Source organism: Lactuca virosa, chromosome 4, assembly GCF_052849685.1.
Source record: "Lactuca virosa cultivar CGN04683 chromosome 4, Lactuca_virosa_CGN04683_v6, whole genome shotgun sequence".
Taxonomy (NCBI): domain Eukaryota; kingdom Viridiplantae; phylum Streptophyta; class Magnoliopsida; order Asterales; family Asteraceae; genus Lactuca; species Lactuca virosa.
The window spans coordinates 314,721,815-314,793,903 of record NC_136429.1 but is presented as its reverse complement, the minus strand read 5'-3'; the positions used below and the strand labels follow the sequence as shown (position 1 = coordinate 314,793,903).

Here is a 72,089-nt window from a genome sequence, read left to right as displayed (position 1 = left end):
ATATGAGAACCCAGCAGATCCTTCACGAAGGGACTGTGCAGGGTTAAGCATTTACAGCATGCGAGGCGCATTAGGCTGAAAGATGATATTGGTTTTAGTAATTAGATAGCTTTCGAAACTTGTAATAGTTAAATTGTAATTGACATTTGATGTTTAAATAAAAGGTGTTTTTATTTACTAGTATGGTACTGTCTTGTGTCAATCATTTACTATTGTTTCATTTTGCATGTTTTGACTTCCAGAATAATTATGTCATGGTATATCATATTATTCAAACTATCCACAGTCGATCATACTTTGGAAGTAGGTATTGCAATAAGACTGTCATGAATTGGGTTTGTAGATTTGTTTGAATTGTATTAGACATAGCAATTGTTGTTGCAACATTCATGAGTGCTCATAAGTTCTGAGTATTGGATTCAACCCACGCTCAATTGTATCACTTCATGGAATTTATCTCGAGTGATCGTGAGACGGTAATATCATATAAGTCTTCAAACCAAGAGATATGAGTTGTTGACTATGAGTTGGTTGTACATTGATAGTACGAAACCGCATCAGTAACTTCATGTAATAAAACGTGTTGTTGTGTACAATTTGATGATTAGTTAGTACAAGCATATGAGTCGAAGTTTATCTGTTCCTTTTAGTCCTTACAGGATTAAAAGTGATATCTTGGGCCCCTCGATGATTTTGTTTTGACCTATGTACCGGGCCCGGTCAGAACTCAATTGATGTGTTCGATTAAGTTTTATGTCAAACAAATCGGAAATCGGGAAACAAACTGCTGGACAATAAGTATGACGATGTTCCATGTATTTGTCCAGCTGATATCTTGAACAGAGGATTATATGATCACTTATCTTAAAATGGCACAACTTAGTTCCGCGAGACTTTGAAAGAGCTACGACTGTTGGTCGGATCCTGAAGTCGTACTTGTAGCTATAGTTATTAGACTTATCCAAGTGGGAGACTGTTGGATAAGGTGCCTAAGTCCGTAACTATATTTTGTATGTAGTTGACCTGATTTGGCATGGTCCATTTGGGTTGCATGGCATCGGAAAAATTTGGGTAGACTTTTGTGAGAAGAGGATATTTATGGTTTATTAATATATTATAATTTCTAATATATTAATATGAATTATTGAATTAGTATTGATCAAGAACTAGTTTGGAATTAATTTTGTGATCAAAATAGACTAATTAAATAAATGGGGATTGATTTGGTAAATCATTCATTCTTATATAGTGGGCTTGTGATCCATAGTTCTTCATGATGGGCTAAACCCATGTGGTTACCCATGGATACTCCATGGAGGTTAAAACCCATGGATCATGAGGAATGTGGAAAGTCATGAGTTACATGGTGTAACCCTAATATGCACACTATATAAAGAAGCCTCATGTTAGCAAATTGGCACCTAAGTGATTCTAGTGAGGGCTAGCCAAATTTTGGTGCTTAACATTCTTCTCTCAAGTTATTACATTTTGTTGGAGGTGTTGTGTGAAGCATTTGAGGCATCACATTTGGGGTGCTAGGCTCACAAGGTCTTAAGGAATCCAAGCTACAAGAAAGGTGTGTCATTCTACTAGTTTTTTGTAATACATACACCCCATAATATGCTAGTTAGGATGAAAGCCTTGGAAATAGAAGTTTGCATGTACTATAGAGAACATAGATCCAAGGTTTCTAGGGTTGCATGTACACCATAGGAGTGTTAGAATGCTCAAAACCCATCAAAAGGCATCAAATGGATCCATAGCGAGCCTTACCCATCCGAAGTAATACCAAACCAACACACAACACAGGAGGGCCCTACCGACCGTCTACGCTCTTTAGAGGAGGAAGCGTCCACCCCTAAAACAACTCTTTGCAGCCGAAGCTAGGGAAATTCAAGCAGGGCAGGGGGTAGATGAGACCACTCGGGAGATGAGTGAATTGGCCGAGCTCCTTGTGCGTTATTTCGACATATGAGCGTTGTTACACTACTCGCACTATGTCCTAAGGTTACTATGTATTTCGTTATAACTAGTAGTGGTAGAATAAAGAGAGGTGCGCCCTCCCAAAAAAAACCATGTAATCCAAACTCACTAAATTGTATTGTTAGCAGTATTCTACTATGATAAACTTAGCATTCGTGCAATGTCTATTTTTACTCTTTACCATAAATACATCATTGGGATGTAGGTCGAAGCATTAAGAATTGTACAACCACACGTGAAATTTATATGTGAATAAACGGATGGGTACAACTAGAACTGATCATGGTTACTCACGCGCTCGTTTCTCCTCATGCAACAGAATCATGTCTTCCCATGGAAACAATCAGCCAACCGGCGAAACACCGATCTTACAAATAGACTCTGCTACTTTCCAAGATGAGGTGACAGCTGCTGTGACAGCTGTCATGGCACAACTCAACAACACAAATAGAAATGGAAACAGTGTCGACAATCCTACCCGCAGCAAGGACCCAAGGCACCAGCAAGTGCCCACCTGCAGGACCACCCCAAACCACAAATCCAAGAACAAGAAGCGAAGGTGTTGTAACAAGAGAGGGAGCAATTCAACCCTAGGACCTACCAAAAGGGAGCAAGTTGTAGCAGCCCCAACCCCCACTGACCCTGCTACCTCAACGCCAAGGGCCCCATATGCTGGGATTCGCCCAAAATGCAGCAAGTGCAGCTTCCATCACTATGGAGCCTGCCGAAAGTTACACTGCAAGAACTGTAACAGGAAGGGGCACACTACCCGTTTCTGCAGGGCACCAGCACAACTGATCTCCCAGACCCCCAGCATCATAATAGGCCCGACCTGCTACGAGTGTGATGAACCTGGACACTTCAAGAGGGACTGTCCAATAACAATGAACCCTGGCAGGAGGGAAGGGTGTTGACCATCGCTACAGGAGAGACCCTTCTGGAATCATCTATAAGCAGCGGTACGCTTCCCAATAGAGATATCTAAAGACTCTAGTCAATAACTATAAATTTATCTCCCGTCAAAACGAAACATGCCATTCATATAAAAACTAAGGGTCCTTAAAGGTGAACTATGATGGTTTAGTGTATACATTAGGGTCATATGTAATTGAGATTTTAAGGGCTTAGAGTGCGTGATTCTGCCTTATTTCTTGTTCCTTGTTTGGTTGTGGATTTAGGGCAGAGTCCCTCAGTCGACGGTCTTACCAATATTAATTATACATGACTTGTATACATCAAGCGATTATAGAGGGGCCTGGTGGAGACCATACTATCCAATTTCATCACTAATACTCTAAGCACTTATATTGCTATCACTCGCTAAGCGTGGAACAAAATGTTTGCAGTAATGATACCAATGACGAAACCGGTAACAAAAGAAAACGTGTACATAGAACACACTATCACTCCAAACAACTATTCCTTACACATCAATCCAACATCTGTTACAACAAGGATCCCCACAGCGTCATTTGACATAGGCTGGCTTGATCTTCATCATACAAAATACATGTGTCACGAAGAGATCCTTCGCTCTAACAAATCGATTAATGAAACCCCTACGACTTATAACGAAAAGTCCTCGAATCATCCCTGACATATAGACTCCTAAGCACCTATTTAAGAAATACCACAGCCTTCCTAGCCACAATAGAATTTGGACACAAGAAGCGAAAAGACCCCAAAGGAACCACAAAAATTCATAACCTCCCTGAGATGTTCCCGAATTCCCTTCGGGAATATCGCCTACATACCAAGCTGGGTTTGGAAATTAACTCAATCCATGGAGCCATTTCCATAGCCAGGCCACCAAGACTACTTAACACCAACATAAACACGGAAAGTGTCCAATCGATGGAACGACCCAACGAGTGAATGAATTATCAGACCAAGGACTCGTACCTCCGAGAGCACCCATACGGCTCATAAAGAGGAAAGGCAAAGTATCTATAGGACCACTAACTACTAGGAATCAGACGAACCCATCCTCAAGTATCGATATCCCCTATTCCCAATCGAAGACTTACTCGACCTACCATCAGAAACAAGCAAAGATTGACATTCCATTAGTCAGAATCCCATAGTAAGACACTCCCAAAAACATCCTAAGAGTTTTAAGACCAACCACATCACGCGACCTTAACCATAGTGGCAATAACTTCGCCTTAGGATTAGAGGCACTACTTTTGGGGACGTGAGTAATCAATTCTCATTAACTACAACCATACACTTACCTCACCAAAGAGGACGTAAATGCAGACCGCCCCATGTAGGATAAGGTGACCAACACACGACTAGCCAAAGGACGAGTACCCTACGACATTGTCGCCGACCCTGAAATCACCGGAGAGACAACTGAAGAGATCATCCAAAATCCGAACACGACTAGAGACATCTAGAAACTGACCAAAGAGCCATGAATGTGAGCAATGGAAGCCTTTTGAATTCCCAAGTCAGTGATCGTGCACTGCTAAAAGTACCAACTTGGAAAGAGATAATACGCTTTGGAGAAGCATAAAAATTAAACCCGAGATACATCAGACCTTTTAAGGACCATGCTAGGATTGGTCCAATGACTTATAAACTCCAACTACCTCTTGATATCGGCATCATACACCCTGCCATTCATGCATCCAAACTAAAGAAATGCTTATCTGACGAAACATTCATTGTCCCGCTTAACATAATAGAAGGGAATGAAAATCTCCATTCCGTCGAAGAGCTCATAGAAGTAACAGACCCGGGAAAACCATAGGAGCCAGGCCAAATGCTAGAAGCAAGGGTCCGCTGAAACACTAAACAAATACCTAAATTCTCCTAGGAACGATGAGGCTATACAAAATCGAGATGCCTACATCTTTTCCCTAGTGTTTGAAAGCTGCTTAAGAACGAATTTCGGGACGAAATTCCCTCTAACGGGGGGTGGGGGTGGGAGTGAGGTCACAACTAGCAAATTAGGGTTGACATGGTGCTCCTTGAACAATATAATTTCCTTTGTGTAACCTTGCATCATTTCATTTAGTAAAAATCAAACTTCAATGCTAATAAGTGCCTACGTTCATGCAATGTGATTCCAGCCGAAACAACCTCGTACAAGTCCAAAACTCGATCCAATAAACCAAGTTCAATCAACTTTGGGCCTTAGCCCAAGTTTTCTCGGCCCAAAACCCTTATTGAAACTAGAATTTGTCATTGGGCCCTATTGGACCTATAATTTCTTCCTTTGGCCTTGTTGGGCCGAAAACCCACTGTTGAGCCATAGTTGGGCCGAAAATCTTTATTTAATACCATATTGGGCCATAAGACCCTTATTGGGCCGTGAAAATTCTTCTTAGGCTTTAATGGGCCTAAAACTTTATGTTTATCATTGATGGGCCAAATTTTATTATTAAACCTCCTAATGGGCCCTATTGGGCCGAAAACTCTTCCACATAACCTCATTTGGGCCAAGACCATTCCTTTGGACCTAGTAATGGACCGAAACGTTCTTGGGCCCGATCCAAGCCCAAAAACTTGTGCAAACTAAAAACGTCAATGGGCTCAATGCGTTTGGCCATCCTTGAAAAATTGAACCCATCTTCCCACTCCTAATTTGCCCAAATAGGTTTTTAGAAAAAAAAAAAGTGGTTTATAATTGTGACACCTCACAGTTACACCACATATAAACATGTTAATTACCTCTCATGTAACCATGCATGAAAATTTTAACCAACATGGAAAAATCTCCATCTCTCCCCTCTCCTCCCTATATTCGGTCGACCCACCACCACCACCCTCTCTCCAATTTTCATTTCCAAATTTGATTCCTATCTCATTCTCCCTCAAAACTCAAGAAAACTGTCTCATTCTCTCTTCAATTTTCGTGGGTTTTATGGTGTGTTTCAAGAGGTTTTCTTCAAACATTGCACTCTTGGTAAGATTCCATCAAACTTAAGATGTTTTACTTACATAATCTACTAAGATCATCCCTTATACAACATCATTTTCATGTTTTGCCTCCTAGAACCACTTTGATCTCGAAAACTCTCCTCAAGGAAGCAAACTTGGACCGAAAACCTCCTTCATCTTCCTCTCCAAAACTGAAAAAGCCCCAAGGTGAGCTTCATACCCCTATTTTCGAGTTTTTCTTTCTTTTGGGGGAGGATACAACTCAAAGTCTTGTGTAATCTTTGTATTATTGTTTGCATGTGTATGTTTTACATGTTATGTGTGTTAAAATGTTGTGATATTGTGCTAAAAGCTCCATAAATTCAAGATTTATCCAAGTCTTGGAGTTGTCGGAGTAAATTACCTTATGTAACTTCTTATGTTTGGTTAAAAATGTTAATTATATTTAAAAACTCACTATGAAACTAAAGAAAACTTAAAAAGGGATTTATTTGACAATAAAGTGGAAAAATGTGTATCCTTGGAATGGCCCCTTTTATGTCATTTTCGGTATTTTTGGGCTAAAATGGTCGTTTTTGATAAAAATGGGCCTTTTATGTCATTTTCAGTATTTTTGGGCTAAAATGGTCATTTTTGATAAAAATGGGCCTTTTATGTCATTTTCGGTATTTTTGGGCTAAAATGGTCATTTTTGATAAAAATGGGCCTTTTATGTCATTTTCGGTATTAATGGCTAAAATGGTTATTTTTGACAAAAATGGACCATTTATGATATTTTTAATTAAAATGGGCCGAAAAGGAAACTATTAAGCAAAATTGGGCCAAATATGATATTTTTATTTAAAATGAGCCGAAAATGGATTAATTAGTAAACATGGGCCATTTTGAATACTTTTGTAAAAATGGGCCTTAAATGAATATTTTAGTAAAAAAAAGGGCCATTATTGATATTTTAGATAATATTGGGCCACTTATGCACATTTTAGTAAAGATGGGCCACTTATAACAATTTGGGTAAAATTTGGACCTTCTAAGACAAATCTATTTAAATTGGGCCTCATATGACAAACTTTATATTAATTGGGCCTTAGTGTCAATTTTTTGTAAATTGGGCATCTCGTGAAAATTTCGTTACCAATAGTCTGTTTTGTTAACAACAGTAAAAAAACGAGTTTTTCCGACACTCTCGATAAAAATGATTATATTTTTACCTATGGATTATAGTAAAAAATATGCACTCGTAACATTATTTATAACGTTAAATAATGAAACTCAATGTTAACGTAAATTCCGTTAAAGCTCTTGTGATACACACCTTCACCATACATATTTTAGTGTACACTGTAAGTCATGTAGTTGTAGTTATAACCAGAGTCCCTTGGAAGGAGAGTGGAAGTTTGTGTATAGATCTATACGGGGTTGACGCCCCACACCTGAGCTGCTCGCTACAGCTAGACAGTCCAGTCTAGGGTGACAAATATCTTCTCAGAAACCGAAGCCTAAAGAACGTCAAGACAGGCACTCCGTCACATTACTATGGTTATAACGACTCACATAGAGATTAACAATGCTATTATAAAATTTACGATGTATATACTTACCTCTCATTTTTACAAAGTACGAACATTGTGTCGAATATTTTGTAACTAGCCACATCACTCCAATCTTAGGGTTTAAGGCCACAATTTGTCACAACTAGCATTTTTGGCTAGGAAATTCTATATATGTAATCAACTCTTGATGTATCTTGTAGCTTCAAGTTTAAGGTTATACCTATTCATGTTATTCAATTCAAAAACAACTGTTCGAATCAAAACTCACTCGTGAAGCCCTAAATCAAATTCAATGCACTACATTCACTCAATGTTGGGTTGTAACCCTAATGTCCCGGTTCAAACTCTTGATTAGACCAGGATCCTCTTATTGGGCTAGAAATCATTTATTGGGCCTAATGGACCAATAAACTCACAACTTGATTCTTTTGGGCTACGAATCCTCATGTGGGCCCTAATTGGACGCACATTCATTAAACTATAGCACTTTAGGCCATAAGACTTTTATGGGCCTTATTGGGCCTAAAATGTCTCACTTTGTTTTCTTGAACCCCATTGGGCCGAAAACCCATATCTTTGCCCTTTTTGGGCCGTAAACTCTCAAGTGAGCCCAAATAAATCAAAATTTTCTAATGGGCCCATGCAATTTAACCCCAACATCTAAATTTCATCTATTTCCCTCTCATTCTTGGCCATTATAAAAAAAATGAATTACCTTAAAATAGTGACACCTCCTTATTACAAGGAGGATATCCATGCAATAAGCCTCCCATACATCAAGAAATCTCATATTTCCATGCACATCTTGTCTCACCTCCCTCTTCTTCTCTACCTTCGGCCGAGAGCATCCCCAATCACTCTCATCTTCTCACTTCAAACACACTAATTTCCTCTCATATCCCTCAAGAACACCAAAGAAATTCTACCCTTTATCTCCTTCAAAAATCGTGAGCTAGTGTGGTCTTTTCAAGAAGTGGTCATCAAGGTTCATCATTTTGGTAAGATACTCTCTATTCAAGTGTTTTACATCATCATATGACAAATCCTTCACTCATTAGCACTCCAAATCATGATTCATGCTCTTAGAATCTCCTAGAATTCAAAGAACTCATCAAAGAAGTAAGTTAGGCCAAAAACAACATCATTTCCTCTCATGTCTTCACCAAAACAGATTCATCATCCCAATATGAGTTCATATCCCCTTGTTTTCGGTTTTATATTGTTTTTGGGGGAGGATACAAGTTGTTTTTGTGTTAGATCTATGTATTTGTGCATGTTATGTGTTTTTTCATGTTATATGTGTGATTTTGTGTTAAAACTTCATGAAACTCGAAATTACCACCAAAACTTGGTGGTATTTGCAAACTAAATCACTTATGCACTTACCATGAGATTATAAGGATAAAACATATTAAGGATGTTGAAAGCAAAACAAAACCGTAAGAGGGGCCTTATTTGACAAAAAAATACAAAAAGTAAAATCTTTATGTTAATTCACGAATTTAAGGGACCAAAAGAGTCATTTTTAAATAAAAATGGATCTTTAAGATATTCATGACTTTAAAAACGGCCAAAAGTGTTAATTTTCACAAAATGGGCCTCAATTTAGGCCTTCACGGTTTTATGGGCTTAATTTGTAAACTTTTTACTTTTGTGGATTAAATTGTCATTTTAAACAAATTTGAGCCAAAAATGTAAATTTTTGGTTAAATGGGCTGAAAATGTCAATTTTGTTAAACTTGGGCCGAAAAAGGTAAATTTCTATACATTTGGGCCGAAAATGTCAATTTTCATAAAAATTAGGCCGAAATGTTATTTCTAACAAAAGTAGGCTAAAAATGTTATTTTATTTGAAATAAGCCCTTAAATGTAAACTTTTGGTCTTAAGGGACCTAAAGTGTCATTTTTACCAAAAATGTGCCTTAATTGTAAATTTTCGGTTTTATGGACCAAAAATGTGATTATTAGAAAAAGTGGGCCTTTTATGTCATTTTGGTAAACAATTGAGCTTAAACAAACAACATAATAACAAATTGACTAAATACGTCATTTACATGCTTATTAGGCCTGGAATATACCTTACATGTTTATTGGGCCTTAGTGGTCCATTTACATGCTTATTGAGCCTGGAATACACATGACATGTTTATTGGGCCTTTGTGGTCAATTTATATGCTTGTTGGGCCTCATACATTCACATACATACTCGTTGGGCCTTGTAAACTTAAAACATACACGGAAACATTATTTAATGCGTTACATAGTTTAATACAATATTCGCGTAAATTCAATTAAGGCTCTTGTGAGACATTTCATTTATTCGTACCTATCTAGTGTACAATCGTAAGTCTGTAGTTATAATCAGAGTCTCCTGGATGGAGAGCGAGAGTTTGTGTATAGATCTATACGAGGTTGACACCTCACACCTGAGCTGATCGCTACAGCTAGACTAGGCCAGTCTAGGGTGACAAACCTTACCTTAAACAAGTCGGCGCCTGAAAAACGTCATGACAGGTGGATCAGTCATTATCAAGTATCGTTATAATGACTCACATAGAGATTAACTCCACTGTAAATTTACGGAATACATATACATTTCTGATGATACAAAAACATACATACACTAGTACTCGGTCTTAAGGTTTTAAGTCCACGACATTTTTTTTATAAACAGAAAATATCGGATTTTCTGGGAAAACATACAATTATACAACACCTTCTACTTACAACAGAAACTATAGGATTTTCTAGAATACTCACTTATTACATTTTCAAACAGAAACATACATGTTTTAATACAAGATTGAACACAAAACTTTCAAACCATTTTTACAGAAAATATCGGATTTTCTGGTGTTTACTAAATGATACAAAACTTTTCATTTCAAACATGCTTATGAACTCACCAACATTATATATGTTGACATTTTCAAAATAACTTGTATTCTCAGGAAGTCGTTAAGCAGGTGGACGTCAAGAACATGTGGATTTTGTTGCATTTTATTTCTATCATACACTTTATATATATATATATATATATATATATATATATATATATATATATATATATAAAGTGTATGATAGAAATAAAATGCAACAAAATCCACATGTTCTTGACGTCCACCTGCTTAACGACTTCCTGAGAATACAAGTTATTTTGAAAATGTCAATATATATAATGTTAAGTCGTTAAGCAGGTGGACGTCAAGAACATGTGGATTTTGTTGCATTTTATTTCTATCATACACTTTTATATATATATATATATATATATATATATATATATATATATATATATATATATATATATATATATATATATTGGGATGTAGCTTTTGTAAACAATTACAATGATGTAAACCCAGTATTGTTGTATTATTGTATGTGTGATGATGATGATGATGTTGTCTTGTTTCATTTATATACATTGTGATGATATTACAAGATGAAGTCACCCAACCCCCAGACGTTTCCGCCGTTTCTCCGGTTCGGGGTGTGACACAATTTCTCCTAAAACAGAAAATACAAGATTTTCTGGGAATCACCTTCTATACATTTTTAAAAAAGATAAACAAAGAGTACATATGCAATCATACATGATTTGAAACGAGACTCACAAACTATTTTTACAATAAAATATTGGATTTTCTGGAGGTTTACAAACTATTACAAAGTTTTCATACAAACATTTTGTAGCACCTCGTTCCTGGTATGTATTTTATTTAAGTATTTTCCATTTTTGGCCTGGGACTCGGCGAGTTGAAGGCCCAACTCTTCGAGTAGAAGCGGATTTGATACGGGATTTAAATGACGGACTCGTCGAGTCGGCTTCCAGACTCGACGAGTAGACTCTGACTGGACAAAACCCTAATCTAAGGGTTTGCACCCTATTTAAGCATCTCATCCAGCCACCCTTTGTCCCTATTGCTTCTAGAAACCCCCCATAGCAAACCCTAACTGTGTGTGTGAAGATCTAAAGGCATCTGTGGTGATTTTTGGTGATTTTGATCACAAGGAAGAAGGAAGGGCCTAGAGGGATCAAGAGAAGACCAAGGGAGTTCAAGTTTGTGCATCATTTGCAGTTCCCAGAAGGTATAAAGTCGATACCTTGCTTGTTCATTTGCTAGATCCCTTTTTGGGGAACTTTAGGGCTTTTATAATCCATTCCTTGTAACCAACCATGATTGCAAGCATGGTTGGGGTTTGAGGCTTCGGATCTAGGTCCATGAAGGACTTACAAGGCAGAAAAGGGCTGCTTTTGCACCCATGGAAGCCCCCATGCAACGTAAGAGTCTCTTTTAGAGCCTTTTAGGCTCAAAGTCTCATGCACGCACGTAAATTTCGTAACTTTACATGCTAGATCGAGTTTAGGGACCTAGATCTATCATTTGCACAAGAGTTGTACACCAGAAATCGAAGAAATAGACTTGGACAGTATTGACTCGGCGAGTCATTCTTGGGACTCGGCGAGTCCGAGGTTAGGCTCCCATTTTCTGTTATGGTTCAAAGAGACCCAGTTGAGTGTCAGAAAGGTTTTAGAGGGTCCAGGGGAGTGACCCAAACGTATTGGGATAAGCCATAGTCCTGGAGTTCATAGGACTCGGCGAGTGCATGAGCCGACTCGGCGAGTCCAAGGCAATCTCCCAACATTTGAAGATGAACTCGACGAGTTGTTCTTACAACTCGGCGAGTCTAGGACAGGACTGGTTCATAGGATGAGGATAAACTCGGCGAGTTGTTCATACAACTCGGTGAGTCGGATGAAGGATCCTTCGATGATTTATATTAAGGAGAACTCGTCGAGTCATTGCTAAACTCGACGAGTAGAGACGTGGATGAGGACAGTTAAAGGGATAGGGACTCGACGAGTTGGCGGCCCAAATCGGCGAGTTAGGTCAACTGGAAGTTGACTTTGACTTTGACTTTGACTTGGACTTGGTCAGGGGTAAAATTGTCATTTTACCCTAAGAATAGATATCAGACTCTGACTAAGTGTTTTGTGGGGATTATAGCCGGAGGATTTCCGGAGCAGCAGCAGACAGAGATTTCCCGCGTAGATTATCAGCAGCTACTCGTTCGAGGTGAGTTACCTTCCAGTAGCGGTGGGTCTACGGTCACAATGCCGGCCCACCAGTAGGAGTTGTATGTTAGATGATCGTCTTTGTGATATCATCTAGGTTTGCTACTACCTGATATGTTATATGCTTGCATGATATGTTATATGTGCTAGTAGTAGAGTTCGGTTGTTAGGACCGAAGGGTAGGTCAGGCACCCTAGATATGTCTGACAGTATGTGATGATATGTTTATATGCTGGCATGATATGTTATATGTGATAGTGGTAGTAGGAGGGGAATAGTCCCCAAGTTCGGTTGTTAGGACAGAAGGGTAGTTCGGACACCCCATATATGTCTGATAGTATGTTTATGTTATGATATATGTGATAGTAGCCGTAGGGGGTGGAATAGTCCCCGAGGGTCGGTTGTTAGGACCGACGGGTAGGTCAGCACCCCAGAATGGCTTGACACGGGTAGGTCAGCACCCCAGAATGGCTTGACATGGGTAGGTCGGCACCCCAGAATGGTCGTACCGGGTAGGTCGGGCACCCCAGAATTGCCCGGCATTATGTATGCTATATGATTGTATGGTATGCGGTACGATGGGGGAACTCACTAAGCTTCGTGCTTACAGTTTACAGTTTTGGTTTCAGGTACCTCTTCAGCGAAGTGGAAGGAGCTGGCGCGGTAGCAGCACATCATACACACACGCATTGATTTTTCGAACTTGAGATATTCTGGGATTGTACTATGACATGTTGCTATTTTAGGATTTGGGTTTTCAGACATGATATATTGATTTACGAAATGATATATTTTTACGTAGTTTTCTTGTGAATGTTTTTATAATCAGTTAATTAAAATGAAATTTTTGGACTCGAAATTTGGGATGTTACAAGTTGGTATCAGAGCCCTGGTTTGAGGGATTCGGACACACCCTCGGGGGTGTCTGGACTCAAATCGAGGGATTAAAAGCTTTTTACAAGAAAATGGTTTTCTAAAATATAAGTTAAAGGAGTTTTGAGAAAGAACGAAGTGTGTGATGTGCGCGACCGGCCGAGCTCAAGTAAGTATTCTCCAAAGTACCCATACAAGTTTATGTTATGTTTATTAGCTTCGGTAGAACAGCATGCTAGAATAGGACTAAGGATCTATGAATGATGTCTTATGTGCCTGCTTTATATGTTTCAGCTTATGAGAATTGCATGCTAGTATTGAGTAGACAGCAGTAGGATAGCCTGTTTAGATTATGCCTGATAGTATGAGCTTAGGATTGTATGCTAGTACAGTTTCCTGTTATGAGGATAGGATTGCTTGAGATCGTCCCCTTTTGTCTGAATGCTGCTTGCTTTGTGCTTTGTGGGACTCTGAGTGATGGGAGTTAGCTATTAGGTGAATACGTTAAAGTCACATGTGATCAGGGTTGGATAATCTTAGAGGATTGGATTTGACCCTATTTCGCAGTTCTTGTTTGAGTCCTAACCATTGTAGGGATGAGTCCCTTACTCGAAGGATTATCCGGGCCTCGTTGCATGTGATTATATTCAGGTAATGGCTAATTGGCATTACAAAGAGGCCTTCAGCAGCTGAGGACTGGTTAGGGTGGAGTCAGAGGTACCCTAGGGCGAGCCTAGGATGGGAATAGCAGAGATCAGTAGTAGTAGAAGGGACTTGGTGGAGTCGAGGCGGTTCTTGAGGAAAGTACGGATAGATGTGGAAGGTAGTATGGGCCCGTACTACTGAAAGCAGAGGATCCGTACTTGAATCGAGGAAGGCTGAGGCAAGGCCAGGGAACTTGTGATGTATGTGATCCCTCTAGATGTATCAGTATCACTGACGGTTGTCATTATGTATTGCAGAATGGTGGTACTACGTCTGAGGCCAGCAGTTGGCAGCTCAGGAGAGGGATCGGGTTCGGGCTCAGGTTCCGAACCACTGGATGAGAGGCTACGCGAGTCCATCGCGTCCGAGATCACTAGAGGCATCCTTGATGCGACCCCGGTCATCTTTGGGTCGATCAAGGAAGGGATTGTCGAGCTGATGGAGGATCGCCTCCGGGAGTTCCGGAGCGACATGGCGACCAGCCAGTCGGGATCACGGACACTGTCCTTTAAGGACTTCAGGGGCAGTGGTGCGCCATATTTCCATGGGGCGAAGGACCCCATTGTTTCCAGACGATGGATTGCAGACATTGAGTCTGCACACTTAACCAGCTTCTGCCCCGAGGGGTCGAAGGTGAGATATGCAGCAGGGTGCTTGAGAGACAGGGCCAGAGATTGGTGGGAGTCGGTTGGTGACTCTCTGGGAGCCTCGGCTGTTGAGGCTATGACATGGCCGGACTTTGTGACCCGGTTCAGGAGTGAGTTCGCGCCAGCTGTGGAGCTTTAGCAGTTGGCCAGGGAGTTTTTGGATATGAGACAGACTACGGAGACTGTGGCGGAGATCACTGCCAAGTTCCAGGAGAGGGCGCTACTGGTGCCCCAGTATGCGGGAGATGAGGACATGAGGAGGACCCGCTACCATGACATGCTGCGAGCCGGCATTCGGGAGCATGTTAGTTTTTCAGCTTGCCCTACCCTGGATTCCATGATTGCCAGGGCAAGGGAGAGGGAGATTGATCTGGAGCACATCCGGAAGAGGAAGGTAGAGGAGGGACAGATGACGGCGGCTTAGGGGAAGAAGCCCAAGGGATCAGACACTAGGCCGAAGGGCCGGTCGGGAAAGGGCCGCTGCAAGAAATGCGGCAGGCCACATGAGGGAACTTGTAGGTTGGGATCGTCGGGCTGCTACAAGTGTGGCAAGACGGGGCACTTCAGCAGGGATCGTACTGCCCCTGCACCTACTGTTCAGACATCCGAGTTGCTGTGTTTCCACTGTAACCAGAGGGGCTATAAAAAGGCCAATTGCCCCCAGTTGACAGCAGCAGCAGTGCCAGTGAAGGCGCCAGCTCCAGCGAGCCTGCGGATTACGGATGGCCGGCAGGGCAAGACAGAGGCTCCAGTGGTGAGGAGCCGGGCCTTCCAGTTGACTACCGAGGAGGCACGCGCCGCACCCGATGTGGTGACGGGTATGATTCCTTATCTTTGTTTTTTCTTTATTTATATGATGCGTATGATATTGATGTGTATGCGCTTTTAGGATTGTTCCATGTGAACGGTATTCCAGTTCAGGTATTGTTTGATTCTGGTGCTACCCGATCATTTGTCTCTCTTGCGCTTAGCAAGAAGTTTCCTGAGTCTTCGGGCATGTTGGATTTCCCTCTAGAGGTCGAGATTGCGGACGACCGGTCAGTGCGAGCATCAGAGGTCTACCGGGATTGTGTTTTGAGGCTGTTCGAGGAACGTTACCTGGTAGACTTGGTTCCCATACCTTTGTGGGGGAACAAGGTTATTATCGGTATGGACTGGTTAAGCCCTAATGGGGCGGTGATAGATTGCGCACAGCAGCTAGTGCGAGTCAGGACCCCAGGTGGGGGAGAGTTGGTGATCCACGACGAGAGGCCACAGCGTGGACCCACATTATGTTCAGCAGCGAGAGCTAGGTGCTACCTACAGCAGGGCTGCGCTGGGTATGTCTCCTATGTTATGGATACCCGGGAGGCGGGTAAGAAGACGGTGAGCGATGTTCCGGTGGTGCGGGACTACGCGGATGTGTTCCCAGAGGAGCTTCCTGGGATACCTCCGGAGCGACAGGTGGAGTTCAGGATCGACCTAGTCCCTGGTGCGGCTCCCATAGCCAAGGCACCATATCGGTTGGCTCCTCTCCCGAGATGCAGGAGTTGTCTACGCAGCTGCAGGAGCTGCTAGACAAGGGATTCATCAGGCCGAGTAGCTCGCCTTGGGGAGCCCCGATTCTGTTTGTCAAGAAGAAGGATGGGTCGCATCGTATGTGCATAGATTACCGGGAGCTGAACAAGGTAACGGTGAAAAACCGTTACCCACTCCCGAGGATAGGTGATTTGTTCGACCAACTTCAGGGAGCATCTTGGTTTTCCAAGATAGATTTGCGGTCAGGCTACCATCAGATGAGGGTCAGAGATGAGGATATACAAAAGACTGCCTTCCGGACTCGTTATGGCCACTACGAGTTCGTGGTGATGCCCTTCGGGCTCACCAATGCTCCTGCCGCGTTCATGGACCTCATGAACCGCGTGTGCAGACCGATGCTGGATCGGTCCGTGATAGTCTTTATTGATGATATCTTGGTCTATTCCAAGATGCAGGAGCAGCATGAGGAGCATCTGCGAGAGGTTTTGGATACCTGAGGAGGGAGAGCTTGTATGCCAAGTTCTCCAAGTGTGAGTTCTGGTTGCGCGAGGTGCAGTTTCTTGGGCACATTGTCAACCAGAACGGCATTTTGGTCGACCCGGCCAAGGTAGAGGCCGTGATGAGATGGGAGGTTCCGAAGTCTCCATCTGAGATTCGGAGTGTCCTGGGATTAGCCGGCTACTATCGGAGATTCATCCAGGATTTCTCCAAGATAGTCGTACCTTTGACGCGGCTGACGAAGAAGGCCGTAGTCTTTCACTGGGGGCCTGAGCAGCAGGCAGCGTTCGAGACGCTGAGACAGAGATTGTGCGAGGCACCGATCTTAGCCCTGCCAGAGGGCGTAGAGGATTTTGTTGTGTACTGCGACGCGTCTATTTCGGGTTTGGGCGCGGTATTGATGCAGAGAGGACATGTCATCGCCTACGCTTCGAGGCAGTTGAAGCCTCACGAGGCAAACTACCCGACGCACGATTTGGAGTTGGGGGTGGTCGTCTTCGCCCTCAAGATATGGCGACACTACCTCTATGGGGTCCGTTGTACCATTTACACGGACCACAAGAGTTTGAGGTACCTCATGGATCAGCCGAATCTGAACATGAGGCAGCGTCGGTGGTTGGACGTGGTGAAGGATTATGATTGCGAGATCCTTTACCACCCGGGGAAGGCCAATGTGGTGGTCGATGCGCTTAGCCGCCAGGCAGCGCCGATCCGAGAAATTTGCATGCGGATGACAGTAGTGACTCCACTTTCGGAGCAGATCCGAGAGGCCCAGCAGGAGGCCATGAAGGAGGAACATCGGAAGAGCGATCGTATAGTGGTTCAGGTTTCCTCCTTCGACTATGATAGCTGAGGGTTATTGACACTACACCGCAGGGTGTGGGTTCCATACCATGGGGTGTGCGCCAGGTCCTAATGGAAGAGGCGCACAAATCCCGATTCTCCATTCATCCCGGGGCGACGAAGATGTATAGGGATCTTCGTCTAGACTATTGGTGGCCCTGCATGAATCGGGATGTAGTATGGTATGTGGAGCGATGCTTGACCTGCAGGAAGGTCAAGGCTGAGCACCAGAGGCCACACGGCAAGATGCAGCCATTGGATATTCCCCTGTGGAAGTGGGAAGATATTACCATGGACTTCATCACCAAACTTCCCAGGACCGCGCGGGGAGTGGATTTCATATGGGTCATCGTGGATCGGTTGACCAAGAGTGCCCATTTCATACCGATCCAGGAGAGTATCTCGGCCAAGAAGTTGGCCGACATCTACATTCGAGAGGTGGTGGCTCGACACGGAGTGCCAGTCTCCGTGATTTCTGACAGGGATGTACGGTTCACTTCCAGGTTCTGGAAGAAATTCCATGACGAGTTGGGTACTCGTCTGCACTTTAGCACTACATTTCACCCGCAGACAGATGGTCAGAGCGAGCGGACCATCCAGACTCTGGACGATATGCTGCGGGCGTGTGTGTTAGACTTCGGTGGTAGTTGGGATACTTACCTCCCATTGGCCGAGTTCTCGTACAACAACAGCTACCACACGATTATTGACCGTCCTCCCTTCGAGATGTTATACTGGAGGAAGTGCAGGACCCCGATATGTTGGGGTGAGGTTGGCCAGAGGGTCATGGGGAGCACCAAAGTGGTGCTCAAGACGACAGAGAGGATTCAGCAGGTCCGGAGCAGGCTTCAGACTGGTCAGAGTCGGCAGAAAAGTTATGCCGACAAGCGCCGATCAGACCTGGAGTTCCAGGTCGGGGATATGGTTCTCCTGAAGGTGTCACCATGGAAGGGCGTCATCCGATTCAGGAAACGGGGCAATTTGGGCCCCAGGTACATTGGACCGTTCAAGGTTGTAGCCCGGGTGGGCAAGGTGGCGTACAGGCTGGATCTGCTAGCCGAACTCAGTCAGATCCACAACACTTTCCACGTCTCCCAGCTGCGGCAGTGCCTGGTGGACGACTCAGCAGTGGTGCCCTTAGAAGATATTCAGGTCGATGACAGCCTGAATTACATTGAGCGGCCTGTGGCGATCCTTGACCGGAAGTCGAAGGATCTGAGGAACAAGAGGGTCGAGTTGGTGAAGGTGCAATGGCAGCACCGGAAGGGCTCAGAATGGACTTGGGAGCCGGTGGATGAGATGATGGAGCATTACCCAGAAATTTTCCAGGAACGAGCAGCAGACTTCGAGGACGAAGTCTAAAATAAGTGGGGGAGATTTGTAGCACCTGGTTCTTGGTATGTATTTTATTTAAGTATTTTGCATTTTTGGCTTGGGACTCGGCGAGTTGAAGGCCCAACTCGTCGAGTAGAAGCGGATTTGATACGGGATTTAAATGACGGACTCGTCGAGTCGGCTTCCAGACTCGACGAGTAGACTCTGACTGGACAAAACCCTAATCTAAGGGTTTGCACCCTATTTAAGCATCTCATCCAGCCACCCTTCGTCCCTATTGCTTCCAGAAACCCCCCCATAGCAAACCCTAACTGTATGTGTGAAGATCTAAAGGCATTTGTGGTGATTTTTGGTGATTTTGATCACAAGGAAGAAGGAAGGGCCTAGAGGGGTCAAGAGAAGACCAAGGGAGTTCAAGTTTGTGCATCATTTGCAGTTCCCAGAAGGTATAAAGTCGATGCCTTGCTTGTTCATTTGCTAGATCCCTTTTTGGTGAGATTTAGGGCTTTTATAAGCCATTCTTTGTAACCAACCATGATTGCAAGCATGGTTGGGGATTGAGGCTTCGGATCTAGGTCCATGAAGGAGTTACAAGGCAGAAAAGGGCTGCTTTTGCACCCATGGAAGCCCCCATGCAACATAAGAGTCTCTTTTAGAGCCTTTTAGGCTCAAAGTCCCATGCATGCACGTAAAGTTCGTAAATCTACGTGCTAGATCGAGTTTAGGGACCTAGATCTATCATTTGGACAAGAGTTGTACACCAGAAATCGAAGAAATAGACTTGGACAGTATCGACTCGGCAAGTTGTTCTTGGGACTCGGCGAGTCCGAGGTTAGGCTCCCCTTTTCTGTTATGGTTCAAAGAGACCCAGTTGAGTGTTAGAAAGGTTTTAGAGGGTCCAGGGGAGTGACCCAAACGTATTGGGATAAGCCATAGTCCTGGAGTTCATAGGACTCGGCGAGTGCATGAGCCGACTCGGCGAGTCCAAGGCAATCTCCCAACATTTGAAGATGAACTCGACGAGTTGTTCTTACAACTCGGCGAGTCTAGGACAGGACTGGTTCATAGGATGAGGATAAACTCGGCGAGTTGTTCATACAACTCGGCGAGTCGGATGAAGGATCCTTCGATGATTTATATAGAAGGAGAACTCGTCGAGTCATTGCTAAACTCGACGAGTAGAGACGTGGATGAGGACAGTTAAAGGGATAGGGACTCGACGAGTTGGCGGCCCAACTCGGCGAGTCAGGTCAACTGGAAGTTGACTTTGACTTTGACTTTGACTTGGACTTGGTTAGGGGTAAAATGGTCATTTTACCCTAAGAATAGATATCAGACTCTGACTAAGTGTTTTGTGGGGATTATAGCCGGAGGATTTCCGGAGCAGCAGCAAACAGAGATTTCCCTCGTAGATTATCAGCAGCTACTCATTCGAGGTTAGTTACCTTCCAGTAGCGGTGGGTCTACGGCCACAATGCCGGCCCACCAGTAGGAGTTGTATGTTAGATGATCGTCTTTGTGATATCATCTAGGTTTGCTACTACCTGATATGTTATATGCTGGCATGATATGTTATATGTGATAGTAGTAGAGTTTGGTTGTTAGGACCGAAGGGTAGGTCAGGCACCCCAGATATGTCTGACAATATGTGATGATATGTTTATATGCTGGCATGATATGTTATATGTGATAGTGGTAGTAGGAGGGGAATAGTCCCCAAGTTCGGTTGTTAGGACCGAAGGGTAGTTCGGACACCCTAGATATGTCTGATAGTATGTTTATGTTATGATATATGTGATAGTATCCATAGGGGGTGGAATAGTCCCCGAGGGTCGGTTGTTAGGACCGACGGGTAGGTCAGCACCCCAGAATGGCTTTAAATGCCCAGAATGGCTTGACATGGGTAGGTCGGCACCCCAGAATGGCCGTACCGGGTAGGTTGGGCACCCCAGAATTGCCCGGCAGTATGTATGCTATATGATTGTATGGTTTGCGGTACGATGGGGGAACTCACTAAGCTTCGTGCTTACAGTTTACAGTTTTGGTTTTAGGTACCTCTTCAGCGAAGGGGAAGGAGCTGGCGTGGTAGCAGCACATCATACACACACGCATTGATTTTCCGCACTTGAGATATTATGGGATTGTACTCTGACATGTTGCTATTTTATGATTTGGGTTTTCAGACATGATATATTGATTTACGAAATGATATATTTTTACGTAGTTTTCTTGTGAATGTTTTTATAATCAGTTAATTAAAATGAAATTTTTGGACTCGAAATTTGGGATGTTACACATTTTTATGAACTCACCAACATTTTATGTTGATGCTTTTCAAAACGACTTGTATTCTCTGGAACACACTAAGCAGTTTGGCAGCTATGGACTTTTTGGATATTTGATATATTTTTGTTGATTTATCATACAGTATGTATTCGGATGTAATTCATGAACAAGCACAATGATGTAAACTATGTATGTTGGTATCGTAATGTATGATGATGATGATTGCTATATTTTATTCATATTCAATTCTTATGATACAACCCAATGAAGTCATCCGCCCCCGAACGTTTCCGCCGTTCTGGTTCGGGGGTGTGACAAATTTTGCTCAATCCTACATAACATGGTGTTCTTTTGGATTATGAGTTGTCATATCAACATAATGTATAATATGCTACACTGACACCTTGCAACCTTAACATACAAATATATATATATATATATATATATATATATATATATATATATATATATATATATATATATATATAAACAAGGATAAATTACATGAATGATCCATATGGTTTAGGGTAATCTGTGTGGTTGGTCCCTAATCTCTCTCTCACTCACTCTCTCTCTCTCTACACTCAAATAGTCGATATTGTTTAGTTTAATTTATTGCGTATTTAGTCCCTACCACTCTTAAAAAGCCTTTTTTGCCCTTACTGCTATTTTTTATATTTTAGATTAGTTTTAATAATTATTTATAATTTTTACTATATTATTATTATTATTAAAAAAACATAATTAGATAAGTGGATCCACCCCCTCCTCCAATCCAACCCCCCTCCCCCCTCCCCACCCGTTCACCCTCTTGTTTCGGTAATCCTTCACCTAACCACCACCAACCCCTTTATCTTCTCCAACAAGACTGCCGACAAAACCACCACTAGAAACAAACGCCGAAGAAACCAGGAAAACAACAAATCTAAAGCAAACCTAGAAAATCAAGCCTGAAGAAAATCGTCGGAGAAATCAAATCGGGAAAACCTTTATAGAAACCAGATCGACAAAGAAGGTGGAGGAAGCCGGAGAAACTAGAGAGTCTGATTCTAACACCCCCGTTGTACACCCCACCCATTTATCCCTTTAGTGTCAACACCTTATATCAAAAACACTAACATCATTCTCCTTCCATTGAAACTGATGACTAATAGGGTGAAGGCGTTGTTGAAACCCCCCGTTAAATAGAAGGCATACACCCCCTCATCTTCTCCGATGTTACTCAACCTCTCCCTCTACAGACGCCATCATTGTATGGTGTTACAGTGACATGAGATGTCGGAGTTGGTGGAAGGTGTGCCAGAGAAGACGCGCAGGTAACGGTGGCGATCAAGTTCTATTGTGCAAAACCACCACATCAAGCTTCTTTCATTTTAATTTTAGAATATGATAGTTTAGGCAAAAAAACCCATCTCAAATTAGGAACTCAAAGAAATACAACATAGCTAGGTCAGAAAAATCAACGACTTCTTTTTCTTGGTTTGACGTGGATTTGAAAAACCCCGATGACTTCTATAACATGAACTGAAGATGTGTTTTTGAAAAAAAAATTTGGATTTGATGAAGGCTTGTTAGAAATTAGGTTTTTCCTTTTTATTTTTCTGGTTGAAATCATAGACCGGAATCATTTTTTTTAATTGAAATCATATATTGATTTTTTTTTTTTTGAATTGTTTGTTTTGTTAGAAATTTGATTTTTGTTTATTTTGAGATTATTTTGGTTGAAATCAATTTTTATTTTATGTATTTGATGCATGTTTGATAATAATCATTTTTTTTTTGTCTTTTTGTGTGTGAAATAACTTTTTCTTTTGTGTTTTAATCAATGGTTGAAATCTAGTTATGGTTCAATCATTTTTTTCCGTTGACTTGGGAAGTGGTATAACCGGAGAAGACAAATGTGGAGTCAGAAGAAATGAGTCGGAGGTCATAAGTAGGGTCCATTTAATATTATTTATAACTATATAAACTAAAAAAATAATTTATAAACAACTAATATAAAGATAAAAAAAAAATTAGACAATGGCATGTTAGTCTGTAACTCAATCAATGATAAAAAAAAGAAACCAATATAAACCACAAGGATGATCAAAATGAAAAAAAAAAATTAAAAACCAAAACTACAAATTACCCTAAACTACATAAATGTAATTTACCCTAAAAAAATAAATAAGGCCCAATAAATTTGGTTCCCTTAACATCCGACATGACACCCCAAAGCTCCAAACACACTACGGTACATAGGGATGAGTGTAGGCGGGTACCCTAATTATCTGGAACCGGAACCGGCGGGTAGTGATTCCAACATCAAGTATCGGGTTCGTTAATTTGTTGAATTTTCAAAACTTTTACAACTATATCTATAAGTTAGAATTCAAAGAATTAAAGTCCAAAATTAAACTAATATTTCTATCGGTTAAAATTTAATTTGAACATAGTAATACATTATGTCGACTATTTACAAATACATTTTGAACATGGACACTTTAAATCGAAAATGAAAATTACACATGGAAATTTAAAGGTTTACAAAAATTACTTAAAATTTTAGAATTTAAATGATGTTATTTAAGATACTTTATAAAGTATGTCGTTGTGATATATATATATATATATATATATATATATATATATATATATATATATATATATAGGCTTAGGTTATTTTGTTTTCACTAACTATTGTGTGCCAGAATGCACATATCTGGACCACTGGATGAATAGAATCAACAATCATGTTCTGAAGGTCTATGATATTACAATAGGATAGCATGCATCATATAATCACACAAATTTCAGCAAAAGAGTATTTTGGTCAATTAACCTATTTTAAAAAAATGAAATTTTCATATTTTAAGGGATCATTACTTCCCTTATTTTTTTAAAAATCTGAATTTTTAAATTAATTCTAATTAAATTTTAATATTATTTTTAATAATAACTTATTTTATTCTGTCTGAATGACAAAAAGTCAACAATAAACTAGTAAATATATTTGCGGTTTTATTCTTGCAAAATATTATTTCATTCAAGATATTTTTTATATTAAACATGCTTAAAGAATTATACAACATATTATCAAAAATAACATTTTCTAAAGAATACGGATTACACTTATTCTTAAAAATTAAAACTAAAAATGGTTAAAAAAGAAAAAAAACATCAAAATATAACAAAAACTCTAATCCATTCCAAAAGAATATTATTGTTAAGAAACACTTTATACATTTTAGCATAATACATTTTGCAAGAATACACTTTAGTTCTCCATGTTTTTTCTCCTTTTCCATATCAATGACACTCTTCAAAACCTAAATCCACAAAAAAAAAAAAAAAAAAAAAAAAAAAAAAAACATAATCAACTTTCAAATATTAAAAAATTCGGAGCATTCTAAAAGAATAACAACTATAAATTCTGATATAATGTAGTAGACATCAAATAATTGTATTTTATTTTAACAACATGCATTACTAGTTATTCTGCTAGAGTATATTATCGCTATTCTAATAACATGCATTACTCGTAATTCTGGTAGAATGCATTACCAATTAAACAAATATACTTGTTGTTAAGAAAACATTCTTAAAGACATTTTGACAAAATGCATTTATATATAGATAAATTCTGACAGAATACACACAAGTTTTAACTTATATTCTAATAGAATTTATAACATCTTTTTTTTATAAAATAAAAACACCAAAATAACATAACTACACATATTAACATCAATTCTAAAAGAATATTTCATTTCTGTTTGTTGCTTAAACTTCAATTCCTTAAGAATTCTAACAAAATATTATCTACTTTACTTCTAACAGAATATTACAACACAAGTATAAACATGTTACCTTAAAATATTATGACAGAATCTTCACCTACTATTGATTGATCGTGCAAGGTATAACTTGTATAGTTGTATGCAAGCTAATAGCAATATAATTGACATCTCATCTTCAAAATTATTTAAGTCGACCAATAAAGCAGTAGGCTTCAGAGAGGAAAAAAATCTCAAAATAAATTGATATCAAGAGTTTGAATTTGAATGAATGAGTTGTGATTTGTACCTGTAGTCTTGGGTTAACTCGTTCAATGTGATGGCAAAAGATGTTAGATTGTATCGAGTGAGATTAACAGGAGGCAGTGTCCTTTGCCACAGCAGATGTGCATCACTCATATCCTTTGGTTTCACATCTGTAATTCCATTTATGTAATACATGTTGTGGTCCCATTTCCAAATATTGTTGCGTGTTTTTTTCCATTAACATATTCAACAAACCCATGTACCTTTTCAACAATAATTAGAGATCAAAATTCTACAACAATTAATCTTAATGTGACCATTTTTTAATCATATTTTCCTGGTGTGGATTTCTTTCAAAAATTGACTGTTCTTTGAACTTGAGCTTGCATGAATATTCTCTATTACCACATATATGCATCATTCCATGATGATCACAGTAAACTTTACCCAGAATAAGATTATAAATGATGGTTGTAACCTGACAAGACGAGACCAAAATCAAAATGCATAAATAAATATGGGGAAAATTGACTAAAATCCTAAATGACCATTTTACACTTTTTGCATTTTTCATACCTTGCTCCACTAGAAAACCTCACCATCATCAAATTCTAAGGTAAGAACACCAATAGGGTTAAGTTGAATTGATCTCCCTTAAAATTTAGTTCTGATGTTGCTGTCCTCCCAAAATTTCCACCCTCTTCCTTGAGAATGACAAGCTATGAGAGTAGGATGATGACTCGCCTTTTCAGAAAAGAATCAGACTCCTTTCTCAGGGTAATCATGTTGGGTTTTGAGCATTCTAACACTCCTATGGTGTACATGCAATCCTATATACCTTGGATCTATGTTTTCTTTATTATACGTGCAAATATCAAATTTCCAAGGTATCATCCTAACTAGCATATTATGGAGTATATACAATATGAAATATAGTTGAATGACATACCTTTTGTCGTAGCTTGATTCCTTGGACCTTAAAGAGCTTAATGCCCCAAGTGTTGCACCTCAAATAGTCCACACAACACCACCAACAATTGGAATAACTTGAGAGAAGATTATATACACTCAAAATCGGCTAGCCCTCATGTGTCTATCACTAGTCACTCCTTAGTGCCAATTTCATGAGCTATGAGGCTTCTTGTATGGTGTGCATATTAGGGTTACACCATGTAACACATGACTTTCCATGTTCCTTGTGATCCATGGGCTTTAACCTCCATGGAGTATCCATGGGTCACCACATGGGTTTAGCCCAACATGAGGAACTATGGATCATAAGCCCACTTTACAAGAATGAATGATTTACCAAATCAAACCCCGTTTATTTAATTAGTCTCTTTTGATCACAAAATTAATTCCAAACAAATTCTTGATCAATACTAATTAAATAATATGATTTCATATTAATATATTAGAACTTATAATATATTAATAAATCATAAATATCATCTTATCACAAAAGTCTATCCAAATTGTTTTGATGCCATGCAACCCAAATAGACCATGCTACTCTCGGGTCAAGTACATACCAATAATAGTTATGGGCATAGACACCTAATCCAACAGTCTCCCACTTGGATAAGTCTAATAACTATTATTGCAAGCATGACTCCAACCCGACCAGCAATCGTAGCTCTTAAAGTCGTTGTCGAACTCTGATCTAGTCAATGACGTGTCTATTAGATAAGGGATCATATATTCCTCCATTCCGGATATCATATGGACTGAGACATGGATTATAATCATTCTCTCTGTCCATTTGTTGTTTCTTAATTTCCGATTTATGACAACCGACTAATTGAACAAATCAAATCAGTTTAGGCTTGGCCAAGCACTTAGGGGTGTCATCATTAAATCATCGAGGGGCCCACAAATATCGCTTTTATCCACATGGGGTAAAAGGAGTGGATAAACTTCGACCCAAATGCTCACTTGTACTTACTCATCAAAATTACACACAACGATATGTTTTATAACATCCAAGTTACTGGTGCGTTTACATATGTCAATGTGCAACCGACTCGCAACTACAACTCACATGTCTCCGTTTAAAGAATATAAGATATTATCGTCTCATGATCACTCGTGATAAAATCCATGAAGTGATTCAAATGAGCATGGGTTGAATCCAATACTCAAATCTTATTCTAGGAGTACTCATGAACACTGCAGCCACCTTGTCCTAGACAAACTACAGACCCATTCATTACAGTCTTGCCTCAATACCTACTTTCAAAGTATGATCGACTGTGGATGGTTTGAATAACCTAGTTATTCGGGAAGTCAAAACATGCAAAGTGAAACACAAGAATAATACTAATCCTATATGGCCCCAAAACTTTTGACTCATATTGATTACTCATTATCCATTGTATAATGTTTCGAATAATCAACTTAATTCTTGAATTAAAACAATAGTCATGCCATGCTCCAAGCATGCACACTATGTTTGTCTAAACAAAAGTTATGCCATGCTCTAAGCATGCACACTATGTTTGTCTATGGTCCTTACTTTGCGAAATAGATCAATTGAAAAACATTTCAATGATGCTCATTTCAAAATTCCAAATCCTTATTGCAAGTGTAATAATTCCAAATTCTTGTCACTGCTAGAAAGTGTTAGATTCTAAACTATCATGCAATGATTCTTTTGTAATGTCTAGGTACCAAAAATCACAGAGACTTGACCGATGATATTACAAAATATTCCTTTGGAGATTGTTACAAGACAATCCCATGGAAATGAAGTCTCAAATTCAAAGTACATTCCTTTGAACATCCTTCTTGCATAAAAGTTTCTAACTTTCTCATTTATTCTTCAACTCCGAATATGGAAACATTCCATATTTGGCATACGACAATTCATTATTAATAGACTCCTGTCTATTCATAATAATGTCAATATGGTCCATTCTTTACTATACTTCCAACTGTCCTTAAGCGACCAATCCTTGGCGAACCTTAGATTGTCCTTAACAGTTGCTCAACCACTTTAGTCATGACCGGTTCCAGTCCTTTTCCCTCTTAATGCCCTAGACATTTGGAAAATTTAGAACAGGAGAATATTATAGCATATGCAATCGATCCTATACCCGAAGCATATGGGATACGATTCATAATGTCTAACATAAAGACATGATACTTAATCAGCCTTTTGCTATAATATTTCTATTTGCCATGTTCTTAAAATTTAGAGTATGAAAAGGGATGTCGTAATCATAACCAAATTTTGAGAATGCAATTAATCTTTCCATATACAGAATTTCCTTATGTTGAACCATTCCAACATAACATTCATATGTGTATATATATATATATATATATATATATATATATATATATATATATTTGACTAAATGTGATTAAAATCTTAATCTAAGCTTTTAGAATTGAAATGAAATATGAATTCCTCTCCCTTAATTATAGCAAAACAACTTTTCATAACCACAACTTTGCGAATTGAAACTTTTGTTTTCTATAATTAACATTGCTAACTTGCAACATTCACCATAATTGATTATGCTCCCACTAGCATAACAATTACATCCTTATTAGCATAACACTTATGCTCCCACTAACTTTGACATGTTCTCAGAAATCAGCTGGACTTCTAGAAATCAATACTTATTGACTTTCTTACCAAATTTCAGATTTGTGATACGAGATGATTCGATAATACTTTATCTAGGCTTCTCAAAATCATACACCTTTCCTTAGATAGCTCACATGTGTGTCTAAACAATTTCAGAATTTACAACCATAAATCCGTAATGTTTAGACCCTTTGCCATTTCTCACAATTCAAATTATGAAAAGGGATGTCGTAATCCTAATTGAATTTGAGAATGCAAATATCACCATTGCTATCTCCTTAAAATCTACTTAGTGAAAGCACTTCCTCACAATCATTTTCATGAATTAGATAGAAACCTTATGACACTTAGATTTTATGATGTATGTGCTCCTATCCATGTGAATTTGTCATAACCATAATCCTAAGACAATGTTAGTGACAAATCCAAACGCATATGGACTGAACTTGTTCAATCTCAATTTCTAGCCACTTGGTAGCACAAGGGACTACCATTGCTTCCTAGGTTGATATGCAAACAATTGAGAACTCATAGAACTCACATGCATAGTCATCTTAACTGGAATGGGCACATAAACAATAATATGTCAACACGATAGGTTTCAAACCTCAAGTCGTGTGCTAGTGTTTAACAACAGGTTTACTCCTGATTAGTTCTTGAAACATTCAAGATCTTTAAGACTCCCACTGACCTCTTGACATATATGATTCACTTTTTTCAAGAACATCACTTGACAAACAAATATTCAAGAGTTAGTGCAGATCCTTACCAAGATATACACTTCACACGATTGGTCTTAGTTGGTCTTTGTTTTGTCCAAAACATCACAACTTACCGATTTCAAATGTACAAGAGTAGAAGATTTTTTACTCTACATTTGATAAGTGTTTTAAACCTTTCTTAATTAAATGTCACTCAAGGCACAATCTTGGAGTATGACTCTAAAACTTGTTCTTGGAACGAAGTATGACTCATCTTATTGATTTAACCATTTCAACAATACACGATTCCTCTTCTTAGCCATACATATGCACTAAGATATCCTTAGAGGATCAATTGTGACATGGTTTTTCATAATCATTAAGATGATCATAAAACACGATACTAAAGTACTCTCCCATATCTTCAGATTGGAGAAACTTTTATCTTTCTGCCTAATTTGATTCTTCTCATTCGTTTTGCCATACACTGAAACTTTTCCAATGTTCAGAATTATACTTAAACTTGTAAGCATAACCATATTTACTAAACTTTAGTAAATCATGATGAAATAGTCTTATCAATCTTTGTGGTGGACCTTGACCAGTGCACAAGAATGTGTACTTGATCCCTTAGTCCTTCACTTGACTCACATATACATGTGATCAACGAAATTAGTCTTAATTTCCCAAAGACAAAAGTTATCATTCATCACACACTACAAGTTGCATGATTCCAAGTTTATGTGTAACACCCATAAAATTCAGGCCAAATTTGAACTTTTAAAAACATTTCAAAACCATTAGTTCATTACAAATTGTTTTCAAAATATATAATATCAAACTTTTCCCAGAAACATAAACAAGACATGAGGAGCTGTACGATCATGCCTTTGCCTTGTCGCGATCCCCTGATGTACCTGAAACAATAAACTGAAACTGTAAGCCCGAAAGCTTAGTGAGTTCCCCCAAAATACCCATACCCACAACAATACACATACAAACATAAACAACATACTATAGGTCCAGTCAACCATCGGGTTGGAATACCCTAGGCCCACAACCAACAGGTTGGAATGCCAACATACTATGGGTCCAATCATCCTCGGGATGGAATATCCCAGGCCCACAACCAACAGGTTGGAATGCCCACATACTATGAGTCCAATCATCCTCGGGATGGAATACTCACGGCCCACAACCAACATGTTGGAATGCCCAGGTGTATTGGCTTTCGCACAAAGCAGATAAGCCTCAACCACCAAACAAACATGTGCACATATATAACAAATAATCACATAACAGTCTATAAGCAGACAAACCGATCATAACAGCATAGCACATCCTATCTACCAGGATACTAATCTAACGGATCATAGCAACATATAATATCCTATTTACCAGGATATTGATCTAACGAATCTTACCACATAGCACATAATACCATCCTATCCACCAGGATACCGATCTAAACGATCATACCACATATCACATAGTATTATCCTACCCTCTAGGATACCGATCTAACAGATCATACTAGCATACATAAACAGATAACAATCCCAAGGGCCGGCCTTGGTGCCTTAGACCCTTGAGTATAGTGAGGATAACTCACCTTGCAATTGCCGACTGAAAATAGAAGCTCAACTCTCGGATCACTGCCACAAAACTCCACCACCTATAAGCAACACATCACAAAGTTCATAAATTCCCAATATACCCCAGAAGTCCAATAGTCAACCCTTAGCCAAGTCAAAGTCAAAGTCAACTGCCAAGGTCAATAGTCCATGTTGACCTCAACTCGTCGAGTACCCTCAGCTACTCGCCGAGTTCCTTGTATAACCGGCCAACCCGCCGAGTCACCTGAGCGACTCGTCGAGTTCCTAGCGTTTGCAGCCGATAACTCTCTTGCTAACCCGTCGAGTTTCCTTACAACTCCCCAAGTTTGTGCGTGTCTAAGGGTTTGGAAGACCCTAGCTGACTCGCCGAGTCATTCGACTGACTCGTCGGGCCCAAGGCAATCTTCATCGCACTCGCCGAGTCACTCATCCGACTTGTCGAGCCCACGACCATCTTCATCGGACTCGCCGAGTCGACTATGCCACTCGCCGAGTACCTTCAGACCTTCATCCATACAGATGCTTTTTAAGCCATGCAAAGGCTCCAGATTGCAGATCCAACCTTCCAAGGCCTGCTTATCACATAAAGTTGCAAACTTTACGTGCATGCAAAGCTTTAAGGCCCTAAAATGACAAATCTAAGCTTGAAATGAAGTCCAACACTTGAGGGAAGGCTTATACTTGCCAAAGCTGCTATTTTTATGGATCTAGAGACCAAAGGGAGTCCAGATCTGAAGTTGCAACTTCAGATCTTGGCTCAAACACAAAAGCCTTTCTTAAAACCCACCCAAAAAGAGATTAAAGATGAAATGAGCCAAAGAGACAGCTTAATACCTTCTAGAGAGTGCCAACTGATGTATATCTTTGCTTCCCACGAGTTTCTAGCTTCGATTTACTTGTTTCCCCAAGTGTTCCTCACCAAGATCTCTCTCTTCTAAGCTCTATCACACCAAAGAAACACACACACACACGATTTAGGGTTTAAGGGCGCCAAGGAGCTGTGAAGGGGAGGCTGGGGAAGGCCAATGATCCTTTAAATAGGGTGCAATACCCCGGGATTTAGGGTTTCATATGCCAACTCCTACTCGTCGAGTCCCTCCTTGGACTCGGTGAGTAGATCACTAAAACACGTGGACCAACCCGCTGCTACTCGACGAGTAGAGCAACCAACTCGTCGAGTAGACCTTGAAATCAAGAAAAATTCTTCCATAAACCCATACCTGAAAACTGGGGTGTTACAATTCTCCCCCACTTTAACTAGACTTCATCCTCGAAGTCCGTCGAGGTAAACAACATCGGGTAATGCTCCTGCATCTCAGCCTCCGGCTCCCACGTCCACTCGGATCCCCTCCGATGCTCCCACTGCACCTTCACCAAAGGTATTTCCTTGTTTCACAGAACTTTCATCTTCCTTTCCAGAATGGCCACGGGCCTCTCCATATAATTCAGGCGCTCATCGACCTGAATATCATCCAACGACACTATCGCTTCCTGATCCATAATGCACTTTCGCAATTGCGAAACATGGAAAGTGTTGTGAATCCGGCTAAGCTCCTCCGGTAGCTCTAGCCTATATGCCACCTTGCCAATCCTGACAAGGATCCTGAATGGACCGATGAAATGGGGACCCAATTTCCCCCTCTTCCTGAAGCGGATCACACCCTTCCAGGGTGAGACCTTCTGGAGTACCATATCACCCACCTGAAATTCTAACTCCGATCGGCGTCTGTCGGCGTAACTCTTCTGCCGGCTCTGAGCGGTCTGCAATCGCTGCCTAATCTATTGAATTTTCTCGGTAGTCAGCAGAACTACCTCCGTCCGTCCCATCACCCTGTGTCCGACCTCGCCCCAACAAACTGGGGTGCGACATCTCCGCCCATACAACAGCTCGAAAGGCGGGGCGCCGATGCTGGAATGATAGTTGTTGTTGTAGGCGAACTCCACAAGGGGTAGGTGGGAATCCCAACTCCCACCAAAGTCAATGACGCACGCCCTCAACATATCCTCGAGGGTCTGGATGGTCTGCTCGCTCTGACCATCAGTCTGCAGATGAAATGTTGTACTAAAATGCAACCGTGTGCCCAGTTCCTCGTGGAACTTCTGCCAGAAATGGGAGGTAAATCTAGCATCTCGGTCAGAAACAATGGAGACCGGAACCCCATGGCGAGCGACGACCTCGCGAACGTACATGTCGGCCAACTTCTCGGCCGAAGAACTCTCCCATATAGCCAAGAAATGGGCACTCTTGGTCAATCGATCTACGATGACCCATATGGCATCGAACCCCTTCGTCGTCCTTGGCAGTTTGGTAATGAAATCCATCGTGATCTGCTCCCATTTCCACATGGGAATCTCCAGGGGCTACAGCATACCATGCGTTCTCTGATGCTCGACCTTGACCATCCTACATGTCAAGCACCTCTCGACATACCAATCGATTTCTCGCTTCATACATGGCCACCAGTAACTCAAACTCAGATCCCTGTACATCTTGTACATCTTGGTGACCCCCAGGTGAATAGAGAAGTGAGACTTATGAGCCTCCTCCATGACTGTCTGTCTGACCCCACCAGACATCGGAACCCATACCCGACGACATCGGGTTAATAATCCCCGGCTATCCCGCACAAACCGGGTGTTCTCACCCCTGATCCTCTCCATCTTCCAGTTCTCTGGCCGCATGCCCTCGACCTGAGCATCTCTGATCAAACTCACAAGCGGAGAATCGACCGCTATCCTCATACATATCGTTGGGGTGGAAGACCCCGCTGACTTGCGGCTCAAAGCATTCGCAACCACATTCGCTTTGTCGGGGTGGTAAAGGATCTCGCAATCGTAGTCCTTGACTACGTCCAGCCACCTGTGCTGCCTCATATTCAGGTTCGGATGATCCATGATGTGTCTCAAGCTCTTGTGGTCCATATATATGGTACAACGGACCCCATATATGTAATGTCTCCATATCTTGAGAGCGAACACCACGTCTCCCAGCTCTAAATCATGAATAGGATATCTCGTCTCATGCGGCTTCAACTGCCGCGACACGTAGGCTATCACCCGTCCTCTCTGCATGAGGACTGCCCCCAAACCTGTGGTAGATGCATCACAGAACACCATAAAATCCTCCACTCCCCTGGGAGTTTCAAAACTGGGGCCTCGCACAACCGCTGATGGAGGGTATCAAACGCCCTCTACTGCTCAGGGCCCCACTGGAAATCCACCCCCTTTCTCGTCAGGCGAGTGAGGGGTACCGCAATCTTTGAGAAATCTCGAATAGTACCCTGCTAAACCCAAGAAACTCCTGATATCCGAAGGAGAACTCGACACGTCCCATTGCATGACTGCCTCGATTTTGGCCGGGTCGACCAAAATCCCCTCCTAGTTAACGAGATGTCCGAGGAACTGGACCTCTCGCAACCAAAACTCACACTTCAAAAACTTGGCATACAGCCGTTCTTGTCTCAGGACTCCCAACAACTCCCTGAGGTGCTCCTCGTGCTGCTATCGGGTCTTGGAATACACCAATATATCATCTATGAACACAATGACCGAGCGATTAAGCATCGGTCTGCAGACCCGATTCATCAGGTCCATAAATACTGCTGGCACATTGGTGAGCCCAAATGGCATCACCACGAACTCGTAATAACCATAACGAGTTCGAAACGCGGTCTTCTCCACGTCCTCCTCTCTGAACCGGACTTGATGATACCCTGAACTCAAATCAATCTTGAAAAACCAAGATGCACCCTGTAACTGATCAAAGAGATCATCTATCCTAGGGAGTGGATAACGGTTCTTCACCGTCAACTTGTTCAACTCCCTATAATCAATGCACATCCGGTGTGATCTGTCCTTCTTCCCGACGAAGAGGATCGGTGCTCCCCATGGAGAGCTGCTAGGTTGAATGAACTGCTTGCCCAGCAGTTCCTGCAGCTGTGACGACAGCTCCTGCATCTCTGGCGCTGCCAACTGGTACGGCGCCTTGGCGATAGGGGACGCACCAGGTACCAGGTTGATCCGAAACTCGACCTGCCTCTCCGGAGGTATCCCTGGCAACTCCTCCGGAAACACTTCTGCAAACTCCCTGACTACCGGAACCTCGGAAACTGAAATCTGATCCCTGGCTCGCGTATCCACCACATACGCCGAAAAACCCGCACACCCGTGCTGAATATATTGCCGAGGCCTGGCAGCTGAACAGAACCCTGATCCCATTCTGGTGCCCTCGCCATATACAATCAATTCTCCCCCACTTGGGGTTTGAACTACCACCCGCTGGCCCTCGAAATCGAGCAAGGCACCAAATCGACTAAGCCATCCCATCCCCACAATCACGCATACTTCCCCCATGGGAATCGGAATCAAATCTATCGGAAAGGACAATCCGAAGATTTCCAACTCACATCCCCGGTAGACCGAAGAAGCAGAAACTCCATGTTCGTTGGTGATAGAGACTCGCAACAGACACTCTAGCTAGCCTACTGGCGCACTGAACTCCCTACTAAATGTCTGAGATATGAAGGACCGACTCGCCCCCGAGTCAAATAAAACCAAAGCGGGCAATGAGTTCACTAAAAACGTACCTAAACACTAGTATAACAGATAAGCATGATACAGATATAATAAATGAGGTAAAGTATAGAAACATACCAGCAACCACATCCGGTGCTGCCCTGGCCTCCTCGACCGTAAGCTGGAAGGCACGACCCTGAGCCTTCGGGGGCTCTGCCTTAACTGGCCTCCCATCTGCAATCCTCAGAGTAGCCGCCGCTGAAGCCTGTGCCGACATGGCGGCTAGAAGAGGACATTGGGCCTTCATATGGCCCACTTGCTCACAATGATAACAAGGTATGACTACGAAAGACGGAGTCTGCTGTCTGCAATCCCTGGCCAAATGACCCTGCTTGCCACATCGGTGGCACCCACTCCCTGATCGGCACGTCCCTGAATGAGCCTTTTCGCACTTTCCACAAGTGTGGCCTGGCTGTCCCCCAACCCTGGTATCGACGGTCTTGGACCGCTTCGGTGCTGGCTGCGACTGTGCCGAGGCCTGCCGCTGCTCCTTCAACTGCAGCTCGATCTCCAACTCACGCTGCCTCGCGGCCTCCTGTAACTCCAGAAAAGTATCACATCGTTGGGTAGACACAAACTGTCGGATATCGGTCTTGAGCATGCTCAGATAACGAGTCATATGAGCCTGCTCGGAAGCAAACTCTAGGCAGAACATTGCCCTCTCAGTGAACATACGGGTGATATCCGTCACCGACTCCCCATCCTGTCTCAAACTCAAAAACTCCTGAGCCAAACGCTCCCGCTCGACCCGCGGAATATAACGGGCGCGGGACATATCCCAGAGCTGCTCCCAAGTAACAACAGCTCTCTGATCATCAGAGTACGACCCTGTCGTCAGCCTCCACCAGTCCTTGGCCCCGAGCCTGAGCAGGTTCAGGGCACATCTAACCTTCTGGTCAGTAGGAAATGAACAGGTAAAGAAACATCCCTCCACATCGGAAATCCATCTCATAGCCTTGATGGGGTCCTGAGTCCCATCAAAAGTAGGGGGCTTCGTGTTGTCGAAGTCCCTGTACTGGAACCCCCGACCGGCTCCTACCCCACCTCCTGCCGCTGTTACAGCTGATGTAGATGCAGCGGCAGCCGTCTCCGCAAGGGTTGCGTATCTATCATCAAAATACTCCATCATGGCGGACTTAATAGTCCCAAACAATTCCCCTTCTCTTGGCAATAAAACATATGGACTCTTTGGGAATAGCACATGTGACAATCTCGGACTTAGCCCTTCTCTTTACCATTTGGTCAACCGGGTTGATTATGGCCGATCCCTTTCCATTGGGAAGAGAAAGCTTTTCTGGACTTCCAATGTTACCATTGCCAATGTCCATGGAAGTTTGAGGAGTAGATCTTCCAATCAACTTTGCTTTTCCAGTGTGCCAAATCATTGCTGATTCAGCAGCAACAAGCAAATAAGTGAGATCAATAAGGGTCGTGTCGTGGTCTGTCACATAGTAGTCCTTAATGGACTCACTATATGACTTAGGAAGTGATTGAAGAACCCAGTCAACAACCAACTTCCTTGAGACTTCGACACCCAACTCTCCCAGCTTGTCAATGTGTGACTTAATCTCCAAGACATGTGCATACATAGACCTTCCATCTTAGTGTTTGCTAGTCAATAGGGTTTTGAGTGACCTAGAACTTGTGGGTTAGGGAGAATTATTGGAGGAGGTGGAGAAAGTGAAGTATGACTTCCACGATCCAACCGCGGGACATTATCTTCAAGAGGAAAGCTTGTTCTTAAAAGATTTAGGAAGACCATAGTTGTCTAAACTAGACATCTACAAATGGGAGAAATTCAAGTTTAGTTGATTTTAGTCCTTAATATAACACCCAAATGAAATATTAAGGCTAGGACCCCACACAATAATTAACAATTTGGAAGAGGGATGCCGTAATCCAAACTGTAAAATATTTGAAGGTAGGTAAATGACGATTTACCAATTTCCATCACGAAAAACGAAAAAGAATTTTCGGTTTAAGTGAATTGAAATTCCTAGATCCTTTGAGATTCATTGAAACAATTCAATGGCATGTTTAAATCTCGGTTGTGCCCTTCAAGTTTGTGACTGGGATGCCGGAGATCACAAACAAGGTATGAGTAACCATGCAAATTAACTTGGTACACCCAATGTTACACCACCTAATCAATGTGCCGGTTAACCACACACACTCCATTGATCTATGATTAACATCAAGCTACCCTTTGCCACACACTGTTAGTCCATATCAGTGTGCCGATTAACCACACACGCTCCGAATCAGCTTAACAAGGAGCAAAGTGTAACTTCATGGGTTAGCACCATATTCACATTTTCCTAAGTAACTAAGATTTGAGAATTTATAAGTGTTTAGTTACTTTATATTTATCATTATACTTTTAATGAAGGGAGAATTATAGTCTTATCCTACCCATTCGGCTAACGACCCTCCACCAGTCAAGGAAGCGGTGGGTGAGAGTGGACACCCATTAAACTGCCATTTTATAGGCAGTAACCTTATACCCCCTGATAGACTGGCTTCGTGAATGAGACCTACTAATGGTAAGACTAACTTTTTACTCTTATACATATATATAAATATTAAACCTATAATATTATAATAGTATAAGGATTGAATTTTAAACTTTTAAAATTCTAGGGTTTGGAATTAAAGTATTCTAAAGTGACTTTACAAATTCCAAAACTTGAGGGCAAGTTTTGAAACTATTCAAAACCTTTGGAATCCATAACTTATGAGTTTAATATAGGTTTAAATGAAAAAACTCTTGAAAATCCATAAATTGAGGACAAGTTATGGAGTTCATAAAACCATTTATGAAAAGGACTCTTCATTTTTCTATAACCTATAAGTTTTAATGACTTTTAAAATAAAGACTTTTCACTTTTCCATAACTTAAGGACAAGTTATGGATTTCATAAAAAAAAAAATTTAGATCAAAATTGTAACATACAAAAAACAATCAATTTGTCTATTATCTAAATTAAACTCATAAGAACAAGACAATTCATATCAAACAAATTTCATGTAATTAGCCTAACCATTAAACTAATACAAAACATGAAACTTTGACAATTATCTTTTAAATTGGATAAGCATGATCATTACCACATCAAAAACAGGTTTATAAGTTCAAAAACAGCTTAGGGTAATGATCCTAATCCAATTCCAGCCAAAAACATCGAAATCTGCACTCATGGGCTCCAACTCGTCGAGTGTATGAACCAACTCGGCGAGTCCACTGTCCAGACAGCAGAAAATTCGATTTTTCAAGCAACTTGCGTCAAGTATAACTGAAAACAAGCCTAGGCTCTAATACCACTGTTGGGTTTTGAGCATTCTAACACTCATATGGTGTACATGCAATCCTATATACCTTGGATCTATGTTTTCTCTATTATACATGCAAATATCAAATTTCCAAGGTATCATCCTAACTAGCATATTATGGAGTATATACAATATGAAATATAGTTGAATGACATACCTTTTGTCGTAGCTTGATTCCTTGGACCTTAAAGAGCTTAATGCCCCAAGTGTTGCACCTCAAATAGTCCACACAGCACCACCAACAATTAGAATAACTTGAGAGAAGATTATATACACTCAAAATCGGCTAGCCCTCATGTGTCTATCACTAGTCACTCCTTAGTGCCAATTTCATGAGCTATGAGGCTTCTTGTATGGTGTGCATATTAGGGTTACACCATGTAACACATGACTTTCCATATTCCTTGTGATCCATGGGCTTTGACCTCCATGGAGTATCCATGGGTCACCACATGGGTTTAGCCCAACATGAGGAACTATGGATCATAAGCCCACTTTACAAGAATGAATGATTTACCAAATCAAACCCCGTTTATTTAATTAGTCTCTTTTGATCACAAAATTAATTCCAAACAAATTCTTGATCAAGACTAATTAAATAATATGATTTCATATTAATATATTAGAACTTATAATATATTAATAAATCATAAATATCATCTTATCACAAAAGTCTATCCAAATTGTTCTGATGCCATGCAACCCAAATGGATCATGCTACTCTCGAGTCAAGTACATACCAATAATAGTTATGGGCTTAGACACCTAATCCAACAAATCAGCCTCATAAGTTTCCCTAACAAAGGATTGAAAGGTTTACAATGTCATCATTCTGAATAAGCGTATCCAGAAACAACAAAAGCAACAATATTTAAAACTCTTTCAAGACTGTTTCCATGTTCATAAGCACGATCTAGAAGGTAAGAGTACTCTAGATCCTCAAAGCATTTTTGTAGAGATGAAATAGCCTCATTGAAATAAACAGGGAGATAGACACATGTCAGATCCTTTCCAACGTTGTCTTTAATCAAGGACCACTGAATCACTCCTTTTTTTTCTCACAGGGATCTGAAAGCTTCTTTCTTCTCTCAATAATCACTTCACCCGGGTTATTAGACTAACCTGAAGTTGATTCGAGGATATCTTAAGAGAAACCAACATACAAAGCTTCCCAAAGGCTTCAAGAAGATTTATCGGATAGAGAGACCTCTTCAAGACGATTCACCAAGCTTTTTTCGATCTTCGCCAGCTGCGACCCAACGATTCAACAAATTTATGATCGGAGCACTCACTTAGGGTTTTGTACATCATCGACAACTGCACGCATGGAATAGAATTGAGTAGCTGCGATGGTTATAAAGAAGAGATATTAGGTCAAACATATATTTATTTTGTTTCCTTAATTGTAAGTGCAAAAAACCAGAAAATACCCTTTTTGATTTAATTACTTATTTAATTATTTGCTAAATTGTGATTGATGCATTTAGGAACACAATAGTTGCTAGAAACATTTGAACCTAGATCGACGGGTAGCGGTTCTGTAAAAATGAAAACTAGAACCGGAACCACTTAAGATGGTTTCGATTCCAGAACCATGAGTTTTGAACCGGTTCAATTCCAAAATGGGTACCCAGTTCCGCTCCACATCCCAAACTTTACACACCCACGCGCTTGAATCCTGATAGGCAAAAGGGCTGTTTGGCAATTGGTGGATCGTTGGAGAAAAGAACATGTAGAGGTGTAGATGCTTCACCAAACCAAAGGATTTTGACAAAAATGGGAGCTCTCCCGCCAAAACGGAATCCCGGGATATTCGATTTCTTTTAAAAATTTCAGCAAGCGCACTATCTGCATTTTCCCTCATCATCAATCAAACGATGGATCTTTCCATTTATTTAAAATTTTTCAGCAAACGCAGTTTCCTTCATATTCCCTCATCCTTAATCAATTTCATCACCAGGAGACACACAGGACCCAACACATATGATTACAGATGCAAATTTGGGAGAATCAGGTGAACCCATCCCCGTTTCCCCCTCTTCTTCTTTTCAGTTCAATAATATTTATGAGATTAACGGAGACCTCAAATTCCCCTGCAGAAAACATAATTATGTGTGACAACGCAGTTCTTCGTCACGACTCTGCCAATCAGGTCTACAACAATTTCATTACCTTTTTTTTGTGGATTCTTGTTTCAGATAAATATCTTTCTGATAAGCTCATTCAGCTAACATGTTAACTTGAAGCTTGAATAGGCTTTTGGCTTTAATTTGATTTATACATATTTTGGGTTAAAAAACCCGTAACGAAAACAACATATGCTGTGAGAATTCTAATTTTGTGCATCCAAATTGTTTGCAATTTCAGAAAATTCTAATTGCCTTCGTTCTTGTGTGGGTGCTTTTAGTATCCACGTTTAAATCGAGTAGAAGGTTTCAGTTTATCCTGATCTTGAAATTCTATCTATACTTAATTTTCCTCAGGGGTTGGACACTCCGGAATCAGATCCTCTCGTGCCTTCTTCTGGTATGTAAATTACATCTGAAACTTACTTGTAGCAGACATAATATATATAGATTGCAGTTTCTATTTCAAAGATTCAAGTTTTCGAAAGTAATTATGTATGTAACATGTGTTCGTTGCTTCTAGTTTTATCAGATCCTCCTCCCGACATAAAAAATTGGTTCTCAAGCTATGAATACGAGTCCTTTGTGCTGGAAACCAATGACAATTTTGGATTTTCCGATCCTCAAGAAACCCAACAAAGTTATGGAAAAGAGTGTAACACTGAAAACATACTCAAACCAGTAGAAGATTCCACGGAGTTGATCAGTAATGAGAAAAATGAAGACATCAAGTATGTTAATCAGGTAGGATTCTTTATTATATAGATAAATATAGTTGAATTCAGGAGTATTAATAACTTCATTATATGAAATTTCTTATGTACAACTTTCATTGTTCAATTGTTCATCCTCAGGTTTTGGACTCTCCTTTGCTCTCCAGTGGTATGCATAAAATTCTTTAAAAAGATGAGGTTTTATACTTTTAATTTTTTTATTAAAAAACATAAATTGGATACTAATTTCTTTGTGTTAAATTTATTACTCTAATCAGAACCTCCTCCTGGGATTGAGAACTGGTTCTGTAGCTATGCATATGAATCTCCAGCACCAGATCATACAATCATACTTTCTCATCAAAAAGATAGCATGGTTGATAAAGACGAGCCTTGTAATGGAAATGTATGCAAAATATCTTTTTTTTTTAATAATTGTATATTAGTTAATTGTTGAGTATGATATTTGTTAGTCAAGAGGAATTAATAGAATGTTTGGACATGCACTTTGCAGGATGGAAGAGATGAAAACTTGCATGTTTTTGATGATGAAAAACTTGTGGAGTGTGATAATGGTTCATCTTGTAGGAGGAGAGATCATGAAAATGAAGAAGTAGAAGCAAATGGTGATTCATTGAGTAAGCATGGAGAAGAAGAAGGAAATGGAAATGGGTTTGTTTCGGTTAAAAGCAAGAGAGAAAAAGATGACAAGTCAATGTATGGGAATAAGTTGAATGGAAAGAGATCTTCTTCTTCTTCTTCATGTGGTGTAGGAAAGATGAAGGAAGAAAATGAGAGAAGAAGGAAGATATTAGGAGACATGACAAACATTGAGCCAGGAAAATGGAAGTGTCCACGGAAGAGCAAGCCGGACATTGGACCTCCATTAAAGCAACTTCAACTTGGACAATGGTTTCATCGCCAATGAATGAATGCGAAAACTATAAGTTTATTTATTGTGGTTTTGGTTGATGTAATTGGATACCTAATAGTGAATATCCAGGAGAGGAGATGGAACCGATTAAATCTAATGTCCAATTGTATTGGTTTAGTTCGGATTGGATCCGTTGAAAATATCAAATATCTAATTAATAATTGGATTGAATCAGTTCCATCAGGAAAAACATTGGATGTGAGCTAATAAATACCCGTAGAAGGATGTCTTCAATAGTTGAGAGGATCCAAAGCCTCTAGATGCAATAGCTGAGGGGTAACTATTGAGATGTATTGTGGATTACAAGCGTGTATCTTACAATAATTTCCATGACGAATCTCCCTATTCTAATAAATGAATAGTTTTAATCTCATTTTGCCAAGTGTCACTCTAATATAACTCCTCATTAATATTATGTCATGTGTCATTTAGATATATTAGACAACTCATTTCAAAATTCAAATTTACATTTTCTAATTATATGTTAAATTTAATGGTATAATAATTTTAAAATTTTGATATATCTCTTAATTAATAATTTATTTAAAATAATTGATTAATAATTATAAATTTTTATTATGAAAGTTTAATTAATTTTATAACACGTGGTTCCTACGGTTATAAACTAGTAATGATAATAAATTAAATGATGCTTCATGAATTATTTGTTTGCCAATAATTTATAAACCGTAAAAAATAGTTTAATGATGAGAAAGGATATCCTATTATTGGAAAAGCTTATTAAATTTTATTTTTCCTCCATGATGTCTTTAAAGCACCATAAACTTATAAAATTTTATTTATCTTCAAATGGTCACTAATTTTTCTCTGCAATTTTATTTCTTTACATCTAATTTGTCATTAATTAGAGGATTGGTATCTTATTTATTTATGTCTAATCAAATTAGATCCTATATTTGGCTTTTATATATATATATATATATATATATATATATATATATATATATATATATATATATATATATATATATATATATATATATATTAGGCTGGACGGAGTGGGAGCGGGAAAGGGGGTGAGGGAAGCTTCCCTCACTCTTGAACACCACTCCTTGGGTGAGGGAAACATCCCGCGGGAAAGAGGTGGGGGGAGGGAGTGCCGCACTCTCTCTCTTCATGCTATTGGACAATTTTTTTTTTCTTTTTATCCTTTTTAATATTTATAAAATTATATACTTATCAAAAAAAATATAAAATATATATTAAAATTCATGGTTTTTAATTCCCTACAAAATGAGTATAATATATGTATGAAATATATTTTTAAAAAAATATAAAAAAATAGTGAGAGAAGCTTCCCACCCATTCCTTGGGTTTTAGGTGATGGAAAGAAAAGTGAGGGAAAGAGTGGTGTGACCCATAAAAAGTGAGGGAAACATCCCTCCCACACCCTCCGGTCTTAGGTTATAACCCGTAGAAAACCACGGTCGGTATATTTAAAACTTTTATATAGATAAAAAATAATAAATGTAAAAAAAACAAGATATTATCGATTGAAAGTAATTATGAATTAATTTGATAAGCAAAATAAACATAATAATGTTATTAGGATATCATTTTGTATTTTCAAAATTTGAATTGAATTTGATTTGTTACCAAAAATAAGAAATAGTAAAAGTCATAGAAAAATGTCACGTGTCAAAGAGACATTCTAAAAAACTGACACGTGTCACTTTTAGGTTTCATTTATTAGAAGAGGTATATATATATATATATATATATATATATATATATATATATATATATATATATATATATATATATATATATATATATATATATATATATATATAGGTTTAGGTTCTGTAGAAAACAAAAAACCCTAAAAATCATAAAAATACATAAAATAAAATGCTTAGAGATCACAAATCTTTTTTTAACTTTATATTCTTTAAAACCGCACCTTTTTATATAAATTCGCTGAATTTTTTTTTGAAAAAAAAACCAAAAAAATAAAAAATAATTAAAAAAATAAAAAAATAAAAAATCGATTTTTAAGAATATAAAGTCGAAAAAAAGATTTGTGATCTCTAAGTATTTTTTTAATGTATTTTTAGGGTTTTTTTTTGTTTTCCATATAACCCTTCCATATATATATATATATATATATATATATATATATATATATATATATATATATATATATATATATATATATCTTTGACTCAATAATTTGTTTATCAATTTGATAAATTATAATCTTAGAATGTCAATTAATGAGTTGTAACTTTTTTTGTTAAACTTAAGTGGCTGGACAAAAAAGTTTGTTTAAGTTTGACATTGGAGTTGATTAAAACCAAAATAAACAATTGTTTGAGTTGTTATTCAAGAAATCTAAAGGCTAACTGGATAACGATTCATGCAATGAATTTTAGCATAAATTGCATAAATTTTGTTTTTCTGCCCAAAGATGATTACAATATTTGTGTAGTGTAGTATAATTTTAGGACGCCATAGTATTTGATTGTTGGTCTAGCCAAAACAAAACTAATAATTAAATAAGGTGTCTACATGACCTATTATTTTGGTGTTACTAATAGGTATACTGATACGCTTTATTTTGTTATCCCATAAATCATTTAAATAGTCACTTTAATTACAGTAAGACGTAAGTACGTGAGAAGGATAGTCATAATATGGTCCAACTGGTACATGTACGAGGTGACCAAGTAAACCTCAAGATCAAATTTGTTGCTAATCTTGTCATAACAAATGTATTTAAATATATTTATGATTTATAAGTCCTTTATTCTTAATATCCCTCTAAATACATGGTTCATTGGTAGATGTGTCTAATTCATTACAGGGATTCCATACAATCCGGAAGTTGGATTGAAGTCAAAAAGCAATTAAAGTTGAGAATAATAAAGACTTAAACATAGAAAAATTGGTCTACTTTCATTATTTTAGAAAGTGGTCAGTGTTTAAGTGTTAATGATACTCTTTATGTATCGAGTATAATTTGAAACTTATTATTTGTATCTAGGTTAGCAAATGTTAGCTATACTTTAACATTTGGATACAATGATGGAACTATTAGTTTCAATTCCTATATTATTGACTATAGTTGTTTGGAGGGAAACATCTATAAATAATAACTCAACAACCATTTTGTGGAATCTTTAATATCGTTTAATATTGACGATAACATAAGTAAAAGAAATTGAGAACTTGACACTTTATCTATGTAGTGACATTAATACTAAGGTCACATATCACAAAATAGAATAATGCGCATTGTAAAAGATGAATTTCTATCATAACTTGACTTTTCAAGATTCAATAAACGAAATATGTATAAAAGGGAATAAAGAAGGATTTACAAGAAGTTTGCAATAAATATATATCTTTTTTTTCCCTTTACTCTTATTCATGCTTGTTGCATATTTAAAGGTATAAGGTTTTCTAGACAAAGAAAATTTCCAAAATCCTCATTCACACAACCTTGACATGAAAACCATAAGTTTCTTCTCTATTGAGTTTCCTAAAAGGCCTAAATGTTACTGTACTTATCCTCTGTCACATAGTACCTGAATTTTAGAAACGAATCATGTCAAATTTCTTGAGAATGTCAAAATCAGTGGGAGTGGTTTATTTAATGATTTCAACCTCAAGAATCTAACGAGGAGACACATATATTTCAAGTGTCCATAATGCTTAGCAGTTCATTAGGAGATCAAGTTGATATATTTTGCCTCATAAAATGATACCACTTAATAGATTGGCATTGAAACCCATGAAACTCAATATCCAATGAGACATTTTATGTGATGTAGGCGGGAAATAAATTTTGACGATTAAATAATGCCGATCATGACATAGGGAAGGAAAATGATCCTATCATGTATAGTGATGCCATAACTTGTAATCAATCAACTAAATGGAATGAGGCCATGATTTACAAGCTTAATTCCATGAAAAATAATAATGAGATACTTGTTGAATTGCTAAAGAGTTATAAACCTGTAGGATGCAAGTATGTCTTTAAGACAAAATTGACCCCAATGATTAACATCAAATGATATAAATTTCAATTGATCATTAAAGGGTATTCACAAAAGGAGGTATATCAAGAAACATTCTCACTCGTTTCCTAAGATGACTTCATTAAGATCTTAATGGCTTTTGTAGCTTATTTTTTTTATTTATTTAGAGTTACATAAAAATATCAAATAATTATTCTTAACTGGAATTTACACAAAGTTGTATACATGACCCAACCGAAAGGTCTTAATTTATGAGGGTCAAGAATATCCAATGTGTAAACTCAAGAAATAAATATATAGGCTAAATCAGGTTTCGTGTCAAAGGTACCTAACGTTCAAGTAAAGTGATGAGCAATAACGACTTCATTAAGAACCAAGTAGATCAATGTATATACCTCAAGATCGATGGGAGGAACTTAATCAAGCTCGTATCCTATATGGATGACATTCTCTAGGCGTGTAATAGCATTGATATGTTGCTTGAATCAAAAGACTTGTTATCATATCACCTCGATGTAACACATCTTGTTGAAGCCTTGTAAGTTATGGGCATATAAATCCACCGAGATTAAAAGTAGAGGAATCCTATATGATATAACGTGCAACAACCCTTCTTTTTAGTTGCTTCTATAGTTAAGTTGTTTTCAGTTTATCTCAATGCCTGAAAATAGAGGTAGAACATGATCAAACAAAGTTAATCCTATATGATCATGTAGTTGGAAGCCTAACTATGCACAAGTTTGTCCCCGTCCCAATGTCCCTTATGTTATTGGTGTGCTAAGGCATTATCAATCAAATTATGGTCTAGATTACTAGAAAATTGCTAAGAAAGTTTTGTGATATTTACATGAGACTGATTATTACGAACTTGTCTAGAAAAAAAGGGAACTAATAAGTTATAAATGATATGATTTTGACTATGAATTTGCAAAATGCAAAGATAATAGTTATTACGGGGATACATCTTTATGCTATCAGCCGGCCAATGTCATGGAGGAGTCATAAATAGAAGTCGATGACTATATCAACTATAATGGTGAATCATGTTGTCATATATAATGCAACTTGCCATGGAATGTTGAGAAATTTAATCACAAGACTCATCGTTATAAATTCCATTTCAAGGTCATTAAATAAAATTTTACTGCTATAACTTTGCCTTTATAAGCTTTTCCACTAGCAATAATTAAATTGGAGTGGGGCTTTACCTCGATACAAAATACTTGTTCGTTTAAGAGCAAGTGGGGGAAATAATATCTGTATCGAACACATTAACACTGATAATATACTAGCAGATCAGATAACAAAAGGTTTACCACGTAATTATTTAAACATGTCATCAATGTGGTTTAAGACTAGACCTAATATTATGTAATTCTAGCATAGTGCGTTAATGGAACTTTTAATATTAATTATCCAAGTACTTGATTATTATTCCTTCGTAATATGCAATTTGTCTATATTAACAACTCGTGCACACTTACTTTTTATATAGATAAATGTACAAAATTACCACTTATATCTAACGTCATTGTCTTAAAATAATCGTAAGTTCCATATGAAGCACTAAAGTATGATCGGTGGAGGACCCATGTCAAAAAATGACACGTTAGGCTACACTTTTTTTTTTCTTTTTTTTTTTGCTTTTAGTGTTAATATGAAACAAGATGAACTTAACTTGGCCAAATAAATAATAAACACATATATACAAATAGTTATTCGGCCAAGTGGGAGAATGTTGGAAAATAACCTGTTAATATGACCATTAGACTAACTTTATAATGATTTTATGTGATGGGTACAATTACATTATGTACCATAATATTTGCCATATGACATGTCGGGTCCCTGAGATTTATTATTTGTAGTATGATGGATATGACATGTATCCATAATTTGAGGGACCAAATTAGTGTGGTTCTAAAACTTTCTCCTAAGGTGTAAATTAATTAATTAAAAGCACACATATGAGGGGGCATATGTTTTTGAGAGAAAGATAATTCGCTCTTCTCTTTGATGCTCTAAGACCTCTCTATAAAACACTATAACCATATGTGTGATTCATCCATCAGAATCGATCAGTTAAACACCAATATGGGAAGTGAAAGGATCATAATATGAAGTTAGTCATCTTCAACATCATCTAATCCAAGTAAGTGTTCTTCAATTAATTTAGGGTTCTTCATGTGTATGCATAAATTGATCTTGGATTATGCCTATTAGTCAACATAACCACCTATAGTTCACACACTCAGTATTCATAAGATGACATTGCTTCTTTTTTCCTTAATCGATTAATGTAATATATATGTTATGTTTTCAAATTGATACTGTAACGCCCCGACTCTCAGGTATGGACTTTACAACTTTATTTTCATATTAGAAAGGTCTACTCGATGAGTTGGATGCACTGACTCGTCGAGTAGGAGCGTTTTTGGCCATGTGTTTAAGTGACCAACTCGCCGAGTCGAAGACATGACTCGACGAGTAGGAGCTGGAGGATGAAACCCTAATTTCCGGGGTTTTACACCCTATTTAAAGGGTCATTAGCCTCCCTTGGCCTCCCTTACAGCCCCTTGTGAGTCCAGAAACCCTAAATCATCGTTTTTCTCTCTTCTTGTGTGATATTAAGCCTTGAGGTGGATTGTGAAGAGAAGACCTTGAAGTAATCAAGCTTGGAACAAGAGGAAGGCTGTATATCCGAGCTTTACTTCATCTTAGCATCGTTCTCGAGGTAACCAGTTGTTACCTTGACCTTTTTCTATCTAGATCTATGCATGTATGAGATTAGGGCCATTTTAGCAATGTTGAAATGTTATTTTGGGTATTAGGTGTGATGTGAAGTTGCAACTTCAGATCTAGGCTTATCTTGGTCTGTAAGATCATAAAGTTTGAGCCTTTAGTGAGTTAATACCTTCTTCATCCCATAGAACCTTTCTTTAGCTTGATTTGGGCCATTATCACCTTGCATGTACGTAAAGTTTGCAACTTTACGTAAGAAGTATGCCTTAGGAGCTTAGATCTGCAATATGGAAGCTTGGAGTGGCTTAAAAGCATCTGAATGGAGAAAAAGGACTGAAGGTACTTGACGAGTTGCATGGCCAACTCGGCGAGTCCGATGAAGATTGTCATGCAAGGATTTCTACATGGACTCGGCGAGTCAGCCAGAGTTTTCCAGACGTTTAGACATGCATGGACTCGGCGAGTTATAGGGAAACTCGACAAGTCAACTAGGGGATTCACGACTTCTCGAGTTCTTGAAGGACTCGACGAGTCAGAGAACTGCAATCGACGAGTCGGGTCAACATGGACTATTGACCTTGACCGTTGACTTTGACTTTGACCAAGGGTTGACTAGTTTACTAGTTGACTTCTGGGGTATTTTGGTAAATTGGAAATTTATGGAAATGGTCTTATGGTAAATATAGGTGGTGGAGTTCGTGGCCGTGGTTCGAGAGTTTGAGCTTATCACTTCAGTTCGACAGTTGTAAGGTGAGTTGTCCTCACTATACTAACATGGTCGAAGACACCAATGCCGACCCTTTTCGGATTTGTATCCGGGTTATTGCATGATATGCTTATTGATTTACATCTCGGTAGTTAGGATGGTGTAACATCCTAAAAATCATGACCAAAAATTTCTTTTTAAAACATCAATAAAACCATAAGTATTAAATCATTTCAACCATAACTAAAGGATTATGATGTGTGTAAAACCAACTAGTTTTAATCCTACTAACTTAAACACAAAGACGAACACACGAAAGACAGTGTACCTATCGATTAGCAGTTTAGTTCAGGTAAGTAGGGTATCGAACACAGGGAACGGTAAACAATTAAAAGAAATGCTAATATTATCTAAATAAAACAAGTAATAGAAAGGGGGTTTCTCTAGTTTTGCAAGACTAGAAACTTAAACAACTAATACTTAGACTACTTAACTAAAAACTAGATAAGCAAAGATTCAACTCAATTCAATAACGAAGGGGACTTCTGTTTAGTTCAACTCAATTGATCCAATGGTTGATATTATGGTAATAGTGCAATGGATTAATTCTTCTATTGGCTACCGATTCAAGTGATTAGCCTTGCGTTCGCTACGATAATCCTTAGAAAACAAACTAACTCAAACAGTGATCAGTTGTCTAATTTAATTTAATTCACTAGATTATTTATTCGGGTTAATTTAGACTTGTAATAGCTAACTAAATTGGTCCTTTAGTTAACCTCTTGCCGATGGTCATCAAACAAGCTCACACATGAATTTACCTAATTTTTCTTATTAATTCTAGTTTCACGTTCGTTAGTCCTAGACATATGATAAAGTGGTCACATAAACATATGGGGTTGATAATTAAAAGATGTTCATACTATTTAATTATCTTCCTATCAACAGAAAAATAGTTATCATTCACACACAAGGTTCTTTAACAAGCTAATAATCAACAAAATCACCAATATTAAATTAATCCTACCATTAATCAAACCATAGTTTCAACATTGTCTCCCCAAACAGAAGCTAAAAGGTTTTAACTCATGATTAAGGCAGTAAAACACTCAAAAACGAAATCAATTGGTAAAAACATAGTTCAAACAAGAGATTAGGTAAAGAGTAAACTTGATTTTGCCTTAATTCTCCTCAAAATCGAATGTAGGGTTGATTCTTCACTTTCCAGAGCTTCACCAGCGCTTTCAATCGTATCTTAGCCTCCAAGGGTTCCTCTATATGCTAGGTTATCGATCTGAAAGTCCCTTTATATATATTTTCACAAAACAGAGGCTACTCGGCGAGTCCGTCACTTAAAACCCGTGTACGGCAAGTCAGCGCGTCCAGAATCGCGAAAGTTCGATACGACTCGCCGAGTAGTCGACCCTACTCGCCGAGTCCATTTGGAATCAGCATTTTCTCAAAACACAAAAGTCGTCCGAAATTGTGTCTAGTTCTCAGAACAATTTGAATCTCGTCAATCGGAGTTACGGTTCATGAGATATGGCCAAAACACTGACGAGGGGTCAAGCTATCCAGCAACATCGTTCTTTCTTCAAAATCCAAGATCCAAGCTTCCAATCGCTAGTTTCGCTTCCTTTTCCATCCGAGCATGTAATTGTTGCTGAAAATGAAATATTTAAGCTAATTAAGCACCTTTGGTTCATTATTTGAGATAAAATTAACATAAAGTATTAAGATAATGCATGAATTATATGACTAAATATGCCCATATCAAAATACCCCACACTTGACTTTTGCTTGCCCCCAAGCAAAACTGAATTTTAACATACTAATACCACATAAGACAATCCCAATCGAACGCAGCCATTATGCCAAGACCGCAACGCATGCATTTGTGTCTAAAGTTTTTCCTAAGGACCCCCCTCAATTCTAAATACTCACAATCCTCATAAACACTCGCCCACTTCTTTTGAACAATGCTCATTTTATGCATCCCTCTGAATCCATCCGCAGAAAACCTCCTAGCCTCAAGGTATTTTTGGTTGAGCAACCCAATCATACATAATCTAGACAATTACAACTTTTTGATACCAGTATAGAGCTCATTTGGAATTCTTCACTTCTTGGACATTTGATATTGATTTCACCACTTTTTGATTTTTGGTATCTTCAACTTTTGAACTTTGGAATTTTGATCTTTTGATCTCACACTTTAACTTTGATGCTCCAAAAATTCTTTAAACTTTTCTTGTAATTCTCTCTCTTTTTTTTAACATGTAACTCACTTTTTTTTCACTCAAAACCTACATGCTTAAGCAGGGGCGCTCAACTTCAACCTTTATTGATTAATGATAACAATTTTCCTGGATACATTTCAAGTACACGATGCTAAACATATTGCGATCCTCAAACTAAGCGAGGTTGTGTTTTTGTCCCATGATTTCACTAGAATAAAGGAGGCCACAAATGCACTAGAACGTATATAGGCTCAACTAAACATTTGGGTCCTCATGGAATCATCAAATATAATACTAGCATGATCCCTAATTGTTTTTACCAAAATATCTAAATTAGCCCTAGCAATTTTATGCAAAATTTTAAAATTAATCTAAATTTTAACTAAATGTAACCAACCCCCTACCCCACACTTAATTTATGCAATGTCCCCATTGCATATTATGCATGAATAAGAAACATAAAGAGGGAATTGGAACAAACTCCCCTGGGATAGTAGTGGCGAGGTTGATATCTCTTCTCTTCAGCTCCATCTTCAATTGACTTTAGACATGGGAACAGCTCATCCATGTCTTGGGTGTCAAAATCTCGTGTGGTACAGTCTTTATAAAAACTCCAAATATAAGGGAAAAACTCTTGGAAATGCTCGGAAAATGATCTTCAAAGAATAGAACCAATGCCCATATCAAATGTCATCAAATCTTCAGCTCAAAAGTAAGAAGAATGAGCGACTCGTCGAGTAAGTATGTAGACTCGCCAAGTTGAAGCGTAAATGGCAGAAGAATCGTGAATTTTCACATGGACTCGGCGAGTCCATAAGATGCACTCAGCGAGTAGACCGCTGTGTGACAAAATTTTATCTGCCCAAGTCCGTTTCTGATGTATGTGGGGTATATAAACCAATAATTTCCCTCATTTTTCGTCAGGGAATAAACACTCTTTAACCCTTCTATCAATTGGACTCATAGCTTGACTCAAAACTTCGTTTCCTCTCTCGCCTAGACTCGATTTCTCGCTTCGTCAGCCTTGACTCTAGACCCTCACATGCAATCCTAAGCTTCAAACTGAAAAGATCAAAACAACACACAAGTAATAGAAAAAGGAAAACAAACATCTAAATTAAATTCCTAAATTACCCTAATAAACTAGAAGTTTAAAAAGAAAAAAAAAGCAAACTCTAATGACGGGTTGCCTCCCGCAAGCGCTTCTTTTTGTGCGAGTCTTGAGCTGGACTCCCAACTTAATAAACTTCCAATAAAATCAATGCCAATCCATCCGTTGCATTAAATATTTTCTTTGGACCAATTTGTAAAATTTGGCTCTTTGCTTTTACAATTGTCCAATCGAGCTTTAATTCATGTAACCCAAGAATATTGACAAGGGTTGGAACCGGTTGGATACTAATCATAAATGGATCGTGATTTAGAACTTTCTCCAAAGTTGGAATCGTCACCCCATGCTTCGAAACACAAACCGGAAGAACAGGGGACCATGTCGTGGTAATGGTCAAACCACAACTTGGTTCCTACAACTCAGGTTTTTCTTGTTCTTCATCTGACCTCTCTGCTAGCAATCTTTCCAGCTCCTCCAAATCTTTTTCTGGATTAAAATCTTCATCTTTTAACTCTAGCTCTTGTAACTCATATTTCTCTTGTTCATTAGGCAAGATGCTATCTAACCATCTTCCAAATTCCTTCAAATCATCATCTGAGTCATATTCCTCATCTTCTAGCTCAATTTCCTGTACTACTTCCTCAAGAAAAGCATCAAAAGCATCGAGATTTGGAAAATACATAATAAATAAAAATAAAAATAAAAATAAAACTAAATAAAAATTAATCAACAAAACAAAAAAAAATGATAACAATTAGCAAATAAAATTAACTATTTAGAACCGTTCCCCGGCAACGGCGCCAAAAACTTGATGTGTGTAAAACCAACTAGTTTTAATCCTACTAACTTAAACACAAAGACGAACACACGAAAGGCAGTGTACCTATCAATTAGCAGTTTAGTTCAGGTAAGTAGGGTATCGAACACAGGGAACGGTAAACAATTAAAAGAAATGTTAATATTATCTAAATAAAACAAGTAATAGAAAGGGGGTTTCTCTAGTTTTGCAAGACTAGAAACTTAAACAACTAATACTTAGACTACTTAACTAAAAACTAGATAAGCAAAGATTCAACTCAATTCAATAACGAAGGGGACTTCTGTTTAGTTCAACTCAATTGATCCTATGGTTGATATTATGGTAATAGTGCAATGGATTAATTCTTCTATTGGCTACCGATTCAAGTGATTAGCCTTGCGTTCGCTACGATAATCCTTAGAAAACAAACTAACTCAAATAGTGATCAGTTGTCTAATTTAATTTAATTCACTAGATTATTTATTCGGGTTAATTTAGACTTGTAATAGCTAACTAAATTGGTCCTTTAGTTAACCTCTTGCTGATGGTCATCAAACAAGCTCACACATGAATTTACCTAATTTTTCTTATTAATTCTAGTTTCACGTTCGTTAGTCCTAGACATATGATAAAGTGGTCACATAAACATATGGGGTTGATAATTAAAAGATGTTCATACTATTTAATTATCTTCCTATCAACAGAAAAATAGTTATCATTCACACACAAGGTTCTTTAACAAGCTAATAATCAACAAAATCACCAATATTAAATTAATCCTACCATTAATCAAACCATAGTTTCAACATTGTCTCCCCAAACAGAAGCTAAAAGGTTTTAACTCATGATTAAGGCAGTAAAACACTCAAAAACGAAATCAATTGGTAAAAACATAGTTCAAACAAGAGATTAGGTAAAGAGTAAACTTGATTTTGCCTTAATTCTCCTCAAAATCGAATGTAGGGTTGATTCTTCACTTTCCAGAGCTTCACCAGCGCTTTCAATCATATCTTAGCCTCCAAGGGTTCCTCTATATGCTAGGTTATCGATCTGAAAGTCCCTTTATATAGATTTTCACAAAACAGAGGCTACTCGGCGAGTCCAGTGACCTACTCGGCGAGTCCGTCACTTAAAACCCGTGTACGGCAAGTCAGCGCGTCCAGAATCGCGAAAGTTCGATACGACTCGCCGAGTAGTCGACCCTACTCGCCGAGTCCGTATGGAATCAGCATTTTCTCAAAACACGAAAGTCGTCCGAAATTGTGTCTAGTTCTCAGAACAATTTGAATCTCGTCAATCGGAGTTACGGTTCATGAGATATGGCCAAAACACTGACAAGGGGTCAAGCTGTCCAGCAACATCCTTCTTTCTTCAAAATCCAAGATCCAAGCTTCCAATCGCTAGTTTCGCTTCCTTTTCCATCCGAGCATGTAATTGTTGCTGAAAATGAAATATTTAAGCTAATTAAGCACCTTTGGTTCATTATTTGAGATAAAATTAACATAAAGTATTAAGATAATGCATGAATTATATGACTAAATATGCCCATATCAAAATATAACAAATCAGAGTATCATTTCAAAACACTTGTTCGTTTTATCAGAGTAAACATCCCATGCTAAAACTCCTTTGGTGTGTGTGTAACATGCGATCACCCCGAGCTCTTCCCTCCGCTATCGGAAGTACCTGAAACCAAAACTGAAAACTGTAAGCACGAAGCTTAGTGAGTTTCCCCAACATACCATATACCATATACGCATAACCATGAACACATAACCACGTACTGGGCCCCCGCCCGCTGCATCGGGCCTTGCCCAGCATCGGGCCCCGCCCGGCATCAGGCCCCGCCTGGCATCAGGTCCCACCTGGCATCGAGCCCCTCTCGGCATACAGATCTGTCTCTCTTAGGCCCCGCCTGTCTCCGGGCCTCGCCCGCTACACACATACATACAATCAAATAGCATACTAGTACATAAATAAACACTCTCTAACTGTACCCTGATCTAAGGCCTCGCCTGACTAGGGCCCCACCCCTGTTCTGCTACTGAAGTTGTGGAACCCCGTCCATACTCCTGCTAGTAGTGAGATACGGGCCCCTGCCCACATTCACTCCCTTCCTATCACGGGCCTCGCCCCTACTCTGCTAATGTTGAGATATGGAAACCCATCCATACTCAGCTAGTGATGAGATACGGGACCTCGCCCACACTCACCTCCCTACCAGGCACATACAAGTATCACAGAGACAACAAGTATAATCTAACATACAACATAAGAATCTTCCTTGGGATTGCCCTGGCATCGGACCCCCCCCCCTCCCGGTCCTGAATCTATCATACCTACTCATGCAAGAATCAAAAAGGCCTCTAGCATTCTAACCTTCCTAGGGTCTCGCCCGACATCAGGTCGTAACCCGGAACATATAACAATAAGTGCCTAGGGCTAACCCCCGGGTCTTCCTACTATACATAAATATAAACATAATGGGCTGGCATTGGTGCCTTAGACCCGTTCCTACTAGAGAAAACTCACCTCACAAGCTGACTGTTGAATCCTGCGAATAGCCCCTCGCTGCTAGCTGCCAGATCCTCGAACTGCTGCTCCCCTAGCTCCCCGAGCTATCAATACCAACATAACACTTAGTCTCAAAATGCCCTCCAGAAGTCAAACTAAGTCAACTATGGTCAAAGTCAAAGTTAACGGTCCATGGTCAAACTCAACACTTCCAGGTTAACTTGACTCGCCGAGTTGCTCCATCAACTCGCCGAGTTCAAAAGCTCAGAATCCTGCAATCGCGACCCAACTCGTCGAGTCAGCCCCTGACTCGCCGAGGTCCCTGGCTAACCAGACTCGTGATGAACCGAGTCAACTCGCTGAGTCATTCCCCTGACTTGCCGAATTCACCCATAACCAGAAAACGGGACAACTCACTTAAACTCATCGAGTCCCTCCCTGGACTCGCCGAGTTCCTCGGTCTGTTGGTGTAACATCCCAAAATCCGAGGCCAAAAATTTCACTTTTGATTAGGTGATTTATAAAATGGTTCATCAAAACGTTGCCAAAATCATGTCAATACATAAAACTATAATATTATGTCTCAAAACCAAATCATCTAAAATAACAAAATATCAGAGTACAATCCCAGAAAACTCTAAGCGGAAATCATATGTGTGTGTATGTGATGCGCTGCTACACCGCCGACTCCTTCCCCTTGGACGAAGAGGTACCTGAAACCAAAACTGAAACTGTAAGCACGAAGCTTAGTGAGTTCCCCCATCATACTGTTGAGTTTTGAGCATTCTAACACTCCTATGGTGTACATGCAACCCTATAAACCTTGGATCTATGTTTTCTCTATTATACATGCAAATATTAACTATTCCAAGGTTTCATCCTAACTAGCATATTATGAAGCACCTATACTACAAAGTTCTAGTTAGATGACATACTTTTTGATGTAGCTTGATGTCTTCAAGCTTTAAGAGCTTAGCCCCAATAGTGTGGAAGCCTCAAATGGAATCACAAATCAGCAAAATACCTTGGAAGAACTTGAGAGAATATGTATGCACACTAAAATCGGCCCACTCTTATTTTCACACACTTGTGCCAATTTTGTGAGCCAATGACCCCTTTATATATTATGGAGGATTAGGGTTACATCCATGTAAAACCTAATACCCATGACCTTTCATTTACATAGGATCCATGGGTTAAAAGCTCCATGGACCATCCATGAAAGCTTAGCCCAACCTAAATGAACTTGGCCCATTCCATATATATAAGAGTCCATATTTAATTAGTTCTTTTTGATTACTTAATTAATTCTAAATTAATTCTTGATCAATACTAATTAAATAATATGATTCCATATTAATATATTAGAACTTATAATATATTAATATAAATCATAAATATACTATTCTCAAAAGACTATCCATATAAATTGTGCCGGTGAAGTGCAACCCAAATGGACCATGCCGGGTCGGGTCAAGTACATACCAAATATAGTTATGGACTTAGACATTAATCCAACACATACCACATACCATACAATCACATAGCATACATACTACCGGGCAATTCTGTGGCGCCCGTCCTACCCATGTCAAGCCATTCTGGGGTGCTGACCTACCCATGTCAAGCCATTTTGGGGTGCTGACCTACCCATGTCAAGCTATTCTGGGGTGCTGACCTACCCATGTCAAGCTATTCTGGGGTGCTGACCTACCCTCCGGTCTATCTCAACCGAACACAGAGACTATTTTGATGGGTTTGAGCCAAAAGAACATCCTATGTGCTCATGCAAACCCTAATGCTTGGATCTAGGTTTTACTAATTGTACATGCAATCATACAAGGCTTATAAACCCTAGATCTAGTGATAATAATTCGAAATTATAATGACCAAAACAGATCTAGAAGATTACCTCTTGTTGCTTGCTTGAATCTTCTTGTCTTTGATGCTTAGAGTCACAAGTGTCACTCCTCTAACGGCTTACAAACACCAACTAGCAAGAGGGTAGTTTTTGAGAGAGGGAGGAGGCACACAAAATCGGCTCTAGGGTTCTTAGAGAAGTAAGTACTGATTTCTGTAACCTAGGGGTCTTATTTATACTGTGAGCAGCTAGGGTTTCAGTCAAAACCCTAATGGACAACTTAGACATTAAGCAGCCCATGGAACCTTCTGGAATAAGGCCATGGACGAAAATATGATGGACTTTCATCATAATTTCGTTCACCCCTTGATCCATTAGGTTTCCCAACCCAAAAAAACAACTATCACACATTTGACAGTTTAAGTCCCCTCTATTCAATTAATCTCTTTTAGTCACCAAATTAATTCCTAATTAATTTATGACTAATATTAATTAAATAATATGATTTCTCTTTTAATATATTATTCTTATAATATATTAATAAATCATAATATCTTCTCTCTCTCCATAAATCACCCTGTCAAGTTGCTATGGTGAAGGCAACCCAAAAGGACCATGCACAACCGGGTCAAGTACCTACTAAATATGGTTACGTGCTTAGATACTAATCCAACAGTCTCCCACTTGGATAAGTCTAGTAACCATAAATGCAAGTAGAATCCGATTAGCAATCGTAGCTCTCAAAGACGCTGTCGAACACTGATCTTATCAATAAACTGTCCTTTAGATAAGGGATCGTATAATCCTCTGTTCTTGATATCGTGCGGACAATCACATGGAACATAGTCATACTTATTGTCCAGCAGTTTGTTTCTCAATCTCAGATTCGTCTGACATGGAACTTAATTGAACACATCAATTCAGTTCTGACCGGGCCCGACACATAAGTCAAACCAAATCATCGAGGGGCCCTGATATCGCTTTTACCCTCTTAGGATAAAAGGAACAGATAAACTTTGACTTATATGCATTTAATATTCACTAATTAAATCATACACAACAATGCGTTTTATAACATCAAGTTACTGATGCGTTTTCGCATATCAATGCACAACCAATCAGCAAACAATAAATCATATATCTAGGTTTTAAGACCATATGATATTATCGTCTTGCGATCACTCGTGATAAATTCCATGAAGTGATTCCAGCAAGCGTGGGTCTATTCCAATGCTCAAATCTTATTAATAAGCACTCACGAACGTTGTAGCAAACTTTTGCTATGTCTAATACCTTTCAGACAATCTACACACCAATTCATGACAGTCTTCATTCATACCTACTTCCAACATATGAACGACTGTGGACCGTTCGAATAATCTTAATATTCAGGAAGTCAAAACATGCAAAAATGAAACAATAGGTAAACAATTAACACAAGATAATAACTTTACTTATAAATAATACCATTTATTTAATCATCAAATGTCAATTACATTTATCTATTACACGTTTCCAAACTATCTAATCTAAACTAATATCGTCCCTCAGCCCAATGCTCCTAGCGTGCTGCAGGTTCTTAACCCTAATCAGTCCCTTCGTAAGTGGATCTACTGGGTTATCCTCTGATGATACCCTCTTGACTACAAGGAGTCCTTCTTCCACCCGATTTCGAATAAAGTGATATTTTCTGTCGATATGTCAAGATCTACCATGATCCCTTGGTTCCTTGGTCAAGGAAACCGCTCCTTCATTATCACAGAAAATTTCCATAGGCTCTTGTATGGCTGGCACAACTCCAAGGTCTCCGATGAAATTCTTCAGCCATATTGCCTCCTTGGATGCTTCGCTCGTTGCAATGTACTCTGATTCGCACGTTGAATCAACTACAGTCTCTTGCTTGGAACTTTTCCAAGTCACTGCTCCTCCATTAAGGGTAAAGACCCAGCCCGACTGCGAACGGTAGTTGTCCCTGTCGGTCTGAAAACTGGCGTCACTGTACCCTCGCACCTTTAAGTCATCACTCCCACCGAGGACTAGAAACCATTCCTTGGTCCTCCGAAGGTACTTAAGGATATTCTTGACTGCCGTCCAATGTGCTTTGCTAGGGTTCTCTTGATATCTACTGACCATGCTCAAAGCGAAGGCCACATCAGGGCGAGTACAAGTCATAGCATACATGATCGAGCCAACTACGGAAGCGTAAGGTACTCGACTCATCTCTGCTATCTCGGCTTCGGTACTCGGACTTTGAGTCTTACTCAGTTTGGCATTACTTTGGATTGGTAACTCCCATTTCTTGGAATTCTCCATACTAAAACGTTTTAGTACCTTGTCCAAGTAAGTATTCTGACCAAGTCCTATTAGTCTGTTACTCCCATTTCTCACTATCCTTATTCCCAAAATATACGCAGCTTCTCCGAGGTCTTTCATAGCGAAGCACTTCCCGAGCCAGGATTTAACTTCCTGCAGTGTCAGGATTTCGTTTCCTATGAGCAGTATGTCATCGACATACAATACAATGAAGCTCACTATACTCTTACTGGCTTTGACATATACACATGACTCATCCTCGCTTCGCAGAAAACCAAGCTCTTTGACTTTCTCGTCGAAACAAAGATTCCATCTGCGAGACGCTTGCTTAAGTCCATAAATGGACTTCTCAAGCTTACACACACTATTGGGATGCTTCGTATTGACAAAACCCTCTGGCTAAGCCATGTAAACATCATCAGCTAACTTCCCATTAAGGAAAGCGGTTTTGACATCCATTTGCCATATTTCATAATCATGAAATGCAGCAATGGCCAGCATCACCCTAATAGATTTATCTTCGCAACTGGTGAGAAGGTCTCATCGTAGTCAACTCCAGGAGTTTGAGTAAAGCCCTTCACAACCAATCGCGCCTTATAAGTGTGCACATTCCCATCCATGTCGGTCTTCTTCTTGAAGATCCATTTGCACCCGACCGTCTTACGAACCGGTACATGATCAACCAAGCTCCAAACTTGGTTATCATACATGGACTGAATCTCGCTGTCCATCGCCTCTTTCCATTTTGCAGACTCCGGGCCTGCCATGGCTTCCTTGTAGCTGTTAGGTTCGTTTAAATTTATTAGTGTACTATCACTAATATACGTATCACCCTCGGTGGTTATATGAAAACCATACAACACGGGTGGAACACTAACTCTACTGGAACGTCTAAGAGGTAATGATTCGTCAATCGGTTCAACCGGAGTTTCCTCCTCGGGTTGATCGCCAACATTAGAGGTTCTTTCATCGCTCGACTCTTGAATTTCTTCAAGATCGATTTGCCTCCTACTGTCCCCTTGGCTTATGAGCTCTCTCTCTCTCTCTCTCTCTCTCTCTCTCTCTCTCTCTCTCGGAAAAGCCCTCTCCTCGCAACGAAGACAACGTTGTCACTCGGTCTATAGAAGAGATATCCAAAGGACTTCTGCGGGTAGCCGATGAAAATACACCGCTCACTACGAGGTTCGAGCTTGTCGTGAGTCTCTCGTCTTACGAAAGCCTCACAACCTCAAACCTTGATATGTGCCAATGAGGGAGCCTTCCCTGTCCACATCTCGTGAGGTGTTTTGGCAACCTTCTTCGTAGGGACTAAGTTAAGGATATGGGCGGCAGTCTCTAAGGCATACCCCCAGAATGAGATAGGTAGTGAAGCACGACTCATCATGGAACGAACCATGTCTAGCAAGGTTCGATTACGCCTCTTAGCTACACCATTCAACTGTGTTCTAGGCGGCGTTAATTGCAAAACGATTCCGCATTCCTTAAGGTAGTCGTGGAATTCAAGACTTAGGTACTCTCCTCCTCGATCGGATCGAAGCATCTTGATTTTCCTGCCCAATTGATTCTCCACTTCTTGTCTAAACTCTTTGAACTTTTCAAATGCTTCCGACTTGTGCTTGATTAAGTAGATATAACCATACCTGCTATAATCATCGGTAAAAGTCACGTAGAAGCGGCTCGCATCCTTTATGGTGGATCTAAAGAGCCCACACACATTGGTGTGTATGATATTCAATAAACCCTCACCCCTCTCACAAGTGCCAGTGAAGGGTGACTTGGTCATCTTTCCAAGTAAACAAGACTCGCACATGTCATCGTCCCTAAGGTCGAATGACTCCAATACGCCATCCTTTTGTAGTTGGGCTATGCATTTGTTGTTGAGATGTCCAAGACGACAATGCCACAAACATGCTTTATCTATACTATTGGAAGAATCAACACACAACACATCATTTCCTAAGTTATCTACAACCATCACAGTTTCATATATTCCATTACAAGGCAATGCTTTAAAATATAAAACATTATTAAGATAAGCATAAATAGAACCCTTTTCATTATCAAATGAATATCTAAAACCTTGTCTATATTAACCATGAAATGAAATGATGTTTCTTGCCATATCTGGCGAATAGCAACAATTGTTTAAATCTAAACCTAATCCATTACTAAGCGTCAAGGAATACACTCCAATCTTGGTGACATGCGACGATCTTCTGTTCCCCATGATTAGATTTATCCTTCCACGCTCCACATCCCTATTTCTTCTTAGTCCCTGCAAATCAGAACATATGTGAAAACCACATCCTGTATCAAGAACCCAAGAAGTAGCATGTGATGAATCATTAGAATTAATCGTGTAAATACCTGCGAAAGATGGCTTGATCTTCCCATCCTTGATGGCTTGCAGATATTCTGGGCAGCTTCTCTTCCAATGCCCTATCTTGTGGCAGTGGTGGCACTCTGCCTCCTTAGGGTTAGAGTTGGGTTTAGCAGAACCAACTTTGGTTCCACTAGAAGAGGTGCCATCTTGGGACTTTCCCTTGTGGTGACTCTTTGAGGGAGCCTTCCTCTTCTTACCCTTCCCTTGACCTATTGCCAAGACAGGCGCAAGAGTGGGAGTGGGAGTCGGTGCAACAAACTTATCCTTGAGATTGCTCTCAGCAGTCCTCAACAAGCCTTGAAGCTTGCTCAAGGTGACCTCTTACTTATTCATATGGTAGGTCATGCGGAACTGGTTGTAGCAGGGAGCCAGGGAGTGAAGGATGATGTCAATTGCCAGCTCTTCATCGAAGTTAACATTTAACTTCAGCAGGCGATCAACATATCTCTGCATCTTTTGCAGATGAGCGGTAAGGGACTCTCCACTACCCATTCAGACAGTGATCATCGAAATGATGATCTCATACCTCTCTTGCCTCGCACTTTGGTGGTACCAATCCAGCAAGTCTAGATGCATCTCGTAGGGATACATGTCCTCATAGGATTTTTGGAGTTCGGAAGTCATGGTCGCTAGCATGATGCAATGGACTTTCGTGGCATCACGCTCGTGGGCCTCAAAGGCAGCGATCTCTTCGGGAGTGACAGTATTCATGTTTATCTCCTTCAACTTCTTGTCAAGGACATACTCTTTGTCCTCATAACAGGTGACCATTCTTATGTTACGGATCCAATCATTGAAATTGTTCCCATCAAATATCACCCTCCCAAACAAGTTCATGAGTGAGAATGAGCAGGAGGAACTCGAGCCGAAAGCGTTATTGTTGTTCATGTTCGACATCTGAAAAGGAAAAGAACAAAGTTTGACTAGAAATGAATCCCCAATTAAACACCCAAATGAAAAATTAGGGCTAGGATTGTAACATCCAGATTCCAGATATCATAATTTTAATATTTGTTTTGAGATGAGAAGAGCGACTCGACAAGTTGGCGCCTGAACTCGTCGAGTAGGATCGCGACTGATGACTCGGATTAATGAATGGACTCGACGAGTCCGCACTGTGGATAGAAATCCTAATTCATTGGGCCAGTGCCCTATTTAAAGGACCTTATGGCTTTCATTTGCGGCCATACACCCACTTGAGAAACCCTAACGAACCAGAGAGCATAGAGAGTGAGGGAAGGAGCTAATTACATCACCATTAGTGCATTCTTTCAAGAAGGAAGGAGGGGATTCAAAGCTAGGCTGATTGAGGAGCTCAGATCTACTATCACTTTATCAAAGGTTGGTGTTTGAGGTATGAATCCATGCCGATTTTCGTGTATATAGTAGATCTCATGAATCTAGGGTTTCTTTACCCCTTCTTTAGTTGGAATATTGGGCATGTGGAGTCCAATTGAGGAATAGACTTTAGATCTGAACCTTGAGAGGTCCAGAGAGTCCCAATCATCCAGCTTTTTGCAGTCCCATGGGAGTTTTGAGTCTAGGTTACCATTTTATGAGTTATTTCATCAAATAGAGCCATATGTGCGATGCATGAACGTAAAGATAGGACCTTTACGTGACTTTTGGGTGTTGGAAGGTCAGATCTATAAGTTAGAGAAACGGATCTGACCTCAAAAGGTCGTTTGAGCATTGTCATGGAGGAAACTCGCCGAGTCCATGAGAGTACTCGAAGAGTCGGATCGTGTTGCTCCGCGATTCGTGATCAGTAGTAACCCGTCGAGCGAAAGGTTAACTCGACGAGTCGAGTGAGGCCTTAGGAGGGTTCAGAGGACACGCATGGACTCGCCGAGTCACCCGAGTGCACTCGACGAGTCTGGTCAAGGTTGGACCGTTGACTGGAGTTGACTTTCGTTGACTTTTAGGGTTTGGTCAATGTCTGGACTTTTGGACCATTAGAAGGGTAAAATGGTCTTTTAGCCTTCTGAAAGAACATAGGGAGGGATTTGTCTAGCCTTGAGAGCCGTTATTGATTTGATATAATTACTTTATGTAATTAGGCGGGGGCTAGGTCATTGTTCCGAGTTCGGGGATTCGAGCACACGAGTTACTAGACATCATACGAGGTGAGTCTTCTCACTATACCTTACATAGGGAGGTAATTATGTGTGAGCGGAAGGTCTTATGTGCTATGACGAGTATGTGTTATATGTTTCTATGTGATATGTATATGATATGTATGTTATGAGTAGTATGGTATGGGCCGGAAGGTCAACAGGGTATGGACCGAAAGGTCAGTAGTGGAGGGAACGGAAGGTCAAGATGGTATGGACCGGAAGGTCAACGGAGTAGGACCGGAAGGTCTTCTCAGATTATGGGACCGGAAGGCCCCTGAGACACATTGACCGGAAGGTCTCGTAGAGCTATAGCCTCGAGTGGCTTATGTGCTGTATGTGGTATTTTGGGGAACTCACTAAGAATTTATGCTTACCGTGTTATGTGATATATGTTTCAGGTACCAGCGAGGATCGCGGGAAGGCACCGACATGATCTGTACACACTGATGGAGTATTATGTATTATGTATTTGAGATTCTGGGATATGTTTTTACTGTGATAACATTTGATACCTTGGAGTTTTGAAATTACTTTATGAGATGTGTTATGTTTAAAAATGAATTTTTTTTTGGAAATTTACGTTGTTACAAGGATCCAACAACATTATTTACAAATTAGAAGAGGGATGCCGTAATCTAACATGCAAATAGTTCGATGGTAAGTGAATGACGATTCACTAATTCTCCACCATGAAAAAACGGAAAAAAAGAGATTAAGTTTTAAATCTATTGAAAACTCCTAGATTCCTTTGAGATTCATTGAAATTTTCAATGGCATGTTTAAATCTCGATGTGCCCCTCTAGTTTGTGACTGGGATGCCGAGGACCACAAAGCGAGTGTGAATAACCATGCAAATGTACATGGTGCCATCATTGTTACAGTCACCTATTCGATGTGCCGGTTAGCCACACACGCTCCCTCGAGCTATGACAAACAATGAGTCACCCTTTGCCACCTATGCTTAGAGTCCGATTAGTGTGCCGGTTAACCACACGCACTCCACTAACGTCTTAGCAAGGGTGCAAAGTGTAATTTCATGGAATTGCACCAATTCACTTTTCCTAAAGTAACTAAGATTGGGAATTGTTTGAAAAACATTTAGTTACTTTTATAATCCATTATACTTTTAATGAGGAAGGGTTTGCCCTATCCTACCCGTTCGGCTAACGACCCTCCACCAATCAAGGAAGCGGTGGGTGAGAGTGGACACCCATTAAACGGCCATTTTATAGGCCATAACCTTATACCCCCCTTATATATCGGCTTCGTGAATGAGGCCTACTAACGGTAAGACTAGCATTTTAAGTTATATATATATATATATATATATATATATATATATATATATATATATATATATATATATATATATATATTAATCTTGTAATAATATAATAGTATAGGGTGAATTTTAAACTTGTAAAATTGTAGGGTTTGAAATTTAAATAGTTCAAAATAAACTTTTTAGTCAAAATTTAAATTTCAAAACTCGAGGGCAAGTTTTGAACTTTTCAAAACATAAAGGATGCTAATAATTTTAAATTAAACAATTAATTTAATGATTATCTAAATTTGATCTAATCAAGATAATTTATAAGATAATTCACCAAATAAATTAAATAATTAAAGATTATCATATAATTAATTTATTATTCAAATAAATTGTAATTATCTTTTAATTTGATAAGGATAATCACAACATATATATAAAAATCGGATTTTATAATTCAAAAACAATTTTGGTAATTATCCAAACACAAAATCAGCCAAAAATCCGAGTTTTGAGCCATCTGATCCACAGACTCGTCGAGCAGCTAACTGTACTCGTCGAGTCTGTCAGACAGACTGGGTTCACGTCGTGAACTCATAGTGTCACGTCGTGAGCTTGGTTTTTCCAAAAAACGATTTTCATATCAAGCAATGAATGAACATATAAGCATCAAATACAATTTAAAACCAACCAAAAGCTCTGATACCACAAATGGGTTTGAGCCAAAAGAACATTCTATGTGTAGCACCTGGTTCCTGGTATGTATTTCATTCAAGTATTTTCCACAATTTGGACTGAGACTCGGCGATTTGATGGCCCAACTCGTCGAGTAGTAGCGACTTGGACCCGGGGGTTAAGTGGCGGACTCGTCGAGTCAGCGGCATGACTCGACGAGTAGACTCTGGCTGGACAAAACCCTAATCCAAGGGTTTGCACCCTATTTAAACATTTTATTCAGCCTCCCTCGTCCCTTATGCTCTCAGAACCCCCTCACATCAAACCCTAATCGTCCTTGGTGAAGATCTAAGGCCTCTTTGGTGGATTTTGGTGGTTTGTGATCACAAGAAGGAAGGAAAAGCTTGAAGAGTCAAGAGGAAATCAAAAGATCTCGAGTTTGTGCAGCATCTACAGTTCTTTGGAGGTATAAAGCTTATACCTTGCTCATTCATGTTCTAGATCTCTTTTTGGAGTGAATTAGGGCTTTAAGGAGCCATTTTGGTGACCAACCATGAATGCAAGCATGGTTGAGGCTAAGACTCCAGATCTAAGGTTCTTAGGGGACTACAATACATAAAGTGGCTGATTTTGGAGTCTTAGAAAGCCCCATGCATTTTAAGAGTTTCTTTTAGAGCCTTTTGAGCTTATTCTCCCATGCATGCACGTAAATTTTGTAACTTTACGTGCTAGATCGATCTTAGAAGCCTAGATCTATCTTTTGGTCAAGTGTTGTACATCAGAAATCGGGAAATGAGACTTGGACAACCTCGACTCGGCGAGTTGTTCTTGGGACTCGGCGAGTCCGAGGCTTGACTCCCTTTTTCTGTTAGGGTTCAAAGGAACCCAGTGAGTGTTAGAATGGTCTTAGAAGGGTCCGGGGGAGTGACCCAACGCATTACACTTAGCCATAGACATGGAGTTCATAGGACCCGACGAGTGCATGAGCAGACTCGACGAGTCCAAGGCAATCTCCCAACTTTTGAAGATGAACTCAACGAGTTGTTCATAAAACTCGACGAGTCAAGGACAGGACTTGTTTGTAGGACGAGGATGAACTCGATGAGTTGTTCATACAACTCGGCGAGTCGGATGAAGGTTCATTCGAGGTTGTTTTAGAAGGAGAACTCGTCGAGTCATTGCTAAACTCGACGAGTAGAAGCGTGAAGAAGGACATATGAAGGGTAGGGACTCGACGAGTTAGAGGCCCAACTCGGCGAGTCAGGTCAACTGGAAGTTGACTTTGACTTTGACTTTGACTTGGTCAGGGGTAAAATAGTCATTTTACCCTAAGAACAGTTATCAGTGTCTAACTAAGTGTTTTATGGGAATTATAGCCGGAGGATCACCGAAGCAGCAGTCATACATCTGTCGATCAACTTTTCAGTAGTCAGCCTTATGAGGCGAGTTACCTTCCAGTAGGGGTGGGTCTACGACACCAATGCCTGCCCACCAGTAGGTGATTATGGGTGAGATGGTTATCTTTGTGATAATTGTCTGGTTGCTATATTTGTGCTGAGTATGTGTTAGTAGTAGTAGGGCGCGCTAGCCCCTGGTTACTGGTTGAAAGACACCGAAGACGATTACCGATTGAAAGATACCGAAGGGGTGGACAAAACCCACGCATGTATAGTTGTATGCTTATGATATTTCATTATGTGACTCAGTATGCCTATGTATGTTATCATGAAACCAATATGTTATGACATGTAATATGTGATAGGGGTAGGGGTAAAATAGTCCCCAGATACCGGTTGAAAGATACCGAAGGGGAGGTTAGTTCCCGAATACCGATTGGAAGATACCGAAGGGGAGAGTAGCTCCCGGTTACCGGTTGAAAGATACCGAAGGGGAGGGTAGCTCCCGGTTACCGGTTGAAAGATACCGAAGGGGAGGGTAGCTCCCGGTTACCGGTTGAAAGATACCGATGATTATGTCCTATGGGTATGGTGGGGGAACTCACTAAGCTTCATGCTTATAGTTTCAGTTTTGGTTTCAGGTACCTCTTCGTCTAAGGGGAAGGAGCCGACAGTGTAGCAGAGCATCACACACACACATGTTTTCCGCATGGAGTTTCCTGGGAGTGTACTCTGATTTATTTTACTTTTGACAAAATGGTTTTTATGGTGACATGTTTTGGATTATTGACATATTGATTGTGACATGAGATATCATTATGAATGTTTTTATACCGATGGTTTTTATGTTATAACTTATTTAAAAATGAAATTTTTGGCCTTGAATTTTGGGATGTTACAAGTTGGTATCAGAGCCCTGGTTTGAGGGATTCGGACACCCCCTCGGGGGTGTCTAGGCTCAAACCGTGGGGCTAAAGGATTTTTTTTCAAAGAAATGGTTTTCTAAATCTAAGAAAAAGAGTTTGAGAAAGAACAAGGTGTGTGATGCGTGCGACCGGCCGAGCTCAATTAAGTTTTCCCCAAGATACCCATACTTGTTATGTTATGTTATATGATATATGACTCTGAGAACTGCATGCTAGATTAGGGCTAAGGATCTAGGAGGATGCCTTTTATGCCTGATATATGTTTTCAAGAACTGCATGCTAGATTAGGGCTGAGGATCTAGGAAGGAAGCCTTATATGCCTGTTGTATGAGCTGCATGCTAGGACTACCTAGTCACCAGTAGGATGGCCTGGTTAGGTAATGCTTGATATGGTTACTCGATGCACGAATGCTGCTTGCTTTGTGCTATAGGGGTCCTGGCTAACTTCAACTAACTAGTGAACGAATATGTAACAGTATCCGCAAGCTAGTTAGGGGAGGATGGTAAGGACTCCTGGTGCAGCTGATGGCGGAGAGTAGGTCGGAGAGTGCCCTAGGAAAGCCTAGGATGAGAATAGTTGGAATGGGATATTGGTTAAGGGACTTGGTGAAGTCGAAGCAATCCTTGAGGAAAGTACGGATAGATGTGGAAGGTATGGGCCCGTACTACTGAAAGCAGAGGATCCGTACTCGAGTCAAGGAGGGCCGAGATGGAACCAGGAATCTTGGATAATGTGTGAGACCTCTTGGGGTATGTTTTGATCCTGACATTTATGTGTTTATTTTCAGTATGGTGGTCACACGACATGGAGCAGGAGGCTCAGGATCGGGATCGGGCTCGGGCGCAGGATCCGAGCAGGTTGATGATGGGTTACGCGAGTTCATCGCGTCTGAGATTACGAGAGGCATCCTTGAGGCGACCCCGGTTATTTTGGGGTCGATCAAGGAGGGGATCATCGAGCTGATGGAGGATCGCCTCCGAGCATTCAGGAGTGATTTGGCGTCTGGCCATGCGAGTACGCGCACACTGTCCTTCAAGGACTTCAGAGGGAGTGGTGCGCCGGATTTTCACGGGGTGAAGGACCCCATTGCTGCCAGGAGATGGATCGCATACATTGAGTCTGGGCAGTTGACAAGCTTCTGCCTGGAAGGGTCGAAGGTCCGCTTTGCGGCGGGATGTTTGAGAGACAGAGCTAGAGATTGGTGGGAGTCGGTTGGTGACTCATTGGGAGCCCCGACTGTCAAGGCTATGACCTGGTTAGACTTTGTGACCAGATTTAGGGCGGAGTTCGCGCCAGCTGTAGAGCTTCAGCAGCTGGCCAGTGAGTTTTTGGACATGAGACGGACTACGGAGACTGTGGCGGATATCACCCCCAAGTTCCGGGAGAGGGCTCTTTTGGTGCCCTAGTATGCAGGAGATGAGGATATGAGGACCCGCTATCACGACATGGTGAGAGTCGGCATCAGGGAGCATGTCAGCTTCTCGGCATGCCCGACCTTGGACTCTATGATTGCCAGGGCGCGGGAGAGGGAGATCGATTTGGAGCACCTCAGGAAGAGGAAGGCCGAGACTGGGTAGGTTACAGGGGTTTCGGGGAAGAAACCCAAGGGATTCGACTCTAGGTCGAAGGGCCAGCAGGGCCGGGACCGCTGTGGAAAATGCGGTCGGTCACACGAGGGAGATTGTCGCACTGGGTCGGGTTCCGGATGCTATAAGTGCGGAAAGGCTGGGCAGTTTGGCAGGGATTGTACTACCCCCGCGCCCATAGTGCAGATGACAGACCTGATTTGCTTTCATTGCAATCAGAGGGGCCACAAGAAGGCCAATTGCCCTAGATTGACAGCAGCGACAGCAGCTGCGCCGACCCCAGCAGCAACACGGGTTACGGATGGCCGAAAGGCCAAGGTAGAGGCTCCAGTGGTGCGGAGCCGAGCATTTCAGTTGACAGCCGAGGAGGCACGCGCTGCACCCGATGTGGTGACGGGTACGGTTCCTTCTCTTATTTCTTTATGTTATGTCGCTGTGATTTTGATATGTTATGTGTATGATCTGTTCAGGATCGTTCCATGTGAACGGTATTCCGGTTCAGGTGTTGTTTGATTCAGGTGCTACCCGATCGTTTGTTTCTCTTGCGCTTAGCAAGAAGTTTCGTGAGTCTTTGGGCATGCTGGATTGCCCTCTAGAGGTCGAGATTGCGGACGACC

The 72,089-nt window shown here is 39.9% G+C and overlaps 1 protein-coding gene and 1 pseudogene across 1 annotated transcript; one reads left to right on the top strand and one right to left on the bottom strand.

Annotated features, from left to right (window-relative positions):
• Positions 1-24,513: 24,513 nt before the first annotated feature.
• LOC145106068 (oxysterol-binding protein-related protein 2A-like) lies at positions 24,514-40,915 on the bottom strand (annotated as a pseudogene).
• Positions 40,908-43,160, top strand: LOC145168904 (ATP-dependent caseinolytic protease/crotonase family protein). The gene is made up of 7 exons (XM_079087554.1): positions 40,908-41,065; positions 41,151-41,203; positions 41,535-41,577; positions 41,701-41,921; positions 42,032-42,059; positions 42,169-42,296; positions 42,405-43,160. Exons 1-7 carry the CDS (start codon positions 41,035-41,037, stop codon positions 42,816-42,818), a joined length of 918 nt encoding a protein of 305 aa, XP_078943680.1. The 5' UTR covers positions 40,908-41,034; the 3' UTR covers positions 42,819-43,160.
• The last annotated feature ends 28,929 nt before the right edge of the window (positions 43,161-72,089 follow it).

Bases quoted from the DNA above. Each gene is read 5' to 3' on its own strand.
- LOC145168904 (XM_079087554.1), top strand. From the start codon at position 41,035: ATGATTACAGATGCAAATTTGGGAGAATCAG. The intron at 41,066-41,150 runs GTGAACCCATCC...ATTCCCCTGCAG, and splicing joins TGCAAATTTGGGAGAATCAG to AAAACATAATTATGTGTGAC. The intron at 42,060-42,168 runs GTATGCATAAAA...TACTCTAATCAG, and splicing joins CTCTCCTTTGCTCTCCAGTG to AACCTCCTCCTGGGATTGAG.